Source organism: Hydra vulgaris, chromosome 12, assembly GCF_038396675.1.
Source record: "Hydra vulgaris chromosome 12, alternate assembly HydraT2T_AEP".
Taxonomy (NCBI): Eukaryota; Metazoa; Cnidaria; class Hydrozoa; order Anthoathecata; family Hydridae; genus Hydra; species Hydra vulgaris.
Genome location: NC_088931.1, coordinates 49,646,767 through 49,715,000, shown reverse-complemented (window position 1 = coordinate 49,715,000; position 68,234 = coordinate 49,646,767). Strand labels below are relative to the sequence as shown.

At 27.7% G+C, this 68,234-nt stretch overlaps 1 protein-coding gene across 7 annotated transcripts; it reads right to left on the bottom strand.

The window, feature by feature from the left end:
• Positions 1-10,593: 10,593 nt before the first annotated feature.
• LOC101240449 (ubinuclein-1) lies at positions 10,594-50,370 on the bottom strand. Of its 7 annotated transcripts, none has more exons than XM_065813569.1 (20): positions 50,093-50,333; positions 42,223-42,404; positions 41,872-41,964; positions 41,749-41,796; positions 41,505-41,564; positions 38,847-38,950; positions 38,720-38,759; positions 33,067-33,167; positions 31,525-31,983; positions 31,347-31,389; positions 25,568-25,694; positions 24,797-24,878; positions 24,263-24,302; positions 20,838-20,908; positions 20,618-20,702; positions 20,497-20,552; positions 20,360-20,410; positions 18,872-20,278; positions 16,493-16,716; positions 10,594-10,817 (listed from the first exon to the last, which is right to left on the bottom strand). In XM_065813569.1, exons 2-20 carry the CDS (start codon positions 42,400-42,402, stop codon positions 10,786-10,788), a joined length of 3,303 nt encoding a protein of 1,100 aa, XP_065669641.1. In that variant the 5' UTR covers positions 42,403-42,404; positions 50,093-50,333; the 3' UTR covers positions 10,594-10,785. The 7 variants fall into 7 exon arrangements, with proteins under 7 accessions (XP_065669641.1, XP_065669640.1, XP_065669645.1 ...); XM_065813568.1 differs by having other exon boundaries at positions 42,223-42,415; positions 50,093-50,223; XM_065813573.1 differs by lacking the exon at positions 16,493-16,716 and having other exon boundaries at positions 50,093-50,370.
• Positions 50,371-68,234: the final 17,864 nt, after the last annotated feature.

Genomic DNA, 68,234 nt, shown 5'->3' with positions numbered 1-68,234 from the left:
TTTTGCTGACCTAATTCCATTAGAGCCTTTTGTATACAATCGTATATTTTTATGAAACGATTTACCATTGGTATTATTGAGTTTCATCTTGTTTTGCAATCGAGTAGCAATCGTAACTTTTTGCCTTCTTGATCTATTATATGCTTTTCAAGAACACTGCTTCGAACTGAAGAATATTTGAAAAATTTAATAATTTTTCGTGTTTCATCAAGAATTTTGCCAATGTCTTCACGAAAGATTGGTAATTGTCTAACTAAATCATTTTGGAAATTTAAGTTACCATCAAAAGCAAATGCATCAGCTACCTCATCATTTTGTTCGGTAGTTTCAACACAATCATCATCTGCTAAATTTTCATCATATTCTAAATTCTCATCATCTTGGAAATTGGTATCAATTACCGCATAATCATTCGTAATTAAACTCCCACTTTTTTTATAAAATACATCAAGTACAGCAATACGTATAGCATGGTTGTAGCATAACTGAGAAAATGGTAAAATATTTTTCCCATATTTTACCATGACTGATGCTCCATCATGTGTGGATCCGACGATATCATTATACATTTCAATTCCATAATCTTTAAGTTTTGCTTTTACCAAATCGATAGTGGCATTTGAATCACAAGAACCTATTATTGCAGATAGACCCAAGACTACAGGTGGCTTTGTTGCTGAATGAAGAGTGATATTCATGAACCTTCTAACGTTTATATCACTCCATTCATCGACAGTAATACTGAATCTCTCTCCAGAATTTTTTGCTCTAATAACGACGCCATTAATTCTTCTTTTTTTTCTTTATAAAAATTCGTTATATATTTCATTACCGTTGTTTCACTTTTTGGCATTTTATAATTACGACTTGCTACGAAACCCCTAATGGCTTCAGATGAAGTAATTCCTTTGATGCTAAATCCATCTTTTGTCGCACATTTTGCCAATATTTCATTCAATGATTCTCGACTTATGAAATTTATTATTCCATTTCCAACTGATTTTGTGTTTTTCGAAGAAGACGCATCAGTTTTATTTGTGTCGCCCAAATTTCTTTTTTGTAAAGATATGCTATGTAAATTTAAATGATTAATCATTCCAGTAGTATTAGATCCCGGACGTTGAATTATAGATTTGCATATGTTACAAACTGACTCCGATTTCTCTTTTTTTGTAAAATATTTCCATACCTCTGATTTTTTCGAAGACATTTCTGGGTATATGTAAATAAATCACTAAAGTAAAAAATCACAACATAAAAATTGAAAATTGAAATTTATACGTATTTAAATATGCATTTATTACTTGAAATTTAGTACATTTTACTCAAAACACTTCACTTACCAAAGGCAGCTATATATATTAGAAAATTTAGTATTTATTTTATTTATTTCACAAATTTTTTTTTAAATATTTCACTTTCTTGCAAATTTTACGACGTACAACTTCAAATTACAAATGTTATTTATTTTATGTAACTTAGTTAAAAAAAAACTTTTGAAACTTAGTTAAAAATCAACGGTTGCTAAGCAACTTTATTATAGAAGTAAAAGAAGAAAAAACGGTAGAATACCGATACTCGATTGATTAATAGTTAAATGAATGTGCAATATTTACATTTTTTTGTTTAAATATTATACTCAATACTCGAAAAAAATATTCCGAGTAGTCGACTACTCGGAACTTGCTTATAAAGTATCAATTACTCGGGTACTCGGGTAATCGATAATCGTAATTGGATTCCCTATTCCATAAGAAAGGTACGCGATAATCAATACAAAATTTAAAAAGATTTGTTTGAAAAATGGGCTGCTTTATAAAACTATCATTCCGTAAAATGTATTCATTTTTATCTTTCGATAAATACAAGTTATGGAAAGAAATAGGGGATGAATTGGTTTTACATTTGAACATAAAACAAAGAATATTAAAAATGTTAAGCTCATATATATTAAAAACTTTCATTTCAAATAATAGAGGCTTGGCATGAGTATAACGGTCTTTAAAATATATGAGACGTGCTACATGCTTCTGCTGACAATAAAGAGGTATAATAATTTTCTTTGCACTACCCCATGCAATGTTTGCATAGTTTATGTGACAATGAATAAATGAGTGATATAATTGTACTAAAGTACGTTTATTTAAAACATTTCTTGCTTTGTACAATATTCTTATACTTTTTGAAATTTTACTTGATAAGTTTTTAATGTGACTTTTCCATGTAAGATTTTTATCTATACAAACATCTAGAATGTTGGTTACTGTTACTTGTTTAATTTGTATATTGTCAACAACAAGATGAGGCATGTTAATTGGCAGTTTACATTTTTTGATAAGAGGATGGAAAAGAACCCATTTAGTTTTATCAATGTTAAGAGATAATTTGTTAGTCTTAAACCAGTCGGATATTTTGATTAACTCGATGTTCACGCAATTAAATAAAGTGGGAATGCTTTTGTGTGACATAAATAATGCATTATACTCAGGACAGATAAATTAGGAGAATTTAGGAGTATTTGAGAAAATTAGCTATACTTTATCAGAAAATAGGTCTTTTCAAAAGGTTTTTCAAATACAAGGATATTTTAGGAGGCGTGGCCACCCTGTCAACAGAATGTTTCTTAAAACTTGGTAGTTATATAGAATCTTTTTTTTTTTAAAAGCACATCTCAGTTTAAGCATTTTTTCTTGCTTCGAATCATAACACGACGTTTTATTAAAAAGGCAACCAAAACAATTTTTAAAAAGTCAAAAAAATTGTTTTCTAAATAACTTAAGTTTCATTAGTCGTATATCATTCACGCTTGTAAATACTCCATTCATTTAATATGAAGTTTAAGGAAAACTTGTTATTTGCCATTTTGTTGTCGCTGTTTTTAATGTTTATACTTGAATACTATTGGCAAACCGCCATAATAATATAATTTTAAATTGTACCTATTTCTTTCAACGTATAACGATTAGACATTTAATAACAGTTTCGATGTCGTTTAATTTTTGTAAACAAAAATTAAACGAAAAAAGGTTACAACTATAGCCCCGACGCATTTCAATGCTGTTGAACTTCCATCTGTTTTATACTTCTATGCACTAACGAAATAAATCCTTTATTTTAAAAGGCTAAAATGAACGGACTTCAATCCGCTAATTTAACGGAATACCCGTAGTTGCAAAAGCGACGAATCGAATTGTTACCCAACCCGTTGTATACAACAGATTTTTTTTTTAAGTGTGGTTAAAATTCTAACTTTTTTGCCTATGTACTCTCAAGTCCTTCATACTAACGGGAGGAAAGGTGTTGATTAATTTTAGGAAAGTCCTCCCCCCCCCCCTACCTAGTTTATTAATTTTTACTTATTATCAACAAAAACTTTAAATCTCAAAACCAAAAAAGAAATTCAGTAAAAATCGGCCTTAAAAAGTAGAATTTAATTATTTCATTCACCGATATAAACAAATACTTTCGATATAATTAGGCTTTAAAAACAGTCGTAAAAAATATTAATTTAGATTTACATACGCACTACGCACTTTGAGCAGAGCAGATGTGTTGAAGAAGTAAAAAAAAAAGTGAAAAAATAAATGAAAAAATTTATGAAAAAATCTATTATTTCAGTGATCCCCAAACAAGGAGATCTTACCGAATGCAAAAACTGGAGGCCCATATCCTTAATCGGCGCTGATTACAAAATAATCACAAAAGCGCTAGCCCTAACACTTGCAAAAGTAATGGGGAAAATTATAGAACCAAATCAAACTTGCGGAATTCGAGGTAGAACAATATTTTCAAATTTACATTTAGTCCTTGATCTTTTTGATTACGCGGAATTTAAAAATCTACCTAGTTTCATTTTGTCAATAGATCAAGAAAAGGCTTTTGATAAAGTCGATCCTTCGTTTCTGCTTCAGATTCTCCGAAAATTCAATCTCGGAGAAAATTTTATATCTTTTGTCAACACCTTATATTCAGAAGTTTCGGCATCTGTTCTGAATTGCGGTTTCCTGTCAGCCTCCTTTCCAACGGAAAGAGGAGTTAGACAGGGCGACCCCTCTCTCTCTTGCGGTACGTTTTTGTTGCCGAAGCTCTCGCTTTGGTGATCAGAGCGGACAACAGAATAGAGGGGTTCCCGTTACCAGGTACACCTAAACCCCTCAAAATACTGCAGTACGCCGACAATTCGAACTTTTTTGCCAGGGACGTAAAATCAGTCCGCTTTTTTATCGAAAAAATAAAACTGTTTGAAAAAGCAAGTGGTTCAGTGATCAACGCCTCAAAAACCAAAGGTCTCGCTCTTGGGGGTTTTGATCCTAAAATGTACCCGGAATAGGACGACATAGAGTGGAACAACAACACCGGTTTCAAAATATTAGGTGTTACTTTTTTTACCAGACTGAGCGATACTACCAATTTCAACTGGTTAGTAACTCTAAACAAAATAGAGAAAAAACTCAAGTTTCGCGGACTGCGTACTTTGTCACTTAGGGGAAAGACTATGTTGATAAACACGTTAGCAATGTCAAAAGTGTGGTTTCTGGCAAACGTGCTGCCCGTTCCCAAATGGGCAATAGAACGTCTGCACAGAGCCATTTTCGAAAATCTGTGGCAAAAGACCAATTTCAATCCGGTCAAGAGAGAGACACTTTTTTACTCGTAAAAAGCGGGGGTCTCGGAATTTTATCATCGAAAGAGCAAAGTCTTGCACTTCGCCTCAAAACACTCTTTCAACTGAAAGAATGAGAAGAGGGCAAAGCTCACGATTATTACTACTTTTCAAAGTATTGGTTGGCGAGTTCACTTATAAAATTTACGAACCGAACCAAAGCTGGAACTTTTTAAAGCAGAACAATTTTCCAAAACACTGGGACAACAAAACGTCTCAGTACTACAAAACAACAATAGAAATATTAGGCAAAAACGGGTCCCTTTTTAACATCCTTCTAAAAATAACAAAAATTTTTTACTTAGAAGTGGCAAAAAACAAAAAGACAGTCGTGCCAGCAGAACTTTTCTGGAACGGTTCAACAAAAACAACAATGCCGTGGACCCAAATTTGGAAAAAAAACTTCACCTCCCACGCATGCGGACCGACTCAAAACATCCTCTTTCGTTTTTTACACAACAGTTTACCTTCTGCGGCCTTGCTAGCCAAAAGCACAAGGCAACAGATCGTCAAAAATAACAAATGCAAAACTTGTGGTAAAATCGAGGACAACATCCATATCTTTGCCTACTGTCCTCCTTCTGTTGAAATTTGGGAGTATTTTAAACACGTATATAACTCCTTGACATCCCGAAAAAACTTTTCTCCGATAAATTAGATTTTCTCGATTGAAACAGCGAATTTATCGGAGAAAAACCCCACTTCGCAGCTGCTGTTGACACTCACTCAAACCATCATTAGTGCAATATGGAACAGTAGATGCCACCACATGTATAGTAACAAAAAAATTGACCCAATGGCAGTGATCAGGGTAATAATCAGGAACATCAGGAATATTATTACCTTAAAATATAATTATCATGTCCGTAGAAACACCGTGGACATTTTTTGTGAGTATTTTTGTATTAAAAATGTTTTCTGTCAAGTGGAGAATGGAAGTCTAAAACTAAACATATGAGCTAAAATAAAACAACGGCTCGTTGTATGTTTTGTAAAGATTTCCTTCCCTCTTGCAAGTTTTTATGTTATACAACAAAATTATTATTATATATGATTAGCAAATCACTGCCAGCCCTTATTTTATAAAATATTATTTTAACACATAAGTTTTTTATCTATAGTGTTCGTAACGTAATGTTTATGTAAAAGTCTTGTAATTCTTTTTTAAATTTTTTTGCATATAAATCATTATTTTTACCTTATGAACCTTTCCTTAACCTATTTTAAAATTTCTCCTTTTTTTAACCTAATCTCGATTTCATTCCGCATAACAGCAAAAAAATATAAAACCAAAAAACACAAAAAAATATAAAATCAAAGAACAAAAAAAAATTAAAAATTAAAGATACAAAAATTATATAATAAAATATACAAAACAGAAAATGTATATATTTACGATAGCTTGTAAAACCATATATTGTAAAAATATAAAACCTTAGTTAATGTTATTAAAAAACTTGTAAATATTTATTATTTTGTAATAAAAAAAAAAAAAAGAAAAAATAAATTAAATAATTTTTTTATATACTTATCTTAATATATATGTATACATATATATATATATATATATATATATATATATATATATATATATATATATATATATATATATATATATATATATATATGAATTTACATATATATGTTGTATATCTATAAAAATATAAACCGATATTAAAAAACATAAAAAATGGATAACGATAAAGTAATTACGATGGGAATGCTTAGAGAACTCATGTCATTACAAGGAGATACAATTTTCAAATGTTTTAAGGAAAGTTTGCTCAGTGTTCTTGAAAAAGTTGATAACTTAGCCAAAGACATTGAAGAAATAAAACGTGGGCTTACTTTTGTTGGTGATCAAATGGAGACAAAAGTAAGCAAGATTGATAACAAAATGGCAGAAATTAAAGAAACTATTGTTGGTATTAAATCATTCCACGAAAAATTAAGCAACGATTCAAATGAAAATAAAAGAAAAACAGTCGATCTTGAGGATCGAAACCAACGTAACAATCTAAGAATTGTCGGAATCAAAGAAGCAAATAACGAAACATTTAATGATGTTTAAAATCAAGTAAGCCTACTATTTAAGGAAGACCTTGAAATTGCGGATCCAGTTGTTATAGAAAGAGCACATCGTGTCGGTAAATTTAATGGTAAGCCTAGAACTATTGTCTGCAAAATATTAAACTGGCAGGACAAGGAAAACATCTTATCTAACGCTCGTAAACTCAAGGGAAAAAACATATTTATCAACGAAGACTATAGCGATGAAACAATGCGAATTCGTAAAGAGCTTTTTGTCCGAGCAAAAATACATCGTAGTAACGGAAAATACGGGTAAGTCATATATAATCGATTAGTGGTAAGAGAAATGAAAAACAAGAACGAGGGTGTTAAAAGCAAGTAATTTATTTATTTACGTTTTAATTATTATATTAAGTACTAAATTAAAGTTTTTATTAAGGATTATATTAACAATGAATATATCTAAAACAATGCATAACAATGAAGCTAATTTGACAAAATTAATATCACCTATTTTTAAAATTTTGAAATATAACTAAAATGATTAGAATTTTTTGACTGAATTAGATATTAACTGCTTAAATAATGAATATTATAAACCAGAAGAATTTAAGAGAGAAAAACGTAACAAAGATTTAAACATTTTAAGTATTAATATACGGTCAATGAACAAAAATTTTGAATCATTTAAACTTTTTTATTATTCTTTAAATTATCTTTTTGATGTAATATGTATATCAGAAACTTGGGAAGATGCTAATTCACCCATGCCCGAAAATTCCCTTTACAATTTAGATTCATATAAAATGATAAGTCAACTACGTTTAATCAGTAAGGGAGGTGGCGTTGCAATATATATTCTTGATAAATTTGAATTTAAAAAAAACAACATATTTTCAAAGACAAATAAAATATTGAAATTTTGTGCATTGAAGTGTTAAATACTTCTGGTAAATCGTTTTTAATCTCCTCACTGTATCGACCGCCATGTTGTAAACAAGTTAACTTCCTTAATATCTTAAGAAATTTTATGTCTCAAATGAGTAAACAAAACCAGCACGTTTTCTTCGCGGGAGATACAAATATGGACACATTATGTTATGAAAAGTTTGCAAACATAAAAAACTTTTTCAACTTACTATTTGAATTTAATGTAATACCCACCATTTTCAAACTCACACGCATTACTAACCAATCATCTTCTGTGATTGACAATATTTTAACAAACAGTTCGCTAAATACTAAGTTTGAATCAGGCCTTTTTATTGCAGACTTTTCTGATCATTTTCCGGTTTTCCATATAGCACGCGAAGTACTATCTAATATTGACAATAAAAAAATCTTTGTGACTTACAGAAATCTTTCTATAAAAAATCTAAATAATTAAAAAAAAAAACTCCAAATAGAACGATGGGACAGCGTTTATTCATCAACAGATCCTAATATTGCTTTTGATAATTTCTCAAGTACATTTCAAAATATCTTTGATAATATATGCCCAAAAATAACTACCGAAATAAAAAACAAAGGATATAAGAATCCATGGATGACAATAACTTTAATTAAAGCATCAAAAAGAAAACAAAAACTTTACGTGAAATTTTTAAAATCAAAAAATAAAGATGATGAAAAAATCTACAAGAGTTATAAAAAGCTTTTTCAACATAATATAAAAGAAGCAAAAGTAAGATATTTTTCTAATCAGCTTGATAAGCATAAATTCGATATAAAAAGGACTTGGGCTGTTATAAACCAACTAACAGGAAGAGAAAAAAAGAAGCATACTTGCTTACTACAAAAATTAATTTCTGATAAAAAAATTATAACAAGTGAAACAAATATATGTCAAGAATTTAAGCTTGAATTTGATAAAGCAATTATTGGACTTAAACGCAACAGGTCATGTGGATATGATGGTATTTCCAGTAATGTAGCTATTTATGTTATGGAAAGCATTTGTAAACTATTATTTTATTTAATATCATCTTCGTTTGAAAATAGTATATTCCCTGAAAAACTTAAATTAGCCAAAATTAATCCCATTCTCAAAAAAGGTGATTGCAATAATATTTCTAACTACCGACCTATTTCTCTACTCCCAGTTTTTTCAAAAGTATATGAGAGAGTAATTTATAATACAGTTAATAAGTACTTTACATTAAACAATTTATTATACAAAAATCAGTTTGGATTTCAAAGCAATTGCTCTACTGAACATGCTATTATTAAACTTGCTGACAAAATATATAAGTCGTTTGATAGTGATGAACTGGTATTAGGAGTTTTTATTTATCTTTCCAAGGCCTTTAAGTGGATTCAAACATTTAAGTGGATTCAAAACTACTTGTCTAACAGAAAGCAATTTGTACTACTAGAAAAGTCAGGTGCCCTTGATATTACGTGTGGAGTTCCTCACGGTTCAATCTTAGGTCCATTATTGTTTTTAATATATATTAACGATATGCATAAAGCTTCCCAAAAAATATCTACAATTATGTATGCTGACGATACAAATTTATTTTTTAATCATCCTGATGCAAAGACTTTGTTTGAAACTATGAATATTGAACTCAAAAATTTCAACCTCTGGTTTATAGCAAATAAATTATCCCTAAATTGTAAAAAAACTAGCTTTACTCTATTTCATAAAAAAAAAACAATCAATTAATCTTCCGTTAAAGCTGCCTAAACTGTTTATTAATAAAAATCAAATTAAACGAGAAAAATACACAAAATTTTTGGGAGTACTTTTTGATGAAAATTTGTCATGGAGAAACCATATTGGTCTTCTTGAAATAAAGGTGTCCTCTGTAATAGGTGTTTTGTATAAGTCAACACCTTTTCTTGATAGTAAATCACGTAATATGCTTTACTTTAGTCTTGTACATAGTCAGCTTTTGTACGCAAATATTGTATGGGCCAGCACCCATAAAACCAAATTGCTAAGTCTGCAAAACCATGCATACAAAGCAATTAATTATTTAAATAGGTTAGTAAACTCGGCCCCAGTGATGAAAAGCATGACGGTTCTAGATATTGAGAAACTTAACACATTACAGATATTAATTTTTATGTATAAATATAAAAACAATCTTCTACCAAGCGTTTTTTCAGATAACTTTCTTATATCATTTTCTGAAAAATATAATCTGCGTTCAAATACCAGGAACGACTATCAACTAGAAAAAATTAAATCACAGCAGTGAAGTTTTCTAGTTACAAACCGTGGTCCATCAATATGGAATCGTTTCCAAAATAAAAATATTAAAGACCTAAAAAGCATTTCATCGTATAAACAACAAACTAAAATGCATCTCCTTAATTCCTGACATATATATTATAGTTTACAGTATTTGCTTTCAGATTTTTTTTGTATTTTTTCTTTTTATTTCTTTTTTCTTTTTTTTTTCTTCTTATGTGTTTTAATTTTATTAAATTTTTTATTTTTCTTTAAAAATTAAAGTGTTTTTTTATTCTTATTTCAATAAGTGACTAAAGGGGCTTTTATGAAAAGGTTGGGATGATAAACGCATCATCCTTACCTTCTTTGAGTCCCTGACTGATTATAACAGTATATATATATTATAAATTAAAAAGATTAAAAACGTTTTTTTAAAAGTTTTTTATGTTTACGATGTTATTTATTTTATATAAAAAATTGTAATATTGTTTAATCAGCGAAATAAAAGTTAAATAAATAAAAATAAATTTATAAATTATAAACTAATAATACAACCCCACGTTTATAAGATTTGAGAAAAATTGGAAACCCCCACTTTTATTAACACCCCCGTTTATTAGATCTCAGCTAAACCCCCTCCCTCTTGTGTTAAGGACTAGAGAGTAATTTATAGACGACATTTTACAGTCTATTACAAAGATTTAGAAATAAAAGAACATTTAAAAATAACAATAGAAATTTTCTTTAATTTACAGAAAAATTTACTTTTAACTAAATCGAATTCGAAAATTTTTTTAGCAATCCTTTTTTACCAACCATAAAAAAACCCCGAATGCTAATTAAGTTAAAAAACTCCTTAAACGGAAATATTTTTGAATTTAAACGATCGCTGTATTTTGAGTCATCTACTTCATCTGTATTTTGAATCGAAGGATGTGTTACCTTAAAAATAAAAAAATTAAACGTTAGTTTATTATTTATTAAATTTAAAAAATCGTTATATTTATTATAATCTGTAGATTTAAAAGAATAAAACATTTAAAAATCAAACATTAGTTATATTAAAAAACGCAACAACAACCTATAATAAAAAGATCTAAAAAATCACTTTTAAACAAAAACTTTACAAAATCTGCTATTTTTTGTTGCGATTTATCCAAAATATATAGTATTTTAGATGCCTATAGACATTATTGAATGAATATTTTTCAATAGTTATGAAGAACTTCATAAAAACATTAGTTTAAAAAAATATTTTACAAATAGTTTCTGGTATTACTTTTTTATTGCATTTTTCTCAAAATACGTAACAAACAAATTTACATACGTAAAAAGCGTTTTTCAAAATTCTATGTATTCTAGCTAGTAACCCGTAGCTGACCCAGAGTAGCTGACCATGGTGGCCATGAAACAGGGTGGCTACACTTTATTTGTCTGAAAAAATTAGGATAGTTTAGGATAATTTAGGAGATTTTTGAAGGTTTTTCGGAAAATTTGAAAAAAAAAAGATAAAAATCTTAGGAGATTTTAGGAGGATTTCAAAAATAAAGTGTCACTAAAAAATTTTCATTTTATTTAAAAACTGTAAGAATGCCTAGCTAAGATAATTAAGATAAAATTAGGGCCCAAACACTGATATTTAAATAATCTAACATCTCTAAACATACAAAAATATTAACTTGAAACAAATCGATTTCATACTTGCATTATAAATTTATCAAACTTAACATTGTACTAAATAGATTACTTAATGACTAATTAACAAAAAATTAATAATCAAAAATCATTAAAATACACAGCCAATTTCAAAAACTAAACTTATATAAAGTATAATATATTTTATATTATACTTTATATTTATATTATATTTTATATATATAAAGAAATAATCAAATCAGAAAAACAAAACAATTGAAAAAGTTAAACATCCAAATCTAAATCTCAGCCTTCTTGTCAATAAGTACTTTTTTTAATGTTGGAATTTTTTAAGTAAATCCTGCTTTTCAGAGTCAACTCTCTTTAGCGCATTAGATTTTAAAATTGTTGACTTAATTTCTATCAATGACTTCTGCTTTTCCGCTTGCAATGCATACTCATCTGCATCATATCTGATCTGAAGTATGGTACCGTCAAGGGTGTGAACTTGTTTATTATAACTAGCAATCACTTTATTAAAATTTTTCAGTTTGCAACAGACATAAACTTCAAGCACATATAACATTCAAAAATACACGTTTTTTCACGTTGTATTTTCAATGTGTTTGTATCCAGATCTGCAACAGATAAAACCCTTAAACATACAGCAATCATCTAGGTCATATTTAAAAAATTCAGAATATAATTTGAAAAAAGTATTGTTAAACAATGCAGAATAATTTATTTTATAAATTTAGAATTCAGCTGGTGGCTTTCTCAATTTTATGATTTACAATTTTATGTATTACAAAATTATATTTTAGAAAAAAACTTTCGGCAAAAAGGAGTTCTTAAAAGAAAGATATCTGGAAATAAAAAATCATCAAACATACCTAATATAATAACATAATACTTAACCAAATAAATTCTTTTATAATTATTGTCTTTTAACCACTCTTAAAATTTAGCTTTATGTTTGACTGACACTTTCTATTCTTAAAGGACAAATTATTTTAGGTCAACTTAATTAAAATAAAATTTTAATAAAAATAATTTTGATGTTCAGAACTTAGACAGAAGAAGAAAAAACTTAAATTTTAATAGAATAAAATTTTTAAATTATTAAAATATAACAAAAATATTGAATATACATTTGAGTAACTTAATTTCTCTCAGTATGCAACAGTACTAACTCCAAGCCTGAACCATTTCATTAACTTTATTATTGATTGGCTGATAATAGTTTATGCATTATACTCAGGAGAAATAAATTAGAAGAATTTAGGAGTATTTGAGAAAATCATCTATACTTTAGGAGGAATTAGGTCTTTTTAGGATATTTTTCAAATATTAGGACATTTTAGGATTTTTTCGGAGACGTGGCCACCCTGTGAAAGCCCATGATGTCAGTATCACAAAAATGTAAATTTTGAAATCAAAATAATTTGTTTTAGAAAATAAATCACATTTTACTTTTTATTCTTTAACAGTAACAAAGTAAATGACAGCATTTCTTTTTTTATATATTTTCACAACATTTAAAAATCGAAACAATTAAGCATGACTGTTCTACAAAGCAAGATATTAACAACAAACAGTATCAAATTTAAGAAAAAAATAAATTTAGTTTTCTGTTGAACAACTGATATTACATGTGTTTGATATTGAAGTCAATCATGCATATTTGCAGTTGATTCCCATATTCTGGATGTGCTATGGATCTCTTTTATCTTTGCGGGTGTTGGAAGTGATGATGCATAGCCTCTGTTATTTGCTCACTGTAGACTCCCAATGATACTTTTTTTCTTTCAATAGTCTCTGACATGGAAAAATACAGCATGCACTTCTTGGTGTTACACTTCCAGATAGCACCGCCAAAAACCTTTGAGCATGTTAGTTTTTGAAAAGTTGTCAGAAAAAGTAGATTCAAAGCAAGCAACAACACCATCAAATTTCCGAAAAATGTATATTATGGGACAAATGAAAGCTGTTGATTTTTCTCTGCAAGATTTTGCAAACTATTAATATTCTTTAGATGTTTGTGGCAATCATTTCCAGAAAATTGACCTCCATGGTAATGTTGCGGTTTTATGTGTAAAGCCTCAAGCTACTCATCTGTGTGTGGCTATTTTGTTTTTAAGATTTTGAAAATATGATTGACAACTCCTAGCAATAAATGCAATTACATGGGTGAAATGAGAGGCGCTCATCACTTAGAGCAAGTATAAGAATAAGTATATCTAAATTCTTTTGCTATCTTCTAATCACTTTCAGAAGCTTCAGTTTTAGCCAGATTGATCGAGCATCACATCAAGTGCAGGGATGTGATGAAAAGTGAGAATGGTGTCCACAGAGACTGTTGGCCAACTTCAAGTCTACAGAGATAAAAAATCTTTGGGATTCGGATTGATTAGAAACAGAACTTTGTGGACATTTTAATAGGTTTCAGGCAAACCCTTTGCTATGACTAGCTGACAATTGCAAACACTGCCTCTGGATATATTCATTGTCCAGTTTTTCTTTGGTGGAGGACAACTGCTGTCATCCTGATCTCGCTTTTCCTCAATAGCTACTAATGAAACTTTTTTAATTCTTACTTTGTTCAAAGGAGTGCTAGTGCTTAACACTTTTCTTAATAAAAGAACCTCATTAATGAGGATTTGTAGATTTTTATAATGAACTACTTGGTGAGAATGTCTGTTTGACTGTCTGATAAACAAAGTAAAAGAGATTGTAAGAAACTTGGAATGAATGTTTGGTTCAGTAATTTGGACAGATAATACTTGAATCAAAGTTGAGGCTAGCTTTCTCACTCCAGATTACTAGATTGTCCAGAGTTGGACAATCTAGTATTAATTTGAACTTGGACAAGATCTTTTTCAGTCACAATTGGCTTTGAATCAAACAATCATTTTGCACTGGAGAGCCCTGAGAAAAAAAAATACGAGGAAGTATTTTTTAATTCATGTTTTACTAACTTTGCAAACATTAAAAATTATGTTTTTAAATATATGATGAAGAATGGTAAACCTGAAATTATACAATTTACAGAAAAATTTACAGCACTTTTTTACCTGGAGTGATTGGAAAAGATCATCCATGTTTAGCTTGAGTAAGGTAAATTGTTCCTTGAGGTGAAGCATCTTTAACAAACATAGCAGATGCTGCTATTTGCTCTAAAATTTTATCACTTCTATTTCCTAGTTTTGTATTTTTAAAAATTGGTCACCCTATGCAGGATGTTTGCCATTTCAAGCCTTGCAAAATACAAATTTTTGCTAGATCTATGCTGAAATAAAAAGTTTCTATTGCTTATTTTGAAAAATGTAGCAAAAAGAAAATTATTTGCCCAATAAAATATGCGTGGCCAGAAAACAATTAAAAAATACATAATATTTAATTTTTAATATTATATATATTAATAAATTTATTTGGTTTGGTTTGTAAACATCTTGTAAGACAATCTAAAATTAAAGAACCTTCCAGATTTACTTCTAAAAATGTTAAACATGATGGTGGAAACATCATAATATAGGGCTGTTTTTCCTGGTATTGAGTAGTCTTAACTTTAACTGATGAAATTATGACCCAATATGTGTATGTAGACAATACATATAAATACTATGTTGTAAATTTTATACTATTTTTGCCTTAACAAAAAAAAAGGATAATGTGTAAACCATCAGTTGCATGTTAACCTTATAAAAAAATTTAACTTATCTGTCTTAAATAAACAAAGTTCAACACATAACAGAAACACACTATATTACAGTAACACAGTTAAAACCTAAACTATTAAAAAATGAAGATATCTTTAAGCTGCAATAATAATTTCACAAGTTATAGCTTTCTTGCTATACATATGTCCATAAAACCTAATTATCATTTCTAATGTTTTTTTTTTAAATTAAACTTTCTAATTTATTAAAAAAATGAAAACAATTTCAATAATTTTTCCATCGTTTCCATTTAATATAAAGTTTATGTGTGTCTGTAAACTTTACATTAAAATTTAATATGATTCATTTTAGTAAAATTATTCAATTAATCATTCTCTAAACCCTGCACAATGGTTAAACAATGAAACCACACTATTTTTTTTTTTGGGTATATAATATCAGGTTTGTTGAGCCATAGATTTCAGCTTGGTATTAAACTCTTTTTTGAGCATTACTTTTTTAATTGAATTCATTATTATAATTTTGAATAATTTAAATTAATAAAATTTGATTAACTTTAATTTTATTTTATTTTAGGTAGGTCATTTAATTTCTAACTCTAAATGAAAACTATGAATGCTAAATCAGATTCTTTATTTTTTCTAAGAAAAATCAAGTTATTAATATGAATATTGTTGCCATGTAATCTGATCTGAAATCTGGAATTTGAGTAGAGAAAACACCAACCTGTGTACACCACAACAGTGTCTACACAATAACACATGTGTTTAACAGTATTATTTATAGATAAAGTATTATTTATAGCTTTAGTTATATTATAGATTTAGATAAGTTCTTCAAAGTTAAACTATTTTATATAATATAAATATATTCTTTATATTTTTGTAATGCAATAATTTAAAAATATTGTAGACGAAAAATGTTTAAAATCCTATAAAATAAAATATAAAATTTTTAAATTTTTTAATAAACTTAAAAAAAAACAGTTGTTTAACTTTCAATCTTTTCCTTTATGTTTCTTTTGTTTTAATACTTCTTTTAATAGTTTTTATAAATAAGGGCCATTTCAATCATGTATAGGTTTTTTGGTAAACTTTAATTAAGCCCCTACTTACCTAAACTACATGTGTACCTGTGATAGTTTCAATCCTTCTCTTAAATCAAAGTAAGCATAAACAATATCTAGCAGTTTGCAATATATATTAATATATGTTATATAAATATTCAACAAAACTAAATTTTTTTAGTTGAAAAAACATAACATACAATAAAGAGCATTATTAGAAAATAAACTTTTTTTACCTGCTGAGCTTCCAAGAAACTCTTTTCTAATCATTTCTACTTCTTCTGAGGAGTTTATTTTCTGGTTATGATCATTAATTAATTGAGAAGAAAACAAATTAGCTGGTTGACAATATGAATGGTTATTTTTATTAGCACCAAGCTCAGTTCCTTGGTGAGAGGAAAGCTGATTAAACTTCAACGGATAGTGGAGTATATGATCACTATTGTGTTGTTGGTATGGACTTGAAAAAAAGTTAACAAAATAAAAAGTAAACCTATTTCTAACTGAAAAAAGGGGATTCAAAAGTAAAACATACATCAATAAAAGGAGATTTGAAACAAATATCACAGTGGCAAGAAGAAAATAAATTTAAAATTTAAATAAGAAAAAGTTACTTCATTTTTTATTAACACATATATAGTTATAAATTTTTTTATTTTACATGAACTTTTTTCATATAATAGTATTTTCTTACATAATTTTTAACGCATTTCTATTAACTCATTCTACAAACTTACACTGCTAGAGTACATTATGTTTAACATTGTAAATTTAATTAACAAAAAAAATTGTGGTCACATTGTGCTTTTTTTGTATAAATAATTAAACATTTTCCGAGAGATATCTTCTCACAATGATACAATTCCATACAAACAGGGGTGCACAAATATGTACTTTTATTTAGGAGATATATAATATTTCATGCTGTATGTCAAACAAAAAATGACTTACAGTATGAGATTATAAAAAATGCTTTCTGTTTATGATAGATAGCATTATCAAAACTTTAAGAGCAACCCATTTGCACCAATGCAAGTGGTATTCAGTTCAACACTCCCTTTACATATTAAATTTGGAGTGTTTGGAAGCTATTACAAAAGCAAACAAAAAAAAAACACAACAACAACAACAAAAAGAAAATTGGACTCTCTTTATCCTTTACCATATAATGCAAAAAAAAAAAAAATTGACAAGTGATGTTTTATGTAATAATGGTTTTTCAAAGTGAGTTAGATCGTTTTTTTATAAATTATTAATTATACCATACTGCCCTGCCAATCAAAAACACCCAAAATGCAAAAATTGAATTTTTTTTTTGTCAAGTGTAGAATATGATTCATAAAATTTTGCACCTGTGAAAAATTTAAGGAAATCTTATATAAAACTCATAAAGTCATAACGAACATAAAAACATGTTTACACATTAATCTAATATTAAACAGATTTTGACAAATATCTCAAAATCTACCTTTCTGCATCTAGGGTGTTCTTGAGTACATGTAAGGTGTTCTTGAGGGCACCTAAGGTGTTCCTGATTGGCAGGATATTTTGACAAATATCTCAAAATCTACCTTTCTGCATCTAGGGTGTTCTTGAGTACATGTAAGGTGTTCTTGAGGGCACCTAAGGTGTTCCTGATTGGCAGGATAGTGTAGCACACAAGTAATAAAATCTTTAAAACCTTTTTTTTTCAAAAAGCTTTAGGTTGCATTTTACTTATTTCAAGAAAAATGCAATTAAAAAATAAATAAATAGCAGAAATGTTTATAAAAGGTTATTCAAAACTAGTGATTTTTATGAACTTCATAACTCTTGAAAAATAATAATTTGATATCGTTTATAGGCATCTAAAGTAGCTTATTTTGTGAAAAACAAATATGCTAATTTTGAGTTTTTTTAACTCAACCCTTTTAGTTTCAGTGACCCACTATGCGGGTCATAACATTTGTTAGTAAATGTGACCATGCCAAAAAAGGTATTTGATTGCATGACAGAGGTTAAAAAATTTAGATTAAAAAAAAAAGTTTTGGGGCTGTTTTTCTGACCAAAAAAAAAAAAAAAAAAAAAAAAGGAAATAAATTTTTAATTTCAAACAAAAGGAAATTTCCCTGTCAATCCTACTCAAACACACTTTCCCTCAATTTCTTGACAAATTTATTTATTTGTGATACAAGTTAAAGCAGTATTGATGAAGTACTTGCAAACAAAAGATACATGAATCATTTCATGTTTAATATATAAATATATTTAAATATACTTTAAAATCATATTTATATTATTCATTATATTATTTGTAAATATCCAGAAAATAATTCTACAAAAAAATTAATACTAGTTAACAGTTTAAAAAATTACAGGGTTATAAAAATGTCTGCTTTTACCACTCCAGAAATTAAAGGAAATCCTTGATATATTATAATTTCAAAACCATTATTAAATTCAAAGTTGCAAGTCTAGTCTTTTTATATAATGAAAAAAAAAGAAGTGAAAACTAGGTAAACTTTGTTTCCCACAAAGTTTTACAAAAATTATTTTTAATATAATTGAATGATCAATATAAAGTATAAATGACAGGTAAAAAAACACATTTAAATGTAACTTATAAAAGTCTATACCTATTAGAAGATGTTGCTGAAACAACTATTTGTGCATCTTGAATTTTTTGAAGAGATCGAGGATGTTCCAAAGATGAAAAGTGTTGACCAACATTGTTTGCTCCATTATTTTTGGTAAAAATATCGATAGACTTTTGAGGAGAAGTCGTATTATCAACAACTTGTTGGGGGGCAAGCAAACGAGAAGAGGAGTTACTTTCAAATAAATTTAAATTCGGTGATTTTGCTATTAATGATGTTTTAACTAAATGCTGAGATAACAAATGGGGGTTAGAGGTACGTTCACTGTTTTTGGATTGAATATTATAGATTTCAGAAGTTAAAATATTTCTGTTAATTTCATCATCACTTATTATTATTGTGTCAACGCGTCTAGGGTACACAGGCACAGTACTAGTGCTAGTTCTAAACTTATTATGATGATTCCAATCATGTTTAGAGAGGTTATTAGATGTTATACTGTCTTTATCCTTTAAATACTTTGCATTATGGTTTGTATCAAAAGGTAATCTAGATAAACAACTGCTATCTTTTCGCCAACTTTCTGATATATTGTTAGAAACTGAAGTCCCCACAGCACTTCTGAATTTAGGCTGATTAAGATTGTTTTGTGTATAAATAAACTGATTTGAAGCTTTACCCAAAGCTGGTATACAAATTCGATTTTCTGTAGTGTTGTAAGTAAAATTTACCATAGGTGAAGTAAGCGTCACTTTGCTATTTTTAGGTTGTAATGTTTTTGATTGGTTTAAATTGGAAGAGAAGCTGATATTATGAGAATAACTGTATTCAGGAACATGAGTGTATGTTTGATTTGATTTACAGATATTATTTTTACTAATTTGTGAAGAATCTGTTGAAGATAAGCTTGATTGAGTGTAAATTGTGTTTTTCGATCTTTCTATTAATGCAATATGTGATTTATTTAATGGTAAAGCTTGATGGGAGTCACGAGATCCCACAGAATGTTGTATACTTTGCTTAATTAAACTGTTTGTGTGTAAAGAGGGAGAAAAATTTGAATTTATAACTAATTTTGACTCAGATGAAGGAACGTCTACTAACTTCAATGAAGATATAGAACATTTATTGTCTGAAGTAACAGAAATAATTTGTCTATTCGGTGAAGAATTAGATATTAAAGTCAAACTATTAGTTGTCATAATTCTGGATGTAACAGGTGCAACTTGTTTACATTGGGAAGAAACATTTAGTAAAGTTAGGCTATTTGAAATAGAAGGTTTGGAAATGCTACTGTGAACAACAGGATTCTTGATTCCAGAGTCATTCAATGTGGTAGTAGAAAGAGGTGATCCATTTAAAGTAATTGAACTCTTTTCAGATAAAGAAACTGATGAAACCACAGAACACTCTTTAGTAAAGTCATTTTTAAATTTTCTAACTTTCCTATTAAATAAAAACATTTTAATGATTATTAGAGTACAACATTAAATTGATTTAAATAAAAAATAAAAAATGCACACATACAATGGCTGGGTTATAGCATTATGTGTTGCACGACATTCTTTATACAATACTCTAAATAAACCAGTTTTTACAAACAAAATTGAATAAAACTTTTATTGTAAAAAAAAAATAATTAAAAAAATTTGACTATTTCTTACCTACTTGTCATCCAACCTTTAGGCCATAATTTTCTTATCTCAGACTCCAAAAAGTCCTAAATAAAAAAAAGGTTTTAATCCAGGCAACAATTTTTGACGATAAAAAAAATTAAACTCTAACCTTTATATATTCTTCAGCTGACATGCTTTTATTTGACTTTGAAAATTTATTTACTTTCACTTGTACAACGTCACAGAGTAACTTTCTGCAAAATAAAAAACTTTAAATAAAATTATACATACGCCTTTTTAAAAGACTCTTCATTGAATATCAGGACAAAGTTATGTAAAAACTATTAAATAAGTTTAGGATAAATTCTTTTTCGAACAAAAAATTCAACCTTATATCATCATGCCAAACAAACTTCTTCTTTGGGGTATATTTTTTGACTTTGGCATCAACATCTTGATTCTACATTAAAAAATTTTAATTTAAAAAAGGCAATTAAATGTTAACTTTATATTTTAATCTAAATGCTTATTTACTTTAAACAAAGTTTAATTGTACAACTAAGTGTATAAAATTGCAACTTGCAACAGCATTTTGTATGGTGGCAATAGTTTATTTCCTTCAGCCACTGCAACTATTTTTTTATCTTAATAGGGTTCATGTAGTATTGTTGTTTAGCAAATCATTACAAAAACAAATAATTTCAAACTGTCCAATAATTTAAAAAAATCTTTTAAAAAATAAGAATAACTTAAAATAAACCTAACATAAGAATAACATATAAGATAAAAGTAATAACCTAAAATAAGATAAAATATAAAACCTAAGATAGGATTAAAAATAATAACCTAAAATAAGATAAAAATAATAACCAAAAATAAGAATAACTTGAAATATACTTAAGATTTAATTTACTCCCACAAGTTAAAGATAAAAGTAATAGAGCTTTAAAAGTAAAACAATAAATAATGTTTCTGCTTATAAACATGATGTGAAAAAAACAACTAGAAAATCTAAATATTAATTTCTAAGTAGACATGTCTTTGTCTACTTATTAATGTTGTGTTAAATATTAATATATATATATATATATATATATATATATATATATATATATATATATATATATATATATATATATATATATATATATTTATATTAGGGAAAGGAAATATTCAAGTTTTTTCTAAAACCGGTTATTCGAATAAACCGTAGTAGTAGCAATTGCATTTCTTTATGGCATAGAACTTTTGAAAGTGTCATGAGTTGCTCCATTAATGACATCAGGGTTATTCAGATATTTAACTAAGTTTACTAATATAGCATTCCTCCTCTCAGTGACTCTTTTAGTAAATGAGTCAACTAGCTCTTGACTAAAGGTGTTTTCCTGGCTTTTTAGCTGCTTGAAAATGAACTTCAGAATGCCATCAGATGAGAGCAAGTTTAAATCTCTTCTGCAAAGTGCTTCAGCACCAACCTTGATTGGTTCTACAGCATTTACTAGATTTTGTAAGGTGGTAAATTCAGATTCAGAAACCATAATATTGCTTGATAACTCAATTAGTGACATTTGAATACATTTCTTAAGGGTAACAAATCTTGAAATCATATCTAGTATGCTGTTCCAATGTGTCTAAGATTAGCTGCAGCTCCTTTCCAAACTCAGACTTGACATGCTTTTGCAGAACCATATCATTTTTAACTGTAGACTTTCGAAACAATCAGACACATTTTCTGACTTTGTTGATGAGCTCTGTGAAATCCTCCCTGATCATTGGAAGAGCTAATGTACCTGCATCTGCTGAAACTTCTAATCCTCCTTTCTCATCACTGTCATCATCCTCTTTGTCCTCTTCTAGAATAGTGACTTGTTCAGGTGTGCAATTATATTCTTTCCTAGATTGCCTATATAGAACATCACAGACAGCCAAGTGGATTCAATGTGCGAGGCAGAGCTGATGGTTAAAATTAGCTACCGAATTTTTTCATTGCAGCAGCTAGTTACTGCAACAATATCACAGGCAAAACGTAGCCCAAATTCTTTCAGCTTCTCATCAACAATTACACAACATTTCTCTGCTGGCATAGACCCATGTACCCTGATCATTTCAAGGTTCCAATAATCACCTTCCATATGAACATTTATGTTCATATATCTTCTGTTTCTGGATAAAGTATACTTATCAAGGGTTAAGTTAAATTTGTGACCAACAAACTTCTTTTCTATAAATTGCTGCTGATATGTTTTCTTGATATTTTCATGTTTCATCAGCAGGGCCTAAATCGATTTAGCATCTTTGGACAAATTATATCCTTGTGCCTCTAGAGCTGTTCTCAAACGTTGCCTAGTTGAGAAAACACAAAAGGGCAGCCTATCACATGAAATAAGCTCAGTCAAAACAACATCAACAAGATCTTTTGTCTTAAAAAATGAATCAATGGGTTTGATGACTTCGAGTTTCCTCTCAGGAGTAACAACAGCAGCAAACGTGATGTTGTGCATTGTCCTCAGGTGGTTCCTCATAGAGCTTGTGGTTCCTCCTTTGCACTTAATTTCTTGGTCAAAGAGCTTGCTCTTGGCTAATTCAAGTTCATTTGAGTGCAAAAAGTGCTTCCAAACTGGTGTGTTATCCTTATGGACTTCAGAAAACGACATGTTTGTTTTTGTGAAAATTTTTGTGAAAATAACTTACTCTTAAAGTTCAAGTGGAAGCAAATTGAATGTTTTCATTTATTTTCTCGAGCAACTACACATCAAGAAAAGTGTTTTAGAATTGCCAAATAACCAAGTAAATTTTGTACAAAAGATATATATTCAAAAACCGGTTTCGAAAATGACATCTTCGGTTTTCGATTTCCAAAAATTTTACAAAAACTGTTTTCCTTTCCCTTATATATATATATATATATATATATTTATATATATATATATATATATATATATATATATATATATATATATATATATATATATATATATATCTATTTAAATATATATATGTATATATATATATATATATATATATGTATATATATATGTACATATATATATATATATATATATATATATATATATAAATATATACATATATATATATATATATATATATATATATATATATATATATATATATATATATATATATATATATGTATATATATATATATATATGTATATATATATATATATATATATATATATATATATATATATATATATATATATATGTATATATATATAGCATTTTGTTCAATGTCAAAAAAAAATCAGAGCATTATCTTATCAGAGTTTTATCTTTTTAATTATTAAAATATTTTTCTTCAATAAAAAATAATTTCTCTTAATAGCTGTTTTTTATGTTAAAATATTTTGCTAAACGTTGGTAAAAAAGATTTAAATTATTTTCTCCTTAAGTTCTTCGCAACTGTTTATGATTTTATGTGTTGAAATCCCTACAAAAAATAAATTTGATTTCACAAAAATTGAAATAGACATCTATTCATTTTCTATAGATGCTAAAAATATAAAATTTATGATTTTTGTACCTTTCCTTTTCTAAATAAACTTTTAAAATTAAAATTTTATTGAACTAAAATTTAAGAATTAACTACTTTTAAATTAAAATAACATTTATTTTTTACTTTACAGGAAAGGCGAGGGGAGACGGAAAAAGGTGTAAAAATGTAAAATGATTTTTTGACTAGATTTCTTTACATTAATTTGAACACTGTGCTGACTTCACTTTAAATTAAATTTGGAGTAAAAATTTATCTTTATTTAAGTTAAACACAAAAGCAAACAACTAAAATGATTACCTCATTTGACTTTATTGGATCAAGCCCAGTATGCTTAATTCTAATAAAATAAACAAGTTTATATTTTAAAATTTAAATGTTTATATTTAAATTTAATTATAAAATTTATTTACTACAAAAAAATACTTTTTTGCTTGTTTGAATTTGCATTAGAACATTATAAAATTTCAAAAGAAGAGATAAAAAAAAAACTCTTAAATTTGATTTTTTAATTTAAACATATTATTAGTATAAATTGCCAAATTTAAATTCAATTAAAAATTAACTAAAATTATAGTTTTTACACTACTCTAAACTTTTTATCTCAATTTTAAAAAATTAATGATCAAAAATTGGAATGTATAAATTATAGTAATAAACTTATTTTTCTCTTAAAAACAGCAACTACAACAAAAATAAACTATATCTGTGGTGGTAGTAGAGACACGCGAACAAATCAGTAGAAAATTATTTTAATCTTAATCAACTATTTGTATTTATTCCTTAGATATCTTAACACCAACAAGTTGTAAATAAAAGAAAAATCAAGCTTACTGTTCTCTAGCTTGTTCTTGTATAGTTTCATCAACTTGATCATCATAATTTTTTTTCTGTTCAACCATGTTCTTTTCAATGGCTGGACTCAAATAATAAAAAAAAAAAAATCAGCTTTTAAAGAATAATTTTTCAGCATTATAAACACACACACACCCACACGCACACACAGGTTTGTTAACTAGCTGGATCAGGTAACAAAAACTAAACCTTATTGCTGATAAACTTTTAAACGGTTCAGTATTTTTTTAAATCAATTTGTTTTTTAAAAAGCATAATAATAACACTGAGAAATGAAGCATTTTTTTTTTTTCACTAACCAATTTGGTAAAAATGAAAAAAAGTGCTTGTTTATATAAAACACGAAAAAAAACCAAAAATCAGTTGAGAAAGATGTTAATAACTTCTTTATTTTTTTGTCGTTGTTGATAAGCAAAATATTGAAATTTAATAGAACATTAAAATAACTTTGAGTTTAAAAATGATTTATATTTAATGTTATCTATTGATTAAATCCAATAGTTTCCGAAGTTCAGAGTTCATGCTCCACCACATCCCTGGTACTGTTTTGGAGTTATAGAGTTGAGAGAGAGAGTTATAACTTAAACTAAAATTTTCCTCCTCAACTGTAGTGGCCTTCATGGCCTTGGGGAGGTAAATTAAAACAATAATAAAAAAAAGCCAAAATAGAAACAGCTATGGCCATGGGTAGAACTCATTGGCATTCATAAACTATTTTTAATTTATAATTTGTATTTTTAGATTATATACCTTCCTTCAAAAGTTTTAAAGGTTCATCTTCAAGATCTTGCTGATCCTTTACAATAAGACGCTGACATCTTTTACGCAATGTATCTTTAGCACATGGCAAATAAAATGATACGTGTTCGTATACTCCCTGCAAAAAAGCATAAATATATGTATATATATAAATAAATATATATGAATATATATACATACATGGAAATTTATATATGTATTTATATATATATATATATATATATATATATATATATATATATATATATATATATATATATATATATATATATATATATATATATATATATATAAAAGATTAGATGAAAAAAAAGCAATTTTTTTATGGTACTTAAAGTTTCATGCCATTTTTGGCACTCATCAGCCATATACTTAAATTAAGAAAAAATCGTTTTTTCAAAAAAATAATTGGCACAAGTTTTTTTTTTTTAAACTTATCTGTTTATTCATATTTCTTGAAAATAGTAAAAATTTTAAATGCACATCAAAGAGTACTACTGTAATGAAGATTTTTATATATTTGTGCATGGTTTTACCAAAGGACTATTGTTGTAAAAAACATTAAAAGCACACAGGTGTTATATTGGAAGCAAAATAATTATTTTCAGAGATTTCATGGTAGAGTATAGAATCGAAGATTTCATGGCAGAGTATAAGAACAGTAAAACACGGTGATGGAAATATCATGGTGTGGGGTTCAATCGCTTGGCGAATAGCTGGCAAATTAACTTTCATTGATACAACTATAAAAGTCAATTTGTATATTGACATTTTAAAGCAAAATTTGAAGCCCTCTGCTAATAAATTTATTTATTAGCAGAGGGCTAATGAATGTAATTCTTTGCAGAAATTCTTCTTATTTGTGCCATTATAATTTTTTGCAAGAAAATATTTGATGAAAAAAATCTCAATTGGTTTTTTTATTTTATATGAACTTATATTTGACAATATATACAATGCTTCAATATAATACAAATTTCATATATATATATATATATATATATATATATATATATATATATATATATATATATATATATATATATATATATATATATATATATATATATATATACATACATACATACATACATATATATATATATATATATATATATATATATATTTATATATAAATATATATATATATATATAAAGGTGTTCAAAAAAAAGAAATTAGAATTTGAAAAACCAAACCGATTTGAAGCAAATATGTTTAAACTAGCTCACAAAAAATTTGAGCACCATTGAACCACTCTTTCCTCGCCCTCAAACCACATGTTTGGAAAAAAAAAACCCAAAAATTATCTCAAAACGAATTACTTTAAGTGTTAAATTTAAATTTTTTTTCAGGGCTCAGATAAATATCTGTATTTTTGATTAAAAAGGTATGGTTTTTTTGAACAGGATAATTTACATTTTAAATCGGCTTTTATGCCCATTATCATTATTATCACTATATGTCCTTATCGTCCCAAAAAACAGTATAATTTATATTTTAAATTGGCTTAAAACATTTATTACGTGATATTGCGTTGTTTTTATAACCTTTTCAATAACTAAATTCAAACTTTGTTATTTAGATTCATAACATTGTTTGCAAATTTATATATTCAAAATAAGAACATAATTACTCATTTTATGTATGTTTATTATATTTAGTATTTTAATCAGAATAAAATATAATACTCTAAGTTATAACTTATATTTTATTAATTATAACATTAATTTGTCTTCAAAAACCACACTTTGTATTTTCTTACTTTTTTGCAAAATTTTGAAATTTTATTGTGAAAAATGTTCCTTACGTGCAATATCAATGATATTCTGAAAAAATCAAATATGTGAAAAGTACCTTACATCATTAGTAAATACGTGGTTTTCAAGTAGTCTTTAAAAACAAACCATTTACAATTAAGAAATGAAAAGGTTTTTTCAAATTAAACGCAGCTGTTGATTTTTTAACATATGTTTTTGCATTTCACGATTCAATGCTACTTATCAAATAAATTTTTTTTTTTTTAATGTTAAAAAATTTTTTGTAGAAGTTTTTATACTTTATCTAATTAATCTTTCTTTTGTTTGTTTGTGTTTTGTTTCTTCGTTAAGGAGGAAAGATTATCAGATAATCTTTTTTTGGTAAGACTGTATTGTTATAACGTTAAACATATTGCTGCATTATGCCGACGACTCTTTCTGAATGGTCATTGACAACAATAAAACTATTGGGATAACTTTCAACAAAGACTGTGTATGCCAGTATTGTGGTGGAAGTGAAAGCCAGTCTTTTATTCTTTCTTTAGTTAAACTACTAAAACTAAACCTAAGCTAAGAAAATTCATCCACCAAAGGAGCTTAGCTTGGTGAATCTTTCTCAGTAATAACATTTTAATCTCTTTTTTGATGTCTTTTGTATTTTAAATGAAAGAATTGCAGCTGCAATTTTTTGTTTTTCATGCAAAGGCAAATCCTCATCCAATAGAGCTAGTGGAATCATAATTGAGTCCAAATACCAAATTAAAAAAAAATATATGTGCTTGTAAAGTGAATTAAGCACAGCATCAACTGCTATTGGATTCTAACAAATTTTTTTTTATTGATGCATCTGATGGATTGCTTTAAACGCCGCGTTAAGCTTAATTTCTTTTTTGAGATCATTGCTTTTTTAAACAAAGTCAAGTTGAGAAAACAAAAGCTACATTTTCAGATAGTAAATTGCTTTAGCAAGAAAATGGTCATGATGAATAGGTCCAGTTTTCTAATTTTATAAACAGAAGGTAATAGCTAAGTCACAACTAATTCAGCTAGCTTTCTTCTGTCTTCACATGTGTCTTCTCCTGCTATCCCCTTTCTTTCTATATATGCTTAGCAAAAGTTCAAAGAATCTTCAGCAGCCTTTTCACTTATACTACCACTCACCTCCTTCCAATTAAACTTGCACATATCTTTTGGAGAATAACTAAAATTAGGAAGTTCAAATAGGCCATATAATTTTTGAAACAATAAGTTTTCTGGTTCTGTACTCAACTTATTTGTTGTATGTTTTAAAAAATGGAATAACATATAATATTTTTATATGTTATTCCTCACCAGAAAACGAATTTAAAGGAGGAACACCTAGTGCGTCTCACCCTCAATGTTCACAAGAACTGCCGGCCTGTCAATCTTGAACTTTTTCATCAAAATGTATAATACATGGATAAGGAAAAGCTTCTATTGCATTTTTTACATCATCTTTTGCTTAAGTTGACATATTTTCATTTGCTAATTTCATCTTTCTAAAGGCTGTTGATTTACTGCAACTTATATATGTAAGCTCAACACCAGCGTTAGCTAAAATGGCACTTGTCACTTTGCGCAAAACATTTAGCGCAAAGTGACACTTAATTTAGACAACGTTCCCAGCATACACGCCTATTGGAATTTCTGCAGATACTGTATGGTTGGATTGAGATGGTTCTTTTTGATAATAGCTACTAGGCCTAAATTCAGAATCATAAGATGAATCAAAACTCAAATCAGAATTGAGTTTAATTTCATAATTAGATTTTGTTGATTGCACATCCTTTGTACTATTTTCTTTATGTTACTCTCTGCTGTCTACAAGCATAAAATAATATTAATTATAATGAAATGTTTTATAAGAAAATTGTCACATGATATTTTTAATTGTAAAGTTTTACCTCTCTACTAAATTTCTTATCCTCTATCCCAAGAACAAACTTTCTTTCTCCTTCCTGATCTTCCAAAAACATCAAGTCTTCAGGCTTATCCTTGTCAGATTTTCTTTTGTCGGTCTTAATAATGTTCTTCAAATCTGGCTTGCCAACCCAAAAAACATTTTTTAAGTAATTCTTAAAGTTTTTCTGTCATGTTAAATATTTAGGAGAGTCTTTTTTTTTTTTTTTTAAATTAGAATTCTGCTTGTCAAATTTAATAAAATTTTCGAATAGTTGAGTGTCACTAACAACTTTAAACCCTGCTTTTATCCAGGGTTTCTTAATCTTTTTGTATGACCTCCAAACATAGGCGCTTTAGAGGTAAGATTATAAGCAAGTTTATTAATATAAATGAGAAGCAACCCAGGTCAAAAGATAGAAACTTTTGAAGTATGGTTAAAAAATAAAAAAATCAGTGAAATTTGTATCGACTTTCAGAGAGGGTTTTTAGAGTTTCAGAGAGTTAAATCTTAACTGTCTGAAACTCAAGAGATTTAATATAAAAATTTTTTAAATTCAAAGACTTAATAGTGGTAGGAAGACTGGAAGATAGTTAGAGGGATCTGAGCTCTAGATTTTCTGAAAACTGAAACCACAAAGCTAACAAAAAATAAACTTACAAATTTTATTTAGTGCATGAATCAAATGGAAAGAGGTTTACCTTTAAAATAGAAAAAATTGAAATAAAAAAATAAATGTTAAAACATTGGGCACTACAAAATCATGTTTTCATGATTTTGAGGTGCCAATTCAAAATTTTGTTGAACAAACTCCTGCACGGGTAAGATATAGAAAAACTGCAAAAATCTACCAAAAATGTCTGTCTAGTTAATAAAATATGCTTGTCTGATAAAAGAAGTCAAAACCGTACTTCATTTCTTGCGGTTTTGCAGTTACCCAAAATCTATACTTATAACATTTCATCAAAAAGCGATTAGTGCCTTTTTATTAATAAATACCATGATGATGAGCGATATATCATATCAATATATCAACATTTATATTAGTCTGCCCTGGCTTTATTACATTATGCCAAAACAGTGGCATTGTTCTTCAAAAAGAATTCCATACACGTGGCTAAAGTTAACATACCAGAATGTTGTCCAATTGAGAATTTTTGAAATATTCTATAAGGAAAGGTCTATGTAAAGAACTAAAATTCAAGTTAAATTTTTAAAATTTCTATAGAACACCTGTTATGATCAGATTCATGTATGAAGTGTGTTCAAATATTAACAACTTTAAAAAAATGCTATCCCACCCTTTAAAAAAATGCTATTTCAATTGTGTTTTATATTATAAAGTAATACTAAATTCAAGAAATTTAGAATAAATTTTTTTTCAAAAGATGCCAAAGACCCTTGAACATTAAACAGGTCAATAAGATTATCAAAAAGAATAATTCTTATTTATTAACTTTTTTATTTTTATTTTTATTTTTAATTCTTATTTATTAACTTTAAAAATTATAGCAGTTTTTAAATTTATCTTATACTTTAATGCATAACAAATGAAGTTTTTAATTAAAAATGAAAAAAGTCCATTTTTACAAGTTTTTTACAATAAGTTTATCTATTTTTCTCACTTTCAATTCAGATAGTTTTTCAAAAAAAAAAAAAAATAATAATATTCATACAAATATATTTGCATACTGAGCTTTACATAGAACATCATAGGTTGTGTCATATTTAGACAAGAAGCTGCACAAGATTCAATACATAAATAATGGTTTGCCTGCCTATTATCTAGATATAAAATACTATTTCTGCAACTTATTAATGTAAAAAAAAAGTTTTTTCTTTATGAAAGAACTGCATTCAAACTCGCATTTTTAAACTTTAAGTATGCAAAATATCTTAGGACAGTGCCAATCTAAATATGCAAGGATAATAATAATAACAATAAGTGTGTATATATATATATATATATATATATATATATATATATATATATATATATATATATATATATAAATATATATATATATATATATATATATATATATATATATATATATATATATATATAAATATATATATAAAATCACTTACATTTCTTAATCGAGGCGATAAAACCTTACACTCTCGAGCAAATCTAAAGTTTTAAAATATTGTTATTAAAAAATCTAAAACAAAGTTTTAAAATATTGTTTCTAACAAATTAAATAATCTAGAAGTTTTATTCTTAAAATTGTAAGAATTTTAAAAAAACTTTGTTGAAAAAACTTACTTTAGCAAAGTTTGGTTGACTTCTGGAGTAAAAAACGATCCTTTACTGTGAATAGATGCAAAAGAACATAACTGTTTGATAAAAAACAACAAATTTTCATTGAGTCCACTTGGTAGAGGGGATTCAACTTTAACTGGAGAGTTTTTAAGGTTTTCATTTTCTGGTTTTTGTTTGTTAGACATATTGGATATTGCAGTTGTTAAGCTATTGTTGACAAGTGTATTTACATGACTTTTATGTTGAAAGGTGATGCTACTTGTTTGAACTGCACTTGTAACTACAACATCATGTTTCTTATCATTCTCAGGTACGATTTTTTTATCTGATGAACCATTTACAGATTCTTTAATTTTAGATAGCGGCAGATCATCTTCTAGAGATTTGTTCAAACCACCATCTTGAGAAGTCTCATCATGAACAACAGAGCTATTCTTTTTATGCTTTTTTTTAAAAAGTATCCTAAGAAAATTTTTTAAAATTAATACATATGTCAAATGCATTTCAATCAAAAAGATTTTTTTATTGAGAATTAAATCAGGATTTTTGTTTTTAGAAATTAACAAGCCTAATATTGAAATTTTTATTAGGGGAAGTTTGTGTACCTAGGGCCACCCCACTATATTTGAAAACTATAAAGTTCTAAGTAATGCATCTCAGAGAGTGTTGCTACAACAAGTTATAAATTTTGATGGTCCAAATTAAGTTTTTTGCTGCTGCTATTTAGATTGTTTTACAATCCTTTTGAAATGCTTTTTAATAAGTTCTTGCATATTAAAATGTTTGTTTCTTAAGTACTAAATGCAATGTTCATTAATTTTCCTCACAATCGGGGTTTGTTAACAGATGCATTTTTCATGAAGCTATTATTTCTTGTACCTAGAAACATATAGCTTTATTGTACCTATGGCAATTTTGATTGATGCAAAATTTTTTGTTTTTCTTACGTTTGTTTTAGGACTACCATTTTACACTTAGACTTGTCAATTTTGCTTAGAACTATTAGTCAGTTTGTTATTTATTTAAGTGTTGCTTAAATTAGACAAGGTGTGTTAGGTAATACTAGATAAATTTATTGAAAACTATTTAAGATTAAATAAGTTTTAAAATCAAATTTATGTGTCCATCTTTGTTGTCAATTTATTATGGAGTTAAAACTAATTTATAGAGAGAGTGGCCTTAATTACAATACCTAGTGGCCTCAGGTAAAATTAAAAGAAAGCTTTTTGTACCTAGAATCACTAATTTTTAAACCCTTCTATATGACAGACTTTTATAGTTTAAGCCAATACACTTATAAAAAGTAGTTAGTATAAAGTTGTGATCATATCAGTTTCACCATTTTTAGATAAGTCTGTGGCCTTGAATTTGGGCATTGAAAAAATCTGGCCCTAGCTACAAAAATTTTTTCTATATTTTATAAAACTTTTAAAACTTTTACAGTTAAATACATAACAATTTAATGTTAAGAAACAAATCTTGATAGTGATTTAAATATGCTTAAATGATAAGCTAGTAATCATATTATACAAAATCTTTGCTTACTTTTGTGCCTTATTTAAAGCTTCTAGTTTTTTTCTTTGTTTTTCCTTGTTTAAAAACTGTTTTTTCTTCTTTTCAGTATTTAATTCCTTCGGAATAATTCTCTATAAAAAGCAAAACAAAACATATATGTATATAGAAACATACACACAGATGACTATATCAGCCAATATATATACACTTTACTGAGTTTATGGTAATATTGGCTGATGTATGTTCACTTCGCATAAAGAAAAAGATAGAAAAAGCATAAATAAATAAAATGAAAAAAATATAAATTTGTGAAAAAAATTATCTATCAAGAAATATAAAACATCAGTAATTAAAGTTGTTATTTTTGCAATTAAAAAAAAATGACATTAAAATTTTGTTTAATATTTATAGCAAAATAGCAAAAAATAGAAGTAGCAAAATACTTTAAAGACTTTTTTTTGCCATAAAAAGTTCATTTGCATAATAATTAAAGATATATCTATGAAATTAAAGTTTCATGTCTGTAATTCTATGCAAAAGTGGATTGGATTATGGCATAGCAGCATTGGAAAAAATTTTTCATTTTGGATCCAGATCTTAACTGGATTTTCAGAATTTGGATTTGAATCTAAATCTGGATCCAAGTTTAACTTCAAAACAATAAAAATTATTACACTCAATAAATTTTTATTAATCTAAAGACTTCCAAAAACATCTATAAGTCTAAGATTACAATTGCTTTCATTTGTGTGAACATTAATGCTCACATAATGACTTGCTTTATTGAAGCGTAACAGTTCAGTTAAAACACAGTCAGCTTTTATGCCATTTAATTTTGCCATTAGTAAAGCCTTAATGTCTTTGGGATGAGATAGTAAAATATTTCTTATAGAAATTGAACTAGAAAGTATTTTGTGTCCTTTAGGTAAAGCAGATTCTTGTAATCTCTTACTTTTCAAAACAATACAAAGCCAAATGATAGTTCATCAATCACAATAATATATGTTAGTGTAATGAAAATGATACCTTTTGGTTGCACAAAACTTTTGATTGATCTTTTTAGAATAAATTTTTTTTTAATGTAATGATGAAAATTCTATTTTATGCTTTATCTTCAAATGCTTTTGAATACACCTGGGCAGCCTCCTTTGATTGTTACAATGATATAACAGTTTGTATAGCATTTAGCAGTTTTACTTACTTTGCACTTTAAGAAATGCTCAACAAACTGGGGCATTGCTTATAAAATTTTGAAGTTATATTAAAATTGCCTTTAAATTGTAAAATGCTTTTAAATTATATAACGCTGAAAAGTGTAACAGTATGCGGATTCATTAACAAACTAAGGTATTACCATAACAGTACACAGATTTATCAACAAAGAGCACCAAGGTTTTTGGGTCTGAATCATTGATTCTACTATAACCTAGTTTAGATTGTTTCCATAATGCCATTTTCTGAATAAAATGTAACATAATGAAAAAGTTAAATTGATTTTTTAAACCTGGATGTAAACCTGATTTGCAGATAAATATTTTAGCGTGGTTTTTGCAGATAAATATTTTAGCGTATAAATAATTTATATTTACTAAATGACAGTTCTTATAATTGTAGAATTAAAACTACAACTATAAGAACTGTCATGCAAGGTTTCCTCTACCCTTACCCACAAATAATTTATTTAGATTTATATTAGAGTTTTCCTTCATGTTAGGTAAGTTGCCTTATTCATGGCTAAGAAACCTCACTAACCCCATGTTGTGTATATCTAACATCTAGGGCAAAATTTTTTTTAAGTAAAACAATGTTTCAAGTGAGCCTATAATACATAAAATAACTAAAAAATATTTTAGTAGCACTACTTAAATATAAAGTCGTGTAAAATTATATCAGAATCTGAAAGCAGCAGATCATTAAATATTTTATATATTTGTAAAATTGCATCAGGGATGAGGAAAATTGATGATATTTAAGAAAATGATTTTTAAGAAAGACCAGCTTTTTGTGATATAAAAACTAGTTGATTTAACACATATAATATTAAATAAAACCAATTAATTTATAGCCACATGGGAGTACTAATGGAAACACCTACAAAGAAGTTGATAAGTAGACTGGAATCCTTTTTAAACAGTTGGCAATATGAAAAAGTATAAATTGATGGAAACTACAACTGATATTGTTTAAAGAGGTTATAAAATAAAAATAACTGCATTGATTGAAACATTAATTTCCAAGTCAAGCAAAACAGATTTAAAAAATTTACAAATAAAGTTCAAATGACCACAAAATAAAAATTTCTGCTCATACTATCCAAAATAAAGTCTGAGAGCATAATGACTCCAGCACAAATAGATTTTAATTAATAAAATAATGTAATAAATGAAACATCTAAGAAAGCTAGAAAAAAAAAATTATTTTATTTGGTTTAAACCATAAATAGTGATTTAAATATAAGAAAAAAAAAATTATAAAAGGAAGTATTATAATTCATAAAAAATGTAAATTTAGAGCGTAAAAATTAAAGCAATTACAAGATATGATTAAAGCATTTATAACAAAAATTTTCAGTTATATTAGAGTTTGATGATATAAATCCTAGAAACAACTTTCCAAAATAAAGAAAACCAAATACTTTAATATCAACAAGACCGAAGCAGAAAAAACTTTTATGAAGCCATTAAGGTCTGAAGTAGAAAACTTAAATGGAATGAACATTTCAAACAGTTATAAGTTCTGGATCCAACTTGAAAAAAGTAAATTAAATAAAGTTATAATAAAAATATGTTACCCAAATGTAATTTTTATTACATAAACATGGTGGAATGATTTCAGCACTAATCATACCTGGGTATCACCCTTATCATAGAGATCGCAATAATACCAGAGGTAGCAAAGTCTGTAGCTACGCAAATGAAACAATTTGTTTAAAGTCAATAATGAAGATTACAATAATGAAAATGTTGAGCAAACATCAAATTTAGCAATGAATGCATACTATGTGAACTTATGAAATTATTTTGTCTGCTTCGGACAAAATAAAATAATAAAAAAAAAAGATATACACAACATTCCAACTATATGACACAAAATTAACAAATATAATATTTTTAGTGTTTACAGCCTCTCCTTTTTGTATATGTAACTTGGTACATATAGATCCCTTAGGAAAAACTAAAAGAGGTCATCAATTTTTAATTTTAGTTTAATAATTAGTTAAGCATAAGTTAATAAGTTTAGTATAATAATTGCAAAAATGAAAACATTACTACAAAACAAGTATTAATGAAAATGAAATTGTGATGAACTTTCAAAATATCTAGTTTTGATTGAAGTCCAAGTGTTGTGAACTTGATATTGACCAGTGTTACAAAAGATTTGACAGAAATTATGAAAATGGATGCAATGATTAAACACCGTCATTTTAATAAAAAAAAATCTAAAAGATTCCTATGGATATTACCCTGTATTAGGTGCTTGAACTAGCAAATGCAATATGTATTCAATCTATTAGAACTATTTACATAGCCGTGTCGAAACTCATTATTTGATTGAATTTGAGTCGGTTTAAATATAAATAAATGAAAATCATGAACTTGATCATAATAATCGAAAAGTTAAAATATAAATAACTTTAAAATATGCAACAGAAATACAAAACATTCAACATGAACTAGTAGTAACGCCATTGGAAAAGACCTATACTTAAATTAATTAAGAATTGCATGTTAAAACATGCAATTCTCTATCCAGATGAAACAACAACAAAATTATTATTTATCCAGTCTTTTATTTATAAAGTTTATTTTTAATTTTTGATATAATAATTTTTTTGGCGCATTTTTGTTCCAAAATATCCCAATTTTCAAAATATAAACAACTGTGGTCAAATTGTCAAAGCAAACTATTATTTTTGTGGTCATATAATGGTGAGCCATCTTTTTAACCAAGACTGTATGCATCATATTTTCTCTGGGGTTCCAAGTTTTAAAAACTCTGGAGAATATTATAACCCCTTTTAACTATCGTCCAATCAGTCTTTTATTCTATTAATAGCAAGGTCTTTGAGTATTTGATCAACAAATTTCTAACATCCTATCTTGAATCAAACAACTTACTCTCAGACAATCAATATGGTTTTGATCTTCTCATTCTATGGCTGACTTTTTAACTGCTGTGACTGAAAGATTCTATTGAGCATTAGATAGAGGCAGCAAGGCAAGGTCTATTGGCATCTTGGCAAACTTTGGATAAGGATTGGAATGCAGATCTTCTCCATAAGCTTGCTTCATATCTGTGTATCATGTGTATCTGGGAAAGTTTTAAGATTATGAAATCATTTTTTTCTAATTGCTTTACTAAAGTCATTCTTAAAGGCCAACACTCTTCTTCATTTTCAGTAACTTCTGGGGTACCTCAAGGTTCTATCCTTGGTCTTGTATTGCTTCTAATCTACATTAGTGATCTTCCTAAAGTGGTCATCTAAAGTGATCTCACTAATGATTATCTAAAGTGGCTCTATTTGCTAACAACTCAACTTTATACTCCTTTCTTGACAAAAAATCAAAGTTGTTCTAAGCGATCAAAAAGCTTTCTTTTGGATTGCTTAAAACAGCAGCCCATCTTGAATCTGATCTCTTTTCTCTAACAGATTGGGGCTTGCAGTGGTTTGCGAATTTTAACTCCAACTAAACTCAGTTATTTACTACAAACAATAATTGAAATACTGTCGACACTCCTGTATTAATGAATGGCAACCCTCTCATTCTTATTCTTCATGAAATGCTGGATCATCATCAAATATTATCATAATTAAACTGGTTTATTTAATGATGCTCTTTCTCTTTAGACAAAGTTCAATAATGCATTGTAAACGTAGTTAGACCTGCTTTCTCTGCCAAGCTTGAACCTTTCTGTCATCTTAATAATGTAACATCTCTTCCTTGTTTCTACAAATACTATCATGGTCACTGCTTAAAGGAGCTATCATTTCTAGTTCCATTAACTAATACTCATTCTCACTTGACTCGTCCTTCAGTAAAGTCACATCCTTTTGCTGTATCATCATCGTTGATGCAAGTTTTAAAATCTTTTATTTGTTTAGTTTTTTTATCCACACTTTAACTTCATGTTTCATTGGGTTAAAGTGCGGATAAACTTCATGTTTCATAGGGTTAAAGTGTGGATCAACTTCATGTTTCATAGGGTTATTTCCCAACTTCATATTTTCCTAAATTATACAACCTACAAATTTTCTGTCAACCATTTCCCTGCTCTTTAATTCTATTCTTTGTTTTGTAGTAACTTAATAGTGGTTGTTTGCAGCCTTGTTAGAAGTGAATTAGAATTTAAACAAATATATATGTCACTAATTCTGCCACACTTAGAATATATTTTTCAAAAATGAAAAAGCTATCAAAATTTAGCTACAGTATAACTATGAGTTAACACTAAAGAAAATGGATTTCCAAAATCAAAATCTATTACTAATTTATTACTAATTTATCCAAAACCTATTACTAGTTTACTATTGCTCTGTTCTTTAAGAACATTGAGCACTCTATTTGTAGAATACACTAACATAATTTATATATATATATATATATATATATATATATATATATATATATATATATATATATATATATATATATATATATATATATAACATACAAACACGCACCTTTCTTTTTTTGCCACTTGCAAACACCTTTTGCAGTATTCTAAGAAATGTATAGAATTAACTACTATGCATTAACTATAACTAAGTACATATTAATAAATTACTTATTAAAAATTAAAAAAATTACTTATCATTCGAACTCTGAGATACTGGTTTGAAGTCTAAATTCCCTTCATTTATGTAAAACCCACCATGTTCAGTTGTCCAGTCAGACGGAACAACTTCATCATACTAAATAATTACAAAGAAACGATCAAAAAAAAAAAAGATTTTTATGATATATTAAACTTTAACAAACTTTATTAACATGAGAGGAGGTAATAAAAAGGCTACTCTTTTAGAATTCAAGTCACATTGTTTTTACTACATGATTTATCTACATGATTAAATTAGAATTTGATTTCTTTGCTTTAAACTTTTTAGCTAGATTTATTTGACCTAATTAGAGACCTAATTAGAGACCTAATTAGAGACTTATCTAAACTTGTTTAGTGAAAAAAAAATTATCTAATTTATTTATTTATTGTATTCTCTTACTTATTTTCAGATTTAAATGAAACATCTTTATACAGCCTAACAAACATTTATATGAAACAGCTTCACACAACATAAAACTTTTTCTTTTGAGTCCGAGTTGTTAAACAAATTTATTAACTGCTAGCTAGCAAGGTACTGAAAGAAAATTAGGATTTTTGTGTGTTCAAAAATAAGAAATGCTACTATAGAATTAAATATTTTTAGTAAAATGTTCAAAAAAATTTTGGGATTCTGTAAGATTTACCAGCAGAAGCTCTTTCGAATTAAAGAAAAAAGGAAACAGGTAGGCCATCAAAAACTAACTTTTGTGATTTCTATGTTGTAAGCAAAAATTATGAATCTATCTGATTTAAGCCATTAAACAGTTTATAATTTGCTGACTAATTGCTACACTCAGAACAAATAAATTTTTGTGGAATTGCTTTGTCCAAAGAAAATCTAAATCAATTTAAAATCTTTTTAAATAGATTTAGCTTTTCTTTTAAATAAATTTAAAAAAAGTTTTTTTTCTTTTGACCAACAAACAAAAAAGTTTCAGATTAAAAGCTTTAGATTAAAAGCTAGTTTTAGAGCACTGACTATGTTAGCAAATTAGATACCAGCTTTCACTTTTATTGAAAATAACCATAAGCTGATATGCCTACCAGCCTAATTGTTGTACATTTTTTAACCTTTAGACGTTTGAGTCTATTGCCATGTAAAAAAGTTTGTGTCAAATATTAGATGAGCATAACACTTACTGATGATGTGCTTGTTCAACTTTAATTAAAACTCTTTAACTCAATAAATGTTTCATCCTTCTTTAAAATATTGGAGAATTTCAAAACTTTGACTGAACTCCAATAACCAAGTCAACAAAGTCAACTAAATAGCAAATTGCCAAAATATTTTAACCACCAAAAGCCAAAAATCAATCTTTTCTTAACTGTTTACACCTGTGTTCAATCTGTGAACAACTTCCACCAGCTTTAACTAAACTATGTGAATCTAATCAACCAATAATAGTAACTTACCCACACACACGCCAGTCTCAATCAATAATTGTAATAAATCTGAAAGCAAATGTTAATCTAACTCAAACTGCAGTTCAAGAAAACAAAACTGCTCTAGACAGTGCAAGAAAGAAAAAACAGTAAAAAGAAAACTTGATTTTAATTTTATGCAAAATGACTAGTGACCGGAGAGTTAATCCATGCAGCAAACATTGAAAATTCAAATAAAGTAAAGAAGATGCAAGGTGTCCAAAAGATTATAATGAAAATGCAACTAATAAAAATAACATTAAAATTTCAATTGCCAAAAAACGTAGAGACTGATATTTTTTACTTTATCTTCTTATTTTTGAAGCTATTAGTATTATTAATCTATTTAATTGCTTTATTTCTACTACTTGTATAACTTTAATTTTATGACTAATTAACATGTTTAACCTAAAAAGGTAATATTTTTAAATTTAAATGCTTCTAACAAAATAAAATTGTAAAATAAATTGATACAATTTTGTGCAGCAATTTTTACAACTTTTTGTTTTTTGATGAATCTATCACAAGATTTTTACTTAGATTTTAGTTTTTAAATAATTGATTTTTATTTGAAGCCATTATTATTTCTATAAAGACCCAGGTTGATATAATTTTAAAAAAACCCACTATTATATGAGACTTAATGTGTTATGAAATGTGATGCAGAGTGACCTTTTTCAAAAGATAAAAGAAACTAATAATTTTTTAGTAACTTTTAAATTCTTGATCTTTTTTTTTTTCGTGTTAAAATTGTAACTACATAATAATTATTAAATAGTTATAACTTATACAAAAAATTGGTTTCTACAAGAAGGATATAATTTATTCAAGCTTTTGCTTTAACAAGAAGGTTTAGGTACAAGGTTAATGAATTCGTAACTTTTTTTTATATTCCAAAAACTTTTTTTATTTTTTAAACTTAAACCATCTGAACAAAAGTCTTTTTTTTTTATTATTCAAGTCACCTCCTTAAGACTTTGGAAGAGTTCCACTTCAGTCAAGGAGAGTATTCAATTTTTATTTTATTTTATTGACAATCTTCTAAATTTGAGAAATGTGAATTTCAGTGAAATTTTTAAAAATACTTACACTGTCAAATTGATGAAAAAAAAAAACAAACCAAAGTTTGATATAAAAATTATTTTTGTTTGAACTAAAAAAAAAAAAAAATAACAAAAAAAAATTACAAAAATACAAAAAACAAACAAACAAAAAAGAAGTCATACAGCTTCAGAATTGTCAAGAAATGAATCTGACTCATCATATCCATAACCAATGTCAAAAGTCTATATAAAAAAAAAACATAAATAAAAATATATATATTTATTATTTTTTAATATATATTTATTTTATTATATTTATTAATTTTTACTATAACTTACTATTTAAGGTAAAAGTTTTTTTTATTGCTCCCTATTGTTTTACATTTTAAACCTAAAACCCAACAAACAACTTTTACAAAAATCTTACATCTAAATGCTTGCTTGCCTTTTTTTTTTCATTTTGTGATGCAGTGCCCTTAAAGAAGTCATAACATAAAACACAATAAAAGGCAGACACAAGAAAAAACAGCATTAAAATAAATATTTATACATATTTTTGTTCCAACTTTTTTGCCAGTGCTTTTAATGTGGAATCTTCTTCAAAATTATCTAATGGTGAATCTGCAGTTGAATTTACTTTTTGCTTAAAAAAAAAAAAAAAACTTTAAAAATGTGATATTTACATTAAAAAAAAAGAAGGTATTTCATGCAATAAAAACAAAAACTGATTAAACTTTCTGTCTGAAAAACTTTCTACAGCAAGCCTCTAACATATTACTTTCTATCTAAGTCTCTGAACTTCCAAACTGAACTTTTTTTTTAAATAATTTTTCTGATAACTAAACTATAAAATTTTAAAAGGAGCAATATTAGAAAAACAACAACAAAAAAACAAACTTACTACTGATTTGAGTAACAAAGAATAATCAAATTCTGGAAATGATGCATCATTAGATGGAAACAGATTCAAATTATATCTATGAACTAATTCATTTTGAGTCTTGTTATTATCAGGAAATAGGTTACCAAGCTTTGGTTTTTCAAAAGAAACAGATAAAGTATTCCTTTTACCATCAGACATTTCTAAATAAAATCTACAACAATATTATGACATTTGTTCATGATAAAATTAATGGTAAACTTTTATCTTTTTATTTGTTTAAAAACAAAGATCACTATATAAGATATTGATGATTGTTAAGTTAAAGTGGTAGCTTATACAGTTTTTTGGAAAAAAACAAAAACAAAGAATAGTGCAAAAAACTTATTACTGCACAGCCTAAACCATCAGTTGATGTAGCAGCACTTCCTTTTTGTGTTTTCCCTTTACTAGTCATTGTATGTAGTAAAGCCCATGCAGATCCCTTAACTAGTATACCTAATGATTTTAAATCCTTTCCCCTCACTTATCTTGTCTCAGTTGCATTTTCTGAAACTTCATTTTATATAATTTTATATATGGTCTATCTGATGACACCTGTAAAATCTTTGATTTATCTATATCAGAAATACATTTTAAAAATGTTTGAACAATTTCAGATGCAGTTGAGTGCTCCATGAACTCTTAACAAGTTTCAATCATACCAACTTTGCTATTTCAAAATCCATTTAATTCTTCTGAAAAAAATGGATTATGGATTTATTAAATAAAACAGTGTAATATGATACATGTATAGCACAGATATTAGTTCATTTTAAAAAAAGGGAACAAGCCAAAATTTTGTAATACAACTTGCTTTGTTGAAAAAGCATTGCAAATGATATTGCTTAAAAATTGTTATTAGTTAAAACCAATGTTACTATTTGGAAACATTTTACTAAATAATTTTCTAGAATCAGTTGGAGAATTTTTTTATTTATTTTTTATATAGATTGGACAATATTAGGCACCTAATAAATTTCAGATTTATATGTGGATGTGGTCTTCAGCATTTTTTTTTTTGTGACATATTTATTTAAGAATTCTGACATATACTCAAAAAGTCAGATTTAAGAACAAGTGGCATCAATCAATTGATACTTTAAAAAAAAAACTAAAAAAAAAAAATTAAGTAATTTCTACAACTCAAGTTTTGCATATTAATCCAACAAGAATTAACTTTTTAAATCCAATATCTGTTATTTAAGTGCTAATGTTGATAAGCATTAAGTAATGTCAATGATTTACAAAAGTGAGTCTAAGGCTATTCCATGTGAAAACATCCAGGGCATGCAACCCTAACTCTCAGATTTTGCAGATTTTTACACCACTCAAAAATTTTAATAAGTTATAAACATTTCCAAAATTTTATCTATTGACTCTTCAAACTTTGCCTTGAACTAACAAAAATTCATCAGTTTGAAAAATGGTTTTCCTCATTATTTTTGTTCTGTGTGTAATGGAAAGCTGAAAATGTGTACACTGACATATTTTGAGGCAAGGAATCCAAATAAACATTTAAAAATAAACATAACACCTGTAATTATGACATTTTGTCATCCTGAATAGTTTAGTTGCAAAGAGTTATTTGAAAGAATTGGAAAGTGGTCTTTTAAAAAGAAAAAAAAAACAAGGTCAAATTTACTTAAATTTGTTTCTTAAAAAACAAGAATTGTGAAAAATGAAAGGGAAAAAAAGGTGGTACTCTTAAGTGCTTAATACACAGAAGTTGATCTTTAATAATTTTTAAAAAAATTTCCTACCCACCCTGAGCTTATTAAGATACCCTCCCCATGTTTGTTCAATTTTACTTGTTATGAACAAAGACACTGTATACCAAATTCAAAAAAAATTTCAATTATTATTTTCTAATGTTTGAAGTCTTAAAAATAAAAAAACTTAAAAGTAAATATTTTTTGTCAAGACAAGAGTATAAAGTCGAGCCATGAGCAAATAGAGCCACTTTAGATTTCATGATTGTTATTGTAGATAAGAAAGGATACAGGAGCAAAGATAGAACCCTGTATTACCTATAAAGTTACTTGAAATAAAGAAGGTAGGCCTTCAAGAATAACTTTACTACTGCAGTTAGAAAGAAATAATTAAATAACCTCAAAACCTTTATATAAAGAAACTAATAACAGAGTGAAGACTAATTGTAGGAGAGTTGGAGGGGTCAAAGTGTTTTCTAGAGTTTTGAAAAATCGGAACTACTTATTTAGCACTTTTTAAAAGTTTTTAAAAGCAAACATTTAAGAGAGTTCTGGAGAACACTTTTTTAAGACTATGATGGAAATCTACTCTGGAGCACAAACTGTAGAAGTGTTTAATTGAGAATTAACTTAAGCATTGGAAGCCAGAGTAATTTCCATGTTTAATAATGGGTTAATCTGTTCAACTGTCAGGAAGAGTATGCCCATTATACTCAAGAGTCAAACTAGAGTAAGATTTCTTTGCAAATAATTCTGCTTTATTCTGGGGAGAAGTAAAAAATCAGACCCATGAATTAGAAATTAAATGTTAGACTTATTTTAGTTAATGACACTGTTAAAGACTAACCAAAAATCTCTAGAACCTAACATCTGAGACAAGATACAAGATTTTGTAAACTGATAATAACAGAGCTTAGCAACAGACAGGACATTTTTACATTATCTTCTTGCAATAATAAAAGGACGTTGTTCTTAAGAGAGATGTTCTTGTAAAAAAGAGTAGGAATAAAAGCTTCCAAACTTTTAGTCTAGAAAGAATAAAAGCTTCCAAGATGCACATTATGCATACATATTATAGATACAAACATATATGTTTGCTATTAATTTAGATGCTGGCATACAATATCCTTTCATTGTTATACAAACTTTGGCATTTATATGGTGCAGTACTTGCTACATCATAAAAAGAAAGAGAAGATGATCAGATGGATGTGTGGTGTGACTCTAGCAGACAATTAGAAAAAACGTTGTATTGAAAAATATTTGTTAGAAAAGATTAAAGTAATTTAGGCATCAGCATGTAGAGAAGTAGCAGCTTCAGTAGAAAGTGGTAGTGGTAGAAGTAAGAAAACTTGAAGAAAGTGCCTTACATATTGCATGAATGAGCTTTGGTTAAAAAAAATGCTCTAGATTGTTTATATTAGAGAAACAGCATAAAAGAAGAAGGCTAAAGCCTGATGGTGATGATGATGGTGTGATCTTGATTATCATCATCATCATCAACAGCATAAAAGAGGAAGACTAAAGCCTGATTATGATGATCATGATCATGATGATGATCATCATGATAATCATCATGATTATGACTAAAGCTTGATTATGATGATCATGATCATAATGATGATCATGATCATCATAATCAGGCTTTAGTCTTCCTCTTTTATGCTGTTGATGATGATGATGATAATCAAGATCATGATCATCATCATTATCATCATAAAAATAATGATGATCATGATAATCATGTTGATCATAATGATGTTTATATATGCATATATATACAAAGTATAACATAAAGTTTGAATTAAAAAAATATACTTTAGGATGTATAAATGTTTATGCCCCGGCTATATTCTATCAAACCTGGCCCTGGCCTTGGTTAAACATCAACCCTGGTCACTTACTAAATAGTAGTAAGTGTTATTGGTAATACAGGAGATGATGTTTCTAATTTTGCGCCATCTTTATAATTGGATTTAGAGTTGTGGACGAAGTTGTAAATAAAGGAAGAGAAATGATTATAAAATATACTGGTCACATAATCAAAATTTAGCCTAAATAAACTTGTTAAACTCTTTCAATAAAAAGACAAATCAAGTTTTTTTCACATGTAATGAATGAGGGGAGATAGAAAAGGAACTTAGTTAAGGCTTTATATCTCTGTTTTTTCGTGGTCTCTGGTGTCCAGAAGCTCTATACATGTTGGTTGACTTATGATCTGCAAAAGGAAAACAATTCATAAAATTTAATGACTTGGAAGTTATCGTTTTTAAATCTAGAGTTCTAGCTGGCATTATACCTAAAGACTCCGGGTTTTATCCTAGAGCTGTAAAATTGTAAAAATGGTTATGGACTACTGATGGGAAAAAAGTTTTTTTCTCATTAGTAGTCCATAAGCATTTTTATTTTGTATAATGCCAGCTAGAACTCTAGGTTCAAAAACAATAACTTTTAGAAAAACAACAAAATGACAGATCAATTTACCCAAGAGGAGAAAACAATAACAATTTTGCAAGATGTTTTGTCTTTTTAATTATTATAGGAAAGAGAATTGCTTTAATCTTTGGTTGATATTTATTTCTATTTCTATATATTAAATTGTTATAATATTAAATTATTATATTATACTGTGTGTAGTCTTCTCGTGTCTTAATTTTAACTAACATTGAGTTGAGTGCTACGGCTTTTAAGTGATAATTTCTCATGCGGATTTATTATCTTAGGGAATATTTTAGCAATCATTTTTCATGTTATTCTTTAAAGGGAATTACTTATTCTGCAATTGATAATCATTGTTCTGAAAGATTGTTAGAAATTATTGTCCAGATAAATTATTTGCGTAAAAATCATTACATTCCCAACGATAGTAACAGAATATACAAGCTAAAATCAGATGTAACCTTGGGTTGTACAAACAAGAGGCACTTAGTGTTGACATTTAAACTTGAACTAAACATTAACAGAGTAGCAGAACATCAAAATATAAATTTGACTACACTAGAGGAGACTACACAATAAGAAACAAAAAGTTAACTCAACTGACTGGGACTTTCATTTTCATAAATCAACAACACAACGAATGCACAATACTTTTATATTAAACTGAGTAATTTGTATACTAAAAATTGATGTTAATGCAAAACATAAACACATCCATGATTGGAAATGGAAATCCATGGTTTAGCAAAAATCTTAGAGCATTAGTAAGAATGAAAAAAGATCTAAGATACATAAACTAAGCAGTCAGATGGGAAGATGCAGGAAAGTTCAATCCATAAAAATAATAACAAAATTAGTATCAAAAGAAGCCGTGTTAGCCAGAAGGGACTATGAAAAAAAGCTGATAATAAAATTAAAATCAAATCTGAAACTTCGCTATAAATATGTAAACAGTCAGAGGAATACATAGCAATAAATTAAAGCCATTTTGAACACTAATGATACTGTAAGAAATAACCAAAATGAGAACCTTTGTAAACAAAAGCAACACAATGCTAGTAATAGCAAAGAAACTAATAAGTCAGACTTTATGCACGTGTTGAAATAAAAGAATAATTTATTGATAAACGGGGCAGGTCCAAAGTGGGTAATAAAGACCCACTAAAAATCGGGTAATAAGGCCCAAACATAAAAGAAATACACTAAACTTTAGTTTAGTGTTGATAAAAGAAATCATTAAGGAAAGTAAATAAAACAAGCAACATGAAACTGACTTTAGTTGAGCGTAAATAAAAGAAATCATTAATTAAAACAAACAATAAACAACAAACTTTGGTTAAGTGTAACAAAGTTTGGTTAAGTGTTAAAGAAAATTGCTGTTAATTAATGACAAAAACATTGTTGACCTGAAATTGATAGATTTTATACTTTAAAAAAGTAACGATTTAATACTTTACTTATAAATAGTAATTAAAAATAATAATTAAAGTTTTTAAAGTATATATGCAGAAATATGAAGAAGAAAGTCCAGTCATTCAAACCAGTCCTTCAAAAGCTTCAGTCATCCAAACAGGACCTTCAACAACTCCAGTCATCGAACTCGGTCCTTAATCATCAATCTTCTGACCCAGTCACTCAAAAACTTCAGTTGTCTGTCCCAGTCCTCCACCAGCTTCAACCATCTAACCCGGTCCTTTACCAGCTTCAGTCACCCAACCCGGTCTCTCAACAGCTTCAGTTGCCCATACCTGTCTCTCAATGGTTTCAGTCTACAAACATAGTTCCTCAACAGCTCCAGTCGATCAACCCAAAAAGAATCTTAATGCAAGTTTCACTGATTTAATGCTGAGTCCTGCTAAAAAGAAAAACATGGCTATGGTTGGCCGCAAAAAAAGTTTTAACTATGTTGCTAAAGCCTTGACGAAAAAAGATTTTCAACCTTTCCATTTCGAAAGCTGTTAAAAAAAGAATAAGGGCAAAGGAAAAGCAAATGTAAATCTGTAAGTGTGGATGTGAATGATTAGTTTTGTTCGTTGTGCCAGCAAAAGTCTGTGGAAAATATGCAACAATGTTGTAAATGTAAAGTATGGTACCATGAGACATGCACGGGGTATGATTCTGAAAATGAGGAAGGTAGTGTGTCTATTCTGTGAAGATTAATGATTTTCTTTGTAACATTTTTTTATTGAATTTTTTAATTTTCTGTTGTTATTCACTGTTGTATGAAAAATTGGATCTTTTGAAGTTATATAAACATGCCAGATTACTTAATATTATATAAATGTGAGATAAACTATGCATTAAGAGAATGTCTACTAACTTTTTTCTATTTTTTCTTTCTTTATTTTTTGTACTTTTTACATGGGCCTTATTACCATCCTAGAGGGGTAGTAAGGCCCATGTAAAAAATACAAAAATGGGCCTTATTACCACCCTAGGGGGGTAATAAGGCCCATCTAAGGCATGTTAGAAAATATGAACAACTTTTATTATAATTAATTTCTCTATATGCAGATATCATTTTTACATAAAGGAATGATTAAACTCAAGCAGCAATCAAACATATTTTTTTAAACTTAATTTTTAAGGTCTAAATGACCAAAAGTCTGTTAGGTGGGCCTTAATACCTACACTTACCTTATATAAACAGTATCAAAAGATAGTTGGTATTGTAAAAACAATTTTTTAAAATGAAATTGTTCTAAAAAATCTTATTAAATAAATCTTTTTTGGTTTCCGAACATATCAGTGAAAAATTTTTTAAAATAAACTGAAACTCCCCTTTTAAAGCTAGCTACTAAAATATGTTTATGTTTTCAGAAATGCTGGTTGTAATAATTCATAAAGTTGTGAAACATCTAAAAAAAAAAACAGATTGCATGAGTTTAATTAGGCATATTTTATTGGGTTTTAATATGCATGTTTTTGTGGGCGAGTTTTTTAATGCCAACCCTTAATACTTTTTTTATTAATATAAAATAACCCATAAACTAAGGTAAGTCATTAATAAACCCTGAATTCTAGTCCACTTAGCATAAAATGACCCAATAATAAAACAAAATAATATCAAAATTTAATAGTTGTTTATTTTTAATAAACTTTAAATACTTAAAAAACAAACATTCCCTATTAGAGATCTTTGCCTAAATTAATAACTCTTGTCTACAACGCTTTTTTGAGCTAGTGCGTATAGAATTGTTGTGATTTATAAAAAATTTAGTTTAGGAAGACTTGAGTCGCATTAAATTTAATTTGTGAAAAACATCTTTTTTTAAAATATTTTCAAATAATACTTGAAAAAGTTTATTTGCACAAAACTAAACTTTTTGAATTTGTGAGGGTTTATTTGGATTCAATGTTAGCGTTTGACAAAAATTTGGGCATCGCGAAACAAACAATTCAACTCTCCTCCTTGTATTCCATTTTAATAAAAAGCCAAGAACATTTTTTAAAGCCTCATTCGTAAATGCGCATGCTCTAAAAAAACGCAGGCGCAAGAGCAAAAAAAGTAAACAAAACAGCGCGAGCAAAGTTGAAATGTAAAATTAAGTTTGTCATAAAAGCTAAATATTCAAATTCAATTCGTTATTAAAAAAGCCGAGTAACTGAAGATATATTTAAATAATGATATTAAGCTAACTTTTATAGATGCAAATTTACCAAGGATATATTTATTCTATAAAAACTTAAGTAAAACTTACCAATAAAATCAAATCAATTTAAGTTTTACACATTCTCCATTGCAAGCAACTTAAGAAAAGAAGTTTTACGAGACAACAAAAAGTTGGATACCCGGTTATATATGCCGGTATAATAAAGTACCGGAGAAGTTTTGATCAAAAGTTCAACCAATCAAAGAATATGTTTATCCCAGATTACACTTTCGATTGGATATTAGGTAAAACTGCTCAAGATACTTTCAATTGAATAAAAAGTACAACTAAAGACTATTTTTTGTGCATAACGCAATAAAAAGCACATAAAGCGTAATAATTAACTCAAATTTAAATGGATAATCTTAATGACTTTAAATTCGAATAGTAATCAAGAACTTTTCTTAAGATTTATTACTTTTATTTATTCTAGAAGCAGAAAGTAAATATCTTTACAATAGTTTCATATAATTATTATTATATATATTTTTTGAGATAAGAAGTAAATAGATAGAAGTTAAAAACTTTAGTTATTATGTTTTTTTTTTTATATATAATAATTATAAAAAATTACAATTGTTTGCTATGATTTGATACCATAATTTGAATAATTTCAAGTTCTGATTTTGTCTATGTGAGTTAGTGTACTTAACACATTTTGCTATTCTGGTAAAATACTTTTTGAACTCTTGACAAAAAAAAATTTTAAACAAATGTTGATAGTTTTATAAACATGTTATTTTTTTTAGACAAGTTTACTTCCAACAAGACTGCAATATATATGTGCATAACACGCATATGTATAATATATATGTGCGTGTTTTTTGAACATGCACATATATATTATAATATCATAGTTCATAATGTCAATCACTATTATAATTACACTAATATGAGTGTATCATGTATGTACTCATATGGTTGTATTTATATTTACTTGTATGATGTTATATGGTGTTAGTAATTAATAAATGCCATTTAAATTTGCTAACATATAGATGACTTTGATTAACTAACTGCTGTTTGCTTAGCAATTTTCAGGTAATATTGTTCTCCAAAATATTTAGACACTCAAAAAATGAAGTATCCATTAAACTTTTACTACGTTAGGATTTTTTTGGAAAAATCATAATTAAGGAAACAGTGATAAAAACCAAATCAGCAAAAAACGTAAAATAAATCTAAAATTGATAAAAAATCTAAGAAATATATATATATATATATATATATATATATAAATATATATATATATATATATATATATAAAATAAAAAGTATATATAACAATAAAATGAATAATATTTAAAATATAAACCTGACTTTAACCAAAAAAAATACAAATTTTCATGATTTTTAATACCACTGAACATATTTATTAAGATGTAGTAAAAAACCATATATTTTTAAGCAAAAATATACTCCTTTATATAAAGTAGAAAAAAATATCTAATTTAGTGTATATAGATAACAAATTGTTACTAGTTTTTCCTACCTTTATAGCATATGGAGTTTTCAGATATATAAATATATATATATATATATTTATACATATATATATATACACTCCTAGTCGGTGCTTATGGGGAAATGTTTTTTTTGTCCCTGTTTTGTTGTTTTTTTTACTTTTTTTATACTAATTTTATCATATTTTTATATATTTTTTTAATTTTAATTTTCTATTTATGTTACAGTAAGTAACTATTAATTTTATTTCTATTTTTATTTATGCATATTTAAATTTATTATTTTATAGATATATTTTTTATATTGATTTTTGTTAATTTTATTTATTTATTATATACAATATTTCATTTTTATTTTCATCAAATTACAAAAACGATTAATTGCAGTAATATAACCATATTGAAGCCTTGCCATAACCCTAAGCCTGACCTTGATGCTTACCCAAACCAAACCCTCAATCGATGTAGCAACACTCTATTGCGAGTCAGGCTATTCGATAGTCGATGTATGTACTTTTTGTTCTCTATAAAAGTTGCATGTAGGGATATTTTTTTTTTACAAAAAAACAATGCTTACAGAGACAAAAAATTAATGGGTACACTAAAATGTCCCCGATAATACTTATGTCCCCAAAAGTGTTCTTTTTTTTGTAAAATCTGTCCCTGTAAGTGATACTGCAGGTGTATATGTACATATATATTTACGAGGACATTTTTTGTAAAATCTGTCCCTTAAGTGATACCATAGGTGTATATATATGCATATTTATATTTTTATCATATTTTTATATTTTTTTAAATTTTTATTTTATTTCTATTTTTATTTATACAAATTCAGATTTATTTTTTTTTTGCTATTTTTATTTATTTATTTATATATTTATATATATGTTTCATTTTCTATTTTCATCTATTTTTTCTTTTTTCTTTTTTTTTTACGATGGCAGACTTTTGAAGTTTATCGCTGGAAAGCTGCCATTCACCTTCATGTATCGGTAACTTTGTAACAACTCGAACAAAAACTCCATGTTGTCTCTCCATTTATTAGTCTTCAATTTACATATTTGTTCACCTTGCTTGAAGCTTGACTTCAAATTTTCATAATTTTTTTTTCATAAATTTGTAATATAAATCTGGCGATTTTGACACTCCTTCGTTAAGAATTTCATTCATAGTATGTTTCAAAATTGTGTCCAACACATGATGCTGACAATTAATAAATTGAAATGGTTCAAGATTTTTTCTTTCAAATTCTCTTTGCAGTTGAGTTACAACTCCATTTCTAATCCCAGTATTCACACTTGTAGTATCAGATATTATAACTTTAATACTACTCCATAGTTGAAATTTATTCAACACTTCAACTATTCCACTGTAAAAACTAATAGCTTTCCCATCATCTAGTTTTAAAATGGCTAGATTCACCTCCTTTTCTGCATTTTTTTAAACTAAGACTTGATTCTCCTTCTCTGACATTCTTTTACCGTCAAAATGCAACACCCAATTCTCATTATTTAAATTACTTATCATGTGCTTTTCTATTTTTTGAGCTGCTGACATTGTAGCTCTATAAACCCCAGATTTAGATGGGGCTTGTACATTGACACCACATTCAGATAAATTTTTGCAAACTTCTCCTGATTTCTTAATACTTGGTTTTGACTTCTTAACTAAGTTAACAGCCACAGTAGTGTTCTCAAATTTTCTCTTAACTTTTTTGTCTGGAGGAATATAATTAGAATCTTGTTCATCATTTTGTTCACAACCTTCTTCATTGTTGTCACTGACCTCTTCTGTATCTGTTTCAAGTATGCTAGGTCTCTTCCTGCATACCTGAAACAGTTAGTCTCAGCCGTAGATGGATGTACTTTAATAGTTTTTGATGTACAATAACCAACTTGACTATTAGTATCCACTAGTAAGAAATAAAATGCTTTGTCTTCGTTGCTAAGCCAGTTACCATTTGTTTTAGTTATATCGAATAAATAATCCCACTTTTCTTCAAGAAATTGTTTTGAACTGAATGATATTTGTTAATGAGAATTTTCACTTTTTTTGTTATAGACCTTTCATTTGTTTTTGGTAAACTAAGCATGAGCCATAAATCAGATAAATCTATGCCAACTCTTTTACATCTCGAATAAACTGACTTCTCTAATTTGATAAGCAAATAAACTGACCAATAGCAGAATATGCTTTTGACATTTTATTCAAATTATCAATTGGCTCTAAATCTTTGGGTATGTGAGATCTTGATGATGTTGATTTCTCAAAATCGACTAGATTTTGAGACTTTTAGGATTAGGACTTTTAGGAGATTAGGCTTTGATATTTTTTGATTTTTCAACTATCTGCGAGCATATTCTTGACATTTCTAAAATATAAAGTATACATTAATTATAATTGTAAGTTACATATAAAGCTTAAAATTGAATCTATTTTACATTTTAAGCACACATAAATAACTTATTTTATTAATTGTAGATTTTAGTAAGCACAAAATAATCACCTTGATTTGAACACGCTTATTTTGACAGCAAGCAACAATTAAAGATGACACTTGCAGAAGCAATTAGTAATTGATGAACTTAAACATGATGAATTTTATTCGTAGCATGCAAAACAATAAAAAATGTATAAAAACATAAAAAAAGTTACCTTTTTAGTTTGTTTAAAAAAAAAACGTTTCTACAGGAGATGTTTTTGGAACCAAAGATCTAGAAGCATGTATTTATATAAGCAACTTTAATAATGTCAGCTTTTAAAAATATACCCAATTATTTTTAAGTTCAAAAATTAAAAGTCAACACCCTAATATATATATATATATATATATATATATATATATATATATATATATATATATATATATATATATATATATATATATATATATGTGTGTGTGTGTGTATATATATATATATATATATATATATATATATATATATATATATATATATATATATATATATATATATATATATATACATATATTAGCAAATGTTTATATATATATATTAACAATTATTATTGATTTTAACCAATAGCTGTTATATAATTAAATATTATATAATAGTTTTTGGAAAATTTATTTATAAAATTAGTATCCTGTTTTTGCCAAAACATGAAGCATCAAGTTTACTATTAGATAATGAATTTTCAAAGATTTCAAGAAATGTTAATAAATATTAGCAATTGCAGGTTATCTTGAATTTATGTGTGATGGGTAGAGCAATTTAAGGTAGTTGGTGTAATTAAAAGTATATTATTACATTAACAAACAGATAGTATATACTTAAATGCTGTTTTTCTCTACAGGAATGAAGCTTTTCATTAACTTTGTATTACCTTCTTTCTCACTGTAAAAGATGTTATCTACAGGTAAAATTATAGTACTAGTACTGTATACATTATATGTGTTTACAGTTACTGATATATTTTGATTGAATGCATGCTATGTTATAGTTAACTTTGTTTTTAAATGTATTGCATCTAACACTAGAAACCATATTAGTAACCAGAAATAATATACTAGTAATTTGTCAGGGTTTAGTATATTTATTTGTATAGTCAGTTTATAATGTATATATTCTAATTATTACACTCTTAGAAAAAAGGATAGAATTAACCTTAAGGCAAATCACATATCCTATCTTTAAGCCTATTCCACATTTTTTACCCTTCAAGTTAGAAAATTATTCTATTTAAGGTAGAACTAAACTCCTGTCTTCTCTTTTCGATCACTTAGAACTGGCAGCATATCTTGAATCTGATCTCACTTATGCAAAAAATTAGGGCTTGCAGTGGATTGTGAATTTTAAAAACTCAGTCCTAGGCAATACTGTTGACATTCCTATATTGATGAATGGCAACACTCACACTAAAACTGAGTCTTCTTCTATATCTCTTCTTGGATTATCATTCATTACTGGCCTCTCATAAAAACCAGTTTATTGCTAGGTCAGTGTCTGCTAAGGTTGCTTTTCTTTATTGTGCTTGCCATTTTTTTACTCGTGATTCCATTCTTTATCTCTAAAAATTTCTTATTTATCTTGGTATGGAATACTGTTGTCATATATGGGGTGGTTCTTTTAATGATGCTCTTTCTCTTCTAGACAAGGTTCAAAAAAGCATTGTAAACGTTGTTGGACTTGCTATATCTGCCAAGCTTGAGCCTCTCTCCCATCATTGTAAAGTTGCATCTCCTTTTTGTTTCTACAAATCTATCGTGGTCGCTGCTCAAAGGAGCCATTTTCTCTAGTTCTATCAACTAAAACTTATTCTTGCTTGACTAGATCCCTTTAATGTCTCTGTCCCTGCATGCTCAAAAATTTTTTATTTGTCTAGACATGGATGTGTCAGTTTTTTCATTGTACATAAAAAGTTTTTATACATAACTTTAATTTTTCCTTGATTTAGTTATAACTCTTTAGAATCTTTAGATATTTATATTTTTATAACAAAACATTGAATGTAATGTTGAATGTAATAGTCAAACACAAAAAAAATTCAAAGCATGGCAAATAAGCGAAAGAGCGCGTGACTATAATATGTGGTCAGACATGTGCAACAACAATAAAGCATGTGTTAATAAATTATTGAAAAAATATTAATTTAAACAAATTTTAATTTTGTATTCAATAATTTTTGTTCGGTAATCACTCATCATTTTTCTTCTATTTTTGTTTTTGATGCTAATATTTAATTCTATTATAGTTTTTGTTCATCAAATAATTCCTATTTTCAGTTTTTATTGACATTAATGAAATCTATAATTTTCTTAATTTCTTTTTATCTGGTTCCCCGTTAAAATTATGATGTGCTATTTTTTGAACATAATGAACGAAAAATTAGTATCAACAGGGAGTAGTCAAAAACACCTAGTTTTGAGAAAACTGAGATAAGCGATAGGAGCATTGAAAACATTGTCATTATTTTTAACTTCAACTACTTGTGTTGTTGGCCACATATAGATTTTCAGCATAAAAGTCTTCAAACTCCATTGGAATGTAGGGTTATATTTTTTTTATGTCTGCCATGTTTTCAATCTATATTGGTATTCCTGCAGTGTAAGCTGCTTATTTACTTTGAAAACATAAGTTTGGGCAACCAGTTACTCTAAAGGAAAAGCTTTGATTCATTATAGAATTGATGTAGGGTTGGCCAATAACCTTAGGTGGAAACTTTTTATCATATGTGCACTGCATGAACTTACTTATTGAAAAGTACTTCTTTTTGTCCTTTTTTAATTGCTTACATTTGGTTTCATTGGAAACACAACTCTTTTTTTAAAATTGCAGCCACCACATATTGAAGTCTAAAATTTCTGAGGACTTTACTTTTTGTACTACAAATTTATTATTTTTGGAGAATGTCTTAATAAGGTCACATACTTAGTTTACTGTGTACAGCCTATTGTGTCTATTTATTTCTCACTTTATTTTGCTAAAATCCCTATCACATGGTAGAAAGAAGAGTAGAATTGCTCTATCTTTTCAAATTTCTTTAAATCAGTAATGGCTAAGAGTAGTCTAGATAATGAATAGGTTTTATTTTGGCCGCAACAATTAAACTGCTTTTCTACCTTCTTTAAATAGTTAAATAGAAAGGGAGTTAAATAGAACACACTACATCTGGACCTTGCCTGCTGTGACTTGGCGGTAAACATAAATGTGTCCTTTGTTATTATTATTGTTATGAACACAAAAAATATTAACCTGCAGGGTAACTAAAAAATTTACCTGCAGTGTAAGCCAGTGTACTTTTGAGATACAGTATTTTGTTAGTAGTTAATAAATTCACCTTTTATTCTTGCTACTTTTAAAATGTTTCTCTTCCAAAGACTTGGATCAGCTTTCCTTTTCTTTGCTGACTTTTTCTTAAGAAATTCATTACTTTCTTCTGAATTTATTTCCATGTTTCACTTATGTAAAAAAAAGTTTTCTTATTTCTTAGGTAAAAGAGTAAGAACACAAAACATAAAGTTAATTTTTAAAGTTAATTCTTATTCAAAAGGGTTATTTTAATAAAAAAGAAGGGGTGGGGGGAATTTTTTTTTCTAACTATATTTATTTCGGTCAGTTCGTCTGACGAATTAAATATTTTTTATAAAAGATTTTAATTTATAAATCAAACAAATATTTTTTTTAAAACATGCATAAAACTATTTAATTCTAGCATGGCTTGCAGTCATATGCGCATTTTCTAACAGCTGTTTATCATAATTTCAATAGGAGTTAATATGGTGATATAAGTACATAATGTATATGAAGATAAACGACATAAGAGGAATTTTTATGCTAAAAGGGGATAAGTCAGTGACTCCTTCTAGCATGAACAGCTTTATAATCTATTGCGGTTACTGTGGTAACCAAGCGTCTGACATGTCTAATTTTATCATAAATAGTTAAAACCTCTTCTCAAAATATCAAAATCATTATTAACACATTTTTCATTTTTTGTGATTTATCCCCTTTTAGCATGACCCGATTCAATTAGTTCAAGGTTTCTTGACCTGTGGTCCATGGATCCATGGGATGCATTCAGGGGGTCCATGTAGCAGGCACAAGTTTAGAAAAAATATGGGGTGGAATTTTCATTTTTGAACAGCTAAATTTTTTTATATTTTTAATTGGTATTTTATAGCAAGACATATGTGCCAAGACTTTACTGCCAAACAACACTTTCAAGTGCCGCTATTGTTTTTTATCTCACAAACGAAGGTGAATAATGTTTTACATGATACTTTTCATCGCCTTATAGCATATATTTATTTATATTATAGCTTTCATTATTTATTTCATTGGTTTTTCAGTAATTGAGGTGTACTTTTGTAAAAAAAAAGTTTTTTTGTTTTTACAGTTTGTTAAAAACGTCAAAAAAAAAAGAAAATTCATATGTCCCTTACGATTTCATTTTTGTAACTGAGCGAGTTGGAACACAAAAACCACAGTGCTTTTTATGTGATAAAGTGCTTGATAATAGCAGTACAAAGCTGTCAAAATTGTGAGATCATCCTAAATCTGTCCACCCAGGAAATGCATTTGATAATTTTGATATTTTTCGGGCCAAAAATCTTGATTTGAGAAAGCCGGAATTTTACCCAAACTAGGTTTTACTCAAACACAAAAACTAAGTTTAGAAGCATTGTTCAAAGTTGCATATCGGATTGCCTAACAAAAAAAGCCGCACACTATTGCAGAAACTCTTCTAAAGCCTTGTTTACTGGTAGAACTCGTGTGTGGTAGAGATCAAAGAAAGAAAGTTGAAGCGGTGCCTTTGTCAAATTATGTCATCCATTCTAAAATTGTTGAACTGTCTTCCAACATTTTGCAACAGGTCATTAATAAACTTAACTCTTCACCATTTCTATTCAGCATGCAGTTGAGCGAGAGCACAGATGTATCACAGTGCAGTCAGCATGAAAATCAGCTTGCAATACTGCTTTGGATCTCATGTTTATTATATCATCTTTGATAAGATCTTCCGCATTGATATCATTGATATCAATCATAAATGGGCTATGTGCCCAAGTCTCCTGATCAAGGCTTTCAGAGCAAAAGTACCTTTCAAACAAGTTCTGTAGCTTTTTAAGATGTTTTGAGACTTCCTTTTGTAATTCTTCATTAAAACTTTTTGAGTTTTAATTGTTTAGAAGAATCGTTTAAAATTGCATATCACATTGCCCAACAAAAAAAGCCACACACTATTGCAGAAACTCTTCTAAAGCCTTTACTTGTAAAACTCGTGTGTGGTAGAGATCAAAGAAAGAAAGTTGAAGCGGTGCCTTTGTCAAATGATGTCATCCATTCTAGAATTATTGAAATGTCTTCCAACATTTTGCAACAGGTCATTAATAAACTTAACTCTTTGCCATTTCCATTCAGCATTCAACTGGATGAGGGCAGTGTAGTCAGCATGAAGTTCAGCTCATGTCGTTTGTACGTTATGTACATTTAGAAACACAAAGTATGAAAAAGAGTTTCTGTTTTGCGAATCACAGTGTCAATTGGATAAATAAGCTTGGCAGTTTGTGTGATGGAGATGAGCACCTGCTCATGCACAGATGGAGCCATGCACAGATGCACCATGCACAGATGGAGCACCTGCAATTCTTGGAAACACTTCTGGTTTTGCAGCATTGGTCAAGAAAGAGATTTCTAACATGATAACTCATTGCTTCTTACACTGACATGCATTGGCATCTCGAACTTTGCCTACTTTCTTTAAAGGAGTTACGGTCACGTGTATCAAAATAATTAACATCGTAAAGGCTAGATCTTTGAATCACCGACTGTTTAAGAAACTTTGTCAAGCAATTGGATTTGACCACGCAGTACTGCTGTATTATACAGAAGTTCGCTAGTTATCAAAAGGACAAGTTTTAAGGCGCTTATATGAGTTACGCGTAGAAGTCTTGTTATTTCTGAAAGATCAAGAAAGTGCATTGTATCAAATTCTGGAGAGTAAACATTTTTTCAAGGACTAGCTTACTTAGCCGATATTTTTATTTATTTGAATGAAATAAACCTGTCTCTTCAGGGTCCTGCTATCACAATCATGGATGCAACTAAAAAACTAAAAGCTTTTCTTGGTAAGCTGCCACTTTGGAAAAGAAAAGTGGATGTAGGTGAAAAGTGAAATGTAATCCTCAAGAAGTTTAAATGAAGAATCTTAAAACGCTACAGAATTTGTTTGAAGGGTTCTTTGGCCCTGAAAGCCTTGATCAGGAGAGTCAGGTGCATAGCCCATTTATGATTGATATCAATGATATTAATGGTGAAGATCTTATTAAAGATCATTTAATAGACATGAGATCCAAGGCAGTATTGCAAGCTGATTTTCATGCAAAGGATGTTAGTGATTTTTCGTGCAGTTTAGAACAAGCTTTTCCTCTTCTTGTTTAATGAATGTCCATATTAATTCCATTTGCTACTACATACCTTTGTGAGTAAGGTTTCTCAGCATTAGTGTCAATAAAAACTAAAAATCGTAATCGAATAGATGTCAAAGACGATATGCATCTTGCATTCCTCAATTGAGTGTGCTTATTGAAAAGAAACAGCAGCAACCATCTCATTAAACAACTGATATGCGATAAGTTTTACTTGATACTAATATATAAAGGTGTTTGTTATGATATTTTTTTTCTTTCCTAATACATTTACAACAAGGCTTGGTATGCTTCTGTAAGATTGCTAAAATTTTGAAAGTGGTCTGTGACTACAAAAAGGTTAAGAACCATTGAATTGGTTGTATTTCTTAATTGATTATTATAATTATGGCTATTATAAAGCCTACTATTAATCATGGTTATAATTACTTTTATCAAATTTACTTTATATCGCCTGTTACCATAATGACTTAGTTTTTTTTTATTTAAAGATGGAGATCAACTGTAGCATGCTTAGATAGCATACAAAAAAATATGCAATTATTAAAAATATTTCCAAAAACAGTGGGCTCAACTTAGTAACAAAACATGATCTTTTAATCGATGTTTTATGGTACAATGTTGAAAGTAGATTTTTATCAGTTCATTGCAACTTTAAGAAGCATAACTTACTTACATATAAGTGTTATTACAACTCTAAGAAATATAGCGTTTTAATATATTCATGTCATAAATGTTTTATATTTGTAATCTAAATATATAATGCAGTATTTATAAAAAGAGGGTTGTAAAAAGTTCTGTGCAATGAAACTCGATTGATGGTATGTGCACTGCACTTACCATCAATCAGAGTGTTTTTTACTCATGTTCAGTTGACAAACATTCATTACCAGGTACGTTTCAGAAAATTTTATATAAACTGTGTATGCTCTTTGTTCTTAAATATATATACTTTTTTATTTCTTTAGTTTATTCGTCTGTTTACTGTTGAAATATGGTTTAAATTTTGTAAATTTTCATGAATTAAAATTTACTTTATTAATCATAAGTCAACAATTAAGAAGAAACTGGAATTCTCCACAATTGAGATAAAAATAGTTGTGTTTTCTGGTAAGTAGGAAAAAGCTTGCAGTAGTCTGCTGATATAGCAGACTACTGCAAGCTTTTTATAGATTTCCTAAACTCAGATGATGTACAGGGAACAAACTCGGAAACCAAGATAAAGACTTTGTTGCTGCGCTTGTAATCTTGTAATTTGGGCGAACGTATAATAAGATGCACAATCCAATGCTTATGCGATCACAAAAGTTGCGGTTACATAGTCGGTATCATCGTAAAAACTGCTGACATCATCTTTAAAATAATTTTTTTATTTTAATCTGGCAGTTTTAAGCATTCAATCTGGCGGTGTTTGCATTTAATCAGGCAGTTTTTTGAATTCTATCTGGTGCTTTTTCTTTATCATTTTGCTTTTACTGCTTTTCTTAATTTAACTTCCTTGTGTACAATTTAAGTCCGTTTTTTTTTAATTTTTTAAGCTCTAAAATGATTAACGCACGAAAACAATGTACAGAAATAAATTTAAAGTAAGAAATTTTATCATTATTCTTGTAATTAAAAGTGTAAAAGAAGTATTGGAGCTCGTGCATAGAAGTAAGACTTCAATACGACGCCTTGTCCATCGATATATATCAACAGATAATATCATTCCTGGTATTAGAGGTGGTTTTTGACAGTCAGATTGTACTGAGGAAATAAGTAATAAGCTACATGAGTGAATTGGATAACAGAAACTATAATCTAATAAATAATCTACAGGAGATAGAATTAGAATAAGGAATTTATGTTAATGTCTCTACATTATAGCGATGGTTAAAAAAATTGAATTATAGATATAAAATTTTAAGACCCATTAGTGAAAGATGCAATACTGCAGTGGTAAACGAAGAAAAACATGTTTTATTGTATTTAAACTTAACATTCCAACAAAGTTACACAAATATCATTTATATTTATGAAATTCCGTTCTATTCTGTTCAAAAGAAAGCAAGGATACAGTCACCTTTGAACGACCCCAAATTAACTTGTATAACCATCATATTAGCTTTAAAAAGGTGACAGAAGATATCTTTAAACGATTCTTAAATTCACTTAAAAGTATTTTGGAGAAGGAAGAAGAGTTTACCTTAGTGATGGACAACGTACACTATTCATCATGAGGTTTTTATGATAGCTATCCCTATGGTATTCCTTTTTTACCCAGATACCTTTTCTAAATTCTTGTGACCTCTAAATTCTTGTGAGACCTCTAAAATTAAGAATACTAAAAAAGGATAAATAGCTCCCATTGAAAATAACGATTTATTAGAACGAATGAGGAACGGTTGTGAGCGTATAACTGAACATGATCTCTCAAACGAGGTGAGGAGGAATTAGTTACACAAAAATCAAAGCCTTGTATTTTTAAAGAAATAAAAGCAAAATTTTTTTAAATAATCTTTCACGTCAATGCAATATTTATTTTCACAAAATTATTTTTTATAAACTAATAGCAATCCCTTGTCGGCTAATAATCTTAATTTTGTCTTGATAAGTGATTGTAAAAATCTCTCATAAGTGATTGTAAAAATGTTGCATCAATTTTTTTCAAACACGTATTGGTACGCCCAATCAGTTGTTGTGAACTTTTGGCCTCCCATCCACCCTTATACACATTCTGAGCCAATACTTCCCAAAAGTCTTCGATTGGCCGGGCCTTAAGAACATTAGGAGGGTTCATATCGACCGGTACAATATTGATATTTTCATCCATCCAGGAAATGGCCTCTTTAGACCTATGAGCACTATCTAAATCTGTCCAAAAATTGTAATTTAAGTCTGGATGATACTTATCGATGAATGGTATAAGTCGTTCTTCTAAGCATTCTTTGATTAAGTGCTTGATTTTATTGCAGCCGATATTGTTGACCGAAAGAGTGATTTCGACATTCCGCGCTAAGATAATGCTATCCAAGCAAGAATTATTTTTGGAAATTTTTCTTTTCCCGCATAACGAGCATTATCTGGACATTTGTCTTTGTCGTCCGTGTAATATCCGGCGTTTCCAGGCATTTTATCGCCGCCGAAACAAAAGTATTTTTCGTCGTCTAAAATCAAAACACTCTGTTCTTTACAGATTTACGAGATTTCGGTGATTTACGAGTTTTCGGCTTCTTTTTTGTGTCCTTAGACGCTGTCCATCATTGTATTTGGGTGTTTTTCACGTTTACAGTACCTAATGTTCATTTTGGTCAATTGTGTACAAATTGTCTTTTGATCGACATTGATTTTCGATTGTTGGTCAACCTGCGAAGTTTTGCTTTATTTTCTCAAGTCCACAATGATAGGCGTCCATTTTTTTAATTTCGTCAAAAAATCAATTATATATATATATATATATATATATATATATATATATATATATATTATATATATATATATATATATATATATATATATATATATATATATACATGTATATATATATATATATATATATATATATATATATATATATATATATACATGTATATATATATAATATATATAAATATATATATATATACATATATATATATATATAATATATATAAATATATATATACATATATATTATATATAAGTATATATATATATATATATATATATATATATATATATATATATATATATATATATATATATATATATATATATATTATATATATATTATATATATTTGATTTTTTGACGAGATTGAAAAAATAACTACATGATTTTTACTACTAAAAGTTTCATGCGTTTAGCAATCATCAGGTAAAAAATACATTGTTTTTTTCGTTAAAAAATATACTCAATAAACATCGAGGCGTTCAAAAACAATTATAAAATTATAACTATTTGCGAGCGTGGTATGGTTTTTTAATCTTTGGGCTCGTGGTTGACAAGCAAGAACTTGTTTTCGTGACGGCACTTAGAAATAATTTCTGTTTTTTTATTTAATAATTTTTGCTTTCCTTTGGATGATATTATGAAAAGTTTTTCATGAAGGCAAAGCAAGCATTTTTTTGTTACGTTGCTGTAGGCGGGGACTTGTTTAATTATTGACCAAGTTAATTTTGGTGTTATTTTTAAGTTTTCTTTTATCTGCCATATATACTTAGAAAGGGTGGTTGAATTTTTCATCTTTTTATTTGTGAATGAGTGTTTGTGGTTAGCCCATCTTTTCTTTCATTCACCTTCTGCTAGGCCAATATATACTTTTTCTGGGGTGTTAGGGGAGGATACTATACATTTATAAATAACATTAGAGGCTTTACATTTTCCTATTATAGGGCAGTTTTCTTTCTTTATACAATTGCAGGGTTGGTATTCTTATGGTCTTTCTAAACTAATTTTCTTGTTGTGGCTTTTTATTATACTTTCGATATTTTTGGTGCAGCTGTAACTCAATTTGATGGTGTTTCGATTGAATAGTTTACTTAGGGGGTGGGATGTTGAAAAGTGTTTATCGATCAAGTTTAGGAAGATATGTCCGACATTGGTAGAGACGCTTTTACTGTAAGGGGGGTTAAACCATATTATAGTTCTTTTTCTTGTCTTTTTTTCTCTTTTTTGGGGGTTATACTTTAAACTAAAATTAGTGAAGCCATTTCTTCTTAGTTCATCTTCGTATTCTGGTATAGATAAATTAAATGTTTTTTCATTCGAGGAATTTTGTGATAATCTGTTGTTGATAGAGATGGGGATTTGCTTTATTATTTGCGGAGGGTGGTTGGATTCAGAGTGGATGTAACGTAGATAATCATTTGGTTTTTTGAAAGGTTGGTAGAAGCTTTTTTCTAAGTTAAAGGATACATCTAAGAAGTCGACTGCGGGTAGGTTTGTTCGGATCTCTATTTTAAAACCGATCGTTTTTATAACTTTAATTATGTTTTTTCGTATTCTATCAATTTGTGATCCAGTTTTTTTACGAAGTATCATCAGACCATCGTCACGATATAGTCCAACATCTTCTTTATTTATTATTTTAGATAGTGAGTCTAATATATATAGGCCCACCAGTTCACAAACTTCTGCACCGTCAAAACAACCCATTGTATATATATATATATATATATATATATATATATATATATATATATATATATATATATATATATATATATATATATATATATATATGTATATATATAGAACTCTTATATGTTGTCCGAAAGTTTTTTCCATATTTTGTTGACAAAAAGTAAAAATTAAAATGCAAGACCGGATTTTTTTTTTTTTATTAATTGATAGATTGCCTGCTCCAACCAAACCCTCAGTCGATGTAGCAGCACTCCATTGCGGGTCAGGCTATTTATCAGTCGATGTAGCAGCACTCCCTTGCGAGTCAGGCTATAAGATAGTCAATGTAGCAACACTCCACGCATAATTTACAGTAAAAAAAATAAAAATAAAAACATTTTATTAAAAAAATTAAAAATAAAAACATTTTATTAAAAAAAATAAAAGTAAAAACATTGTTTATATTGTTAAAAACATTCTGAATGGAGTAATTCCATGTCAAAACAACCAGGCCATGCAACCCTATGTCCTTGGATTTTCTTTATATTTTTACCATAGTTAGTACATATAAAATAAGATAAATCCCAAAATTTCAAGGTCTAACTCCCAACGGTTTGTGAGTAATGGTTGTTTTAATTTTGTCTACTATTATTGTTTTGATCATTTTCCGCCATTTTTAAATTTACATTTCTCCTTATAAAACCAAATCTTTAAACATGTGAATTCTAAAAATAAGTGACTTAGTTAATCTCAAGGTGAGGAATTTAAATATATAAATAAAAAACTCATTTTATAATTAAAAAGTACCTAAATATCAATTATAAATGTTAAAACAATGGACACCTGCCCCAGTAAAATTTTTAGCTGTGCGGTAAATTTTTTAAGCTTAAAATTTCAAATTAGATCATTGTATGTTTGAAGAACATTGTGCGAAAAATTTCATTTCTGCCAAATACATAGTTTTGTAAATATTTTACTTTTGTACTATAAATGTATATACATTGCCATAGTACTTTAGGAAAAATGATAATTCCTATCTTATGTTATGAAAGTTTTTTTAATGTGTTTTTTTATTTCCTTTTGTTTCCTTGTTTCCTTGTTTTTCCCAATTATCAAAGTTTAGTTGTTGAATTTAGACATATTTATTTAATTTAAATGTTGCAAATAATCCTACATAAATAATGTAATTAATACATTATGCATTTTTAAATTTGCAAGTATAACATTTTTAAATTCATTACCAATATGATTTCATGTGATATTGGTAAAGTTTTGAAGTCAGAATGCCATAAAACCTCCTATTCTATAAATAAAGAGATTTTTTTACTACATGACCTAGACACTGATACTCGTCAAAGCATTTTATGGAGATCTGAGTTGCGTGCTTGTGAAGAACTATTCAGCATTTGTAGTCATCATTTTCACTACTTTCAAAAAAGATTTGAAAAGAAAAATGGTAATTGCTGTGATGTTTATAAAGTACACAAAAAAATAAGTAAAAGGTAATTTGATTTTAAATATATGAGTACTATCTGTAAAATTATACAACACGTATCTTAAATATTCTTTTTTTTTAGGTAAATATACAATATCTTTAATGTTGGCTAGACACTTTGAGTCATTAGGATTAAGAGTTTTACCTGGGTGGAAGTTATGTACTTGCTGTAAGTCAAAGGCAGTTTTATCAGTAGAACACCCTAGTGAAAATGAAGTAGATGAAATATCGACAGAAGAAGATGAACCATTTACTAATATTAATTTATCCCTGGAAATTTTAGGAGAATCTCCTATTAATTTACATTCTGTTGCTTTACATCAACGTGCTGCATCTGCAATGAAAAAGTATAAAAAATCAATAAAAAAGATTGGTGAAGATTTAGCAGTCCATTATGGAATAAGTAATTCGCATTTTATAGATAATTCTACTACGTCTTATTCGAAAACAGATCAAAATAAAGCATCTGATCTGGATAAACTGACACTATTGATGAAAGAAAAGATAACCGCTTCTGACTATAAAAATAAATTAAAAGTTCTCACTTTAACTCCTGAATCTTGATCAAGAGACTATGCTTCTAACTACTTTGAAGTTAGTGTGAATGCTATTCGAACAGCACGTCGTATGAAACAGGAGAGTGACATACTTTCACTCCCATTGGACAAAATTGGAAAAAGTATTCCACTTAATGTTGTCTCCATTGTTCAAAGTTTTTATGAAGATGATGAATACTCACGAACAATGTCTGGTAAAAAAGATTATGTAAGCGTTAAAAAAAGAAAAAATAACAATACAAGTACAAAAACGATTGCTATTGTGTAACCTGAAAGAATTGTACAGTCAATTTAAAGTTATAAATCCAGGGATTAATCTTGGAATTTCTAAATTTTGCAGTCTGCGTGCCTAAGTGGTGTGTAAGTGTTGGATAATCAGGTGCTAACTCAGTGTGTGTATGTGTTTATCATCAAAATGCAGTTCTATTTTTATATGCAATGAAATGGGATATAACTTATAAACATTTAACGAAAAAGGTTTGTTTTCAGTTACAAGTGTGTTAAATGTACGTTATAAGTTAGGAAATTTAAAAAAAAATATCAGTTTATACGGAAATTAAATTTGATACTACTTTTACTTTTAATTATTATTATAATGATTTAAGTTATTATTATAATTATTTAATGATTATAATAGAAAATTTAATAGTAAATTATGATAAATAAACTTGTTTTTTAGGTGGCTTGTGACATTTCAAAA

Bases quoted from the DNA above. Each gene is read 5' to 3' on its own strand.
- LOC101240449 (XM_065813569.1), bottom strand. From the start codon at position 42,402: ATGTCTGATGGTAAAAGGAATACTTTATCTGTTTCTTTTGAAAAACCA. The intron at 38,951-41,504 runs GTATGACTTCTT...GTAATTATTTAG, and splicing joins TTCTTGACAATTCTGAAGCT to TATGATGAAGTTGTTCCGTC. The intron at 20,703-20,837 runs GTTGAATTTTTT...TTTATTTTGCAG, and splicing joins GTTTGGCATGATGATATAAG to AAAGTTACTCTGTGACGTTG.